The 65,011-nt window shown below is 59.9% G+C and overlaps 8 protein-coding genes across 18 annotated transcripts; 5 read left to right on the top strand and 3 right to left on the bottom strand.

Annotated features, from left to right (window-relative positions):
- Positions 201-2,501, top strand: NOXO1 (NADPH oxidase organizer 1). Of its 3 annotated transcripts, none has more exons than XM_013987814.2 (8): positions 201-502; positions 593-673; positions 776-851; positions 950-1,127; positions 1,248-1,429; positions 1,510-1,623; positions 1,929-2,046; positions 2,124-2,501. In XM_013987814.2, exons 1-8 carry the CDS (start codon positions 437-439, stop codon positions 2,389-2,391), a joined length of 1,083 nt encoding a protein of 360 aa, XP_013843268.1. In that variant the 5' UTR covers positions 201-436; the 3' UTR covers positions 2,392-2,501. The 3 variants fall into 3 exon arrangements, with proteins under 3 accessions (XP_013843268.1, XP_013843269.1, XP_013843270.1); XM_013987815.2 differs by having other exon boundaries at positions 779-851; XM_013987816.2 differs by lacking the exon at positions 1,510-1,623.
- Positions 2,600-8,999, bottom strand: TBL3 (transducin beta like 3). 5 transcript variants are annotated; one of them, XM_021086787.1, is made up of 22 exons: positions 8,840-8,974; positions 7,078-7,129; positions 6,900-6,995; positions 6,766-6,813; positions 6,518-6,659; positions 6,342-6,426; positions 6,086-6,256; positions 5,927-6,002; positions 5,761-5,854; positions 5,496-5,677; positions 5,264-5,405; positions 5,106-5,164; positions 4,923-5,026; positions 4,287-4,434; positions 3,972-4,202; positions 3,834-3,904; positions 3,597-3,753; positions 3,468-3,526; positions 3,227-3,330; positions 3,063-3,134; positions 2,817-2,975; positions 2,600-2,739 (listed from the first exon to the last, which is right to left on the bottom strand). In XM_021086787.1, exons 1-22 carry the CDS (start codon positions 8,878-8,880, stop codon positions 2,630-2,632), a joined length of 2,403 nt encoding a protein of 800 aa, XP_020942446.1. In that variant the 5' UTR covers positions 8,881-8,974; the 3' UTR covers positions 2,600-2,629. The 5 variants fall into 5 exon arrangements, with proteins under 5 accessions (XP_020942446.1, XP_020942447.1, XP_020942448.1 ...); XM_021086788.1 differs by having other exon boundaries at positions 8,484-8,893; XM_021086789.1 differs by lacking the exon at positions 8,840-8,974 and adding an exon at positions 7,309-8,460.
- Positions 9,040-15,971, top strand: RPS2 (ribosomal protein S2). Its single transcript, XM_021086796.1, has 8 exons — positions 9,040-14,021; positions 14,187-14,366; positions 14,454-14,543; positions 14,721-14,828; positions 15,065-15,238; positions 15,313-15,472; positions 15,684-15,775; positions 15,855-15,971. The coding sequence occupies exons 2-8, from the start codon at positions 14,190-14,192 to the stop codon at positions 15,933-15,935; spliced, it is 882 nt and encodes a 293-aa protein (XP_020942455.1). The 5' UTR covers positions 9,040-14,021; positions 14,187-14,189; the 3' UTR covers positions 15,936-15,971.
- On the bottom strand, positions 10,512-13,643 carry RNF151 (ring finger protein 151). The gene is given in 5 exon segments (XM_021088382.1): positions 10,512-10,545; positions 10,547-11,001; positions 11,552-11,648; positions 11,951-12,155; positions 13,571-13,643. Coding segments are annotated over 5 exon segments (864 nt in total).
- Positions 15,970-18,511, bottom strand: NDUFB10 (NADH:ubiquinone oxidoreductase subunit B10). The gene is made up of 4 exons (XM_021086798.1): positions 18,240-18,511; positions 16,917-17,055; positions 16,509-16,648; positions 15,970-16,246 (listed from the first exon to the last, which is right to left on the bottom strand). Exons 1-4 carry the CDS (start codon positions 18,385-18,387, stop codon positions 16,143-16,145), a joined length of 531 nt encoding a protein of 176 aa, XP_020942457.1. The 5' UTR covers positions 18,388-18,511; the 3' UTR covers positions 15,970-16,142.
- On the top strand, positions 17,768-29,563 carry RPL3L (ribosomal protein L3 like). Of its 4 annotated transcripts, none has more exons than XM_021086790.1 (10): positions 17,909-18,099; positions 21,328-21,520; positions 23,176-23,344; positions 24,403-24,538; positions 27,594-27,780; positions 27,857-28,017; positions 28,227-28,328; positions 28,740-28,835; positions 29,051-29,170; positions 29,424-29,563. In XM_021086790.1, the coding sequence occupies exons 1-10, from the start codon at positions 18,049-18,051 to the stop codon at positions 29,478-29,480; spliced, it is 1,272 nt and encodes a 423-aa protein (XP_020942449.1). In that variant the 5' UTR covers positions 17,909-18,048; the 3' UTR covers positions 29,481-29,563. The 4 variants fall into 4 exon arrangements, with proteins under 4 accessions (XP_020942452.1, XP_020942449.1, XP_020942451.1 ...); XM_021086792.1 differs by lacking the exon at positions 17,909-18,099 and adding an exon at positions 20,734-20,874; XM_021086791.1 differs by lacking the exon at positions 17,909-18,099 and adding an exon at positions 21,178-21,198.
- Positions 30,022-34,597, top strand: MSRB1 (methionine sulfoxide reductase B1). Its single transcript, NM_001097460.1, is given in 4 exon segments — positions 30,022-30,138; positions 32,466-32,614; positions 32,932-33,046; positions 33,782-34,597. Coding segments are annotated over 4 exon segments (351 nt in total). The 5' UTR covers positions 30,022-30,083; the 3' UTR covers positions 33,814-34,597.
- Positions 42,788-51,664, top strand: HS3ST6 (heparan sulfate-glucosamine 3-sulfotransferase 6). 2 transcript variants are annotated; one of them, XM_021086795.1, is made up of 2 exons: positions 42,788-45,906; positions 50,917-51,664. In XM_021086795.1, the coding sequence occupies exons 1-2, from the start codon at positions 45,524-45,526 to the stop codon at positions 51,530-51,532; spliced, it is 999 nt and encodes a 332-aa protein (XP_020942454.1). In that variant the 5' UTR covers positions 42,788-45,523; the 3' UTR covers positions 51,533-51,664. The 2 variants fall into 2 exon arrangements, with proteins under 2 accessions (XP_020942454.1, XP_020942453.1); XM_021086794.1 differs by having other exon boundaries at positions 42,792-45,936.

Consider the following 65,011-nt stretch of genomic DNA (forward strand, 5'->3'; position numbering starts at 1 on the left):
CACCGGGCCACTGGTTCCTGATGACCACTGCAGACAGCTCCCCAGGGAGTTCAAAGCCAGAGCCAAGGGCCCTACGTTGGGTGTGGGAGGGGCCAGGCCTGGCGGCACTTTGATGGCTCTTCCTTCTCCTCCTCCCAAGGCCAGGCTCCTCTGATAGGAGGGCCTCAGGGTGCAGTCCCAGCCCCCCCACTCTGCTTCTCCTCCCACCCAGGCCCTGTGCTCCTGCCCCTCCGCTCCTCAGGTCAGGGGTGCAGTGAGGAAGCTGCAAAGGACCCAGTCGGGCAGGGAAGTGCGGCCAAGACCTGGCAGGGCTGGGGCACCGCTGGGGAATTCCAGTCTTCCGGGTGCCTGGCAGGCGGGGAGGCAGTGGACTGACCCTTGGCCACACCCGACAGGCTCCAGAAGCTGACGACAGAGACCCGGGGCGGCCCCAGTGATGGCAGGCCCGCGGCACCCGGTGTCCGTGAGCGGGGCAGCTCTGGTGCAGACAGAGAGGCTCCAGGTAGGAACCAACGGGACACCTGCCGGCCGCAAGGGGCAGGGAGGGAGTTCCCAGCCCAGTCTATCCAAGACGCCCCCCTTCCTCCACCAGACATTTGCCTTTTCTGTGCACTGGTCGGATGAGAGCGAAGCCTTTGTACGCAGAAGCTGGGACGAGTTCAGGAGACTCCATGTGAGTGGGCTTCTAGCCCTCAAGACCCTGGCAAGGGTCCCCCACCCTCGCAGGGGCACCCAGTGGGGCCTCAGAGACCCACATGCCCATTCTTGCCCTCAGAAGACGCTCAAGGAGATCTTCCCGGTGGAGGCGGGCCTGCTGCGGCGGTCGGACCGCATCCTCCCCAAGCTTCCTGGTCAGGCCAGCGGGGATCCCAGCAGGGGTGGGGGCGGCAGCGGTCTGATGGGGGGCCCTGGGGCGTGGTACCATGCTGTGTCCCCACCCTGCCCCCAGATGCATCGGCGTTGGTGCACCGGGGGCGCACGGGCCGAGGCCTGGCGCGCCTGCGGCTTCTGGAGACCTACTCAAGGGCCCTGCTGGCAGCAGGAGAGCGTGTGTCCCGCAGCCCAGTACTCACTGGCTTCTTTGCGCCACAACCTACAGACCTGGAACCTGCGCTACCACCTGGCAGGTGTCTGACACCCCCCCACCACACCACCGACTCTGCTGGCAGAAGCATTTGGAGGATGGGGGAGGCAAGGTGGAGGGAAAGTCAGTCCCGCAGACCTCACCCACCCTCTGCTCTCGCCAGCCGGGTGATCCTGCCCACCCTGGAAGAGCCCCTACCAGGCCCCACAGGCAGCCTTGCCATCCACAGCCTGGAGGCTCAGAGCCTGCGCTGCCTGCAGCCCTTCAGTACCCAGGACGTGTGGGGTCAGCCGTTCTACGCCGGGGCCCAGGAGGCCCTGGGTGTGCTGCTGCGACACCCCTCAGGTGAGTCTGGGGACACGCCCTTCTGCCCCTGGGGTCCCAGTAGGCCTCAGGATCTGAAGCACCCCGCCCCTTGGGCACAGGCTGGTGGCTGGTTGTCAACGAGGACCAGCAGACGGCATGGTTTCCTTCTCCCTACCTGGAGGAGGGGGCCCCCGGCCCAGGACGAGACGGGGATCGGCGCCTGGGGAGCCACAGTGAGACCAATTCCCCTCCCCACACCCACCACGACCACCACCGGGCCGTGTTTGGCAAGGACGGGCCGCAAGAAGTACCCAAGCCAGGAGAGGGAGGCTGTGGGACAACTGGGTGGTGACAGTGGCCCTGCCGTGTGTGTTCCCCAGAGTGAGCCAGAGACCCAGTGGGTTGAGCGTGGCCCCTGGTGTCAGCAGAGAAACGAACAGGGGAAAGCCTGGAGATGGTGACGTGGCAGGAGACAGCGTGGGGACTGAGGCAGGGCGGGGGCCTCCGGTCCCAGGTAACCACCAATGTCCATTCCCAGGGCCCCAGTTCTGCGCCTCCCGTGCCTACGAGAGCAGCCAAGCTGATGAGCTGTCAGTGCCCGTGGGGGCCCGTGTGCATGTGCTGGAAACCTCGGACCGTGGCTGGTGGCTGTGCAGGTGCCTGTGGCAGGGCAGGGCTCTGGTGGTTCGGCCAGGGGCAGACCCGGTGCTAACCAGCCCCGCCCTCCCCACAGGTTCCAGGGCCGCACCGGTCTTCTTCCTGCTGTGATACTGCAGCCCGACGGGCTGGGCACACTCCTCAGCGGGCCCCGGCTCCACCCGGGGGCAGATGGAGGGGAGGACAGGGAGGGCGAGGCCCGAAGCGCCCCCAAGTCCCCCCAGGCCCAGGCCCTTCCCCCGCCCGTGCCTGCCCACCCACCGCTGAGTGCCATCCGGAGCCGCTGCTGCACCATCACCCGAAAGGCGCTGGGGCAGGACCCAGGGTGTCAGGGACCGCCTTGAGTGCGTGTGACCCTCGTGGGGGGGCTGTGGGAGGAGCAGCTCAGGGTGGGACTCCCTGGCTGGCAGGGACTTGTCCTCTGAGTAAAGCTCTCCTCACTGACCCCCACCCAGTGGCGGTGCTCTGTGGGCCTGTGGGGTCTCAGCCAGGGTTGGGGCTGGGCGGTGGCCCAGGCCCTGGGGTGCGACAAAGCCCAGACAGACACAGGGAGCAGAGATCAAAGTCCATTTTTCTGGGGGTTTAGAGGGCTGGGGGCGCTGCGGGGAGCGTGGGCAGCTTCATGCTGTGCCACAGGAAGTCCAGGAAGGCGGCCGCCTGCAGTGTCCGGCTGAGCCGCTGGAAGTGCCGCTCTGGGGGGGGACAGCAGCTGTCAGGGCCCACGGGTCTGGCGGCCGGGCCCCCGCCCTGATCCAGGCAGCCCACATACCAGTGTAGGGCAGCAGGGCCTCAAGGGAGGCCCGCACGCCATCGTAGGCCAGCAGCTCTTCCGGGGCCTCGTGCCGCAGGAGCATGCCCAGCACAGCCTGGGCTTCGTGGCAGTGCCGTGAATTGGTGTTCCACGTGACACAGAAGCGCAGCAAGGCCTCTGGGGGTGACAGGGACGGTCAGACCTGCCTGCCAGCCACCCCAGGCTCAGCAGGCACCGTCCAGCCCCACCCCGCCCTCCCCAGACCTTTCTGGTCTCGCCGCAGTTGGAGCACTGTGGCTTCCAGCTTCTCGCAAGACTCAGGGTCCCTTCGGATGGCTGTGGGAGGAGGGGAGACTGAGCCCCGGGAAGGGCACCTCAGACCCGGGAGACCCCCCCCATCCACCTGCCCGGCCCAAGGCAGCCCCGACCCTGGATGACGGTCAGCACGGTGTGGGGCCGGTCCAGGGAGATGGCCAGGCCCAGCGCCCGCAGGTACCGCTTCTCATGGAGCAGGTTGTCCAGTTCTTGCTGCCTGGCGAGGGGAGGAGGGAACAGGGGACAGGGCCGCTGGGGTGAGTGGCGCTGCTGCCCTGAGCCTCGGTGTCCTGTGCTGCGGAGGCCGACGCTGGCAAGCAGGACTTGCGGGCAGGGCTGGGGGACCCCACGTACCTGACCACCTCCTCCTCTCTCCTGGCCTCCTCTTCGGCCTGTTCCTCCTCGGTCACATCCTGGGGTCACACTGGAATCAGACAGGTGTCCCCACGCGGCCCTGCCCCCCCAAGCCCCCACCCCACACACCTTCCAGAGGATGACGCGGGAGTCGCTGGCAGCGGTGAGGGCGCGGTCGTCCAGCCGACTGCAGTGCAGCCCCCAGACCTTGTCCTCGTGGGCGTCCAGCGTCCTCACACACTCGTTGCTCTTGATGGTCCAGAGCTTCACGAGCCCGTCGGAGCCGCTGGGTCGGCATCGGGAGGCGCTCAGCCCTGGGCCTGTCCCCAGCTCACCCCAACCCGGTCCGGCCCCCAGCCCGCTCACCTGGACAGCAGCTGCGTGCCGCGGCTCACAAAGGCCACCCTGAGCACAGACGCGTCGTGCCCCTCGAACGTCTGCGGGGGGAGGGGAGGTGTTGAGATGTCACCGGGCGGGGACCCGGGCGGGCTGAGGGCGGCTCACCTTGAGGCAGCTGAAGTCCTGCAGGGCCCAGAGCTTGACGGTGCCGTCTGCCGAGGCCGTGGCCAGCACCTGGTCCATGGGCGAGAACTGGACACACCAGAGGCCACGCCGGTGGCCCGAGAAGATGCCCAGCAACTGGCACTGGGGCAGAGCCCAGAGTTTGGCCGTGCGGTCCTGTGACCCTGTGGCCAGCAGCTTGTCGTTGGGGGCAATAGCCACACTGTTGATGTCCTGGGGACAGAAGCAGGCGGCAGCTCAGTCCCCCAGCCCAGCAAAGGCCCTGCCACGACCCTGCCGGGTGCCGTGGGCGGTTACCTTGTCGTGGCAGCGCTGTGTGGCCTGGGCTTGCAGGAGGACAGGGCCGCTGTCGGGGGCAGTGCTCCTGGATGGCAGGGCTTCCGGGAGGGGCCAGAGCTTCACAGTGCAGTCCTGGCTGCCCGTCACCAGGAAGCTCTCCTTCAGCCTGAGGCCAATTTGGGGGAGAGAGAGATGCCGGCTGAGGCCCGGCCTGCCCTGTGGGCAGCGCACCGCAGCTCAGGCCCGTCAGAGTTTGGCCCGGACCAGAGAGATGGCCTGTCCCGGAAGGTGAACTGCTGCGTCACCCCACGGCTCCAGGACCACCTGCTGGCACCACCCGCCCTCTGTGCTGTCAGATCCAGTCCCAGCAACGGGACTCTGGGCCCCAGACAGCACCCTCTCCACCAGGGCGTTTGTTCAGTGTCATTTTCCTTCTCTGACGCCACCCCCGCCTTTAGCTACGCAGCCTCAAAGCCACGTCTACGGAACCCCCACAATGGCATCTGGGGGTGCCCCCAACCCCATCCTTCATTCCATATCCCTGGGCGGGAGGCTCACAGAGCAGGGCCAAAGCCACCTATTCCTCCTCCCCCTAGGAGGAGGGCCTGGGCCTGTGCCTCTGGGACACCCTGGACGCAGCCCTGAGCCACTTACCTTGAGCAGCAAATGGTGCCCACGCTGTGTGTGTGCCCAGAGCCCTGAGCCACACAGGCCACCAATCCAGCCTTGTTTATCCTCCAGATGCGGATGCTCTGATCCTGGGGACAGGATGGGTGAGGACAGAGGCTGGGGTGGGCGTCCCCGCCTGGGCCCTGCCCGCTCCTTACGGCGCCTAACCTTGGCACAGCTGGCGAAGAGCCACCCCTTCCGGAACACGTCTAGGGCCAGGACGATGTCTGGAAGAAAGTGGAGCGGGCGGTCAGAGGTCTGTTCTGGCAAGGAGTGGGTCATCCGTCCAGGCCAGAATGAGGACCTGGTTGGCTTGGTGCCCTGACCTGTGTGGCCGTGGAGGATCTGGCAGGCTGAGGTCTGCAGCTCAAACACTTTTAGGCAGGGGCTGTTCGAGGCCACAACTACGTGGGAGTTCTCGGGCCCGAGGAACCGGACGTCCAGCACCTCCTCACTGTAGCCGGCAAACTGCGAGGGCGGGAGGGACTCAGGTCAGGGCCCATGAAGTGGAGAGCTGGCACCTGAGGCGTGGGCTGCGCAGGGCCGGCACTGGCTCACCTGTTTCTGCAGCTGCAGGGAGCGGGCCTCATAGAGCAGCAGATTGTGGTCGGCAGTGACGCTGAGGAGCAGGCCGGCGGCTCGGGCCAGGGCACAGTGGGTCAGCTCTTGCCCGGGGCCTGGCAGCCGGGGCTGTGCGTGTACACACTGCCCAGAGGCCGCCTCCCACACGCGCAGAATGCCTGTGGGGGTCGGGGGCTGCTGAGACTCACAGATCCACTGGCCCCCCGCCGCCCCTGCCGCCTGCCTTGGCCTGGCCCCACACCTTGGTCGCCGGCCGTCAGGAAATGCAGGCCTGTGGACTTTACACCCAGCTCAGGCGCCGGCTCCTCTGGCAGCAGCACTGCAGCCTCCACGCTCTGTGGATGAGCAGGTCAGAGGGGGCAGCCCGACCCCCACCCTGCCCCACTCAGCGGCCCCAGCACCCCCACCTCAAACACTGGCACGGTCTTCGTGGCCTGGAGGCTCTGCAGGTCCCAGACAGTGCAGATCTTGTCCCGGCCCGAGCTGGGGGGAAAGAGCCGCCTTAGACCCCAGATCTTTGCTGTGGCCTCCCGCTCCTGCCAAGGCCTGCGCGGCTGGCTACCGACCTGATCATGGTGTAGCCGTCGGCACTGAAGGTCACAGAGGTGACAGCGCTGTAGTGGGCAGTCAGCACGGCCAGGCACGAGCGGTCCTGTAGTGACCACACACGGATGCTAGCGTCTGCGGCTGAGGAGAAGAGGAGCAGGCGGGCGGGGTCCGGGTGGAAGGCCACCAAACTGTAGGTAGGTGGGGCAGGGCTGGTGAGCGGGGCCACCCTGACTGGGATGCTCCACCTGCCCGCCCTGTGCCACCGCTACTCACTGCACGACACCCGGCGAGCCCCGGAAGTGGTGTGTCCCATAGTGGCGCACGACGTCCCAGACGCGCACGGCCCCATCACAGCCGCCTGTGAGAATGTGTTTGAGGTGTGGGGCTGGTGTGCCTAAAGCCCCCTGCCTAGCTTCAGCTGCCCCCTCCAACCCCAGCCGGGGTCCTACCTGTGGCCAGCAGTGTGGAGGTGGGGTCGAAGGCCATGGCGGCCACAGGGGCTGTGTGTATCGCCTTCCACAGGCGGACGATGCTGCCCTCCCGCCAGGCCCACTGGGCCAGCAGCAGCGCCCGGGTGGCCGTCACCAGCACCTGGGGGAGGATGCAGGTCAGCTGAGGGCAGAGACATGGACACTCACCTCCTAACTCAGTTTGGATGAGAGGTAGTGAGCCTGCCTCCTGTCCCCGTGCCAAATACCTCGTCATCGGGGCTGAGGTCAAAGGCAGTGATGTCTTCCTGATCCTCCTGGAGGTGAGAGTGGATGCACAGAGCCATGAGAACAGGCTGTTCTCCACACCAGCCCTCGCCCTGACCCCCACCCCCCGCCTCACCTGCTCGAGGCTCCGCAGCACAGCCCCCGAGGCCACATCCAGAATGTTGACTCTGGTACCACAGACGCAGAAGAGGTGCTGCCCAGTCTGGTCCAGCTGATGACAAAAGGGTCTCAGCCCAGGTGACACTTTGCAGCCCCGACCTGCCCCGCCACAATGTTCCTCCCTGCGTTGGTACCTGCACCTTCCCGCCCTTGTAGAAAGGCTCAATCTTGCGCTCGATGGCATAGCTGGAAAGAAGAGGGGGGGAGCATGAACCACTGACCCCTTGGTCTCTAGTGACCAGTCCTACAGTGGGTGCTCTCCCAGACGTCAACCCATAGGGCCCTGCCCTTGAGGAGTTCCTGGACAGCAGCAGGGATGCAGGGGCCACAAGGGACAGGGGATGATAAGGTCTTTTCATCATTACCTTCTTTAACCCTCTCAGCTGTGAGGCGGGTGATAGCATCCCCATGTTATAGGCAGTCCAACGGCCCGTGTTCCCAGAGATTCCCCAGTGGTTGAACAGGCTGGACCTTGGGGGCCCCCTGCTGGCCATGGGAGGTCAGGCCTGGGTACCAGCCCTGAACATCCTCCTCCTCAACATCTTTATCCCAAGGTGCATCCAGCCTAGCCCTTCCCCAGCCCGGGCTCCTTCCTCCATCCCACTCTCCAAGCAGACCCTCATTTCAGCAGAGGTGTCACACTGTCCCTCCCCTTCCTCTCAGTTACTTTCATGACGGTCCAGGCCATGGCACCTTCCTCTCTGAGGAGCTGCTCGAGCGTCTTCACAGATTCCTACCACTCTCTCAAACCCTGCTCCCAAAGACTTTTTGGGGTGGGGGGAAGAGAGGTCTTATCAGGGCTGTGAAGGGGTCAAATAGGAGCTACAGCTGCCGGCCACAGCCACAGCAATACCAGATGTGAGCTGTGACAGCTCAGGACAACGTTGACCCACCAAGCAAGGCCAGCGACTGAACCCTCATCCTCATAGTTACAAGTCAGGTTTATTTCTGCTGCGCCACAACAGGAACTCCCCCAGAAAGGGCTTTTAGAAAGTAACTACTCATGTCATTCCCCCCAACCCCCGCAAAACCCTGCCCTGTCCTTACATGTTTCTAAGACCCTGCCTTAAGGGGCCTCTGCTGATCTTTCCCGTTCACCCAGGCTGTTCCCAGTATGTGGCCTGGGCCTCCTGCTTCCTGGATTTCAGAAGTGCCTGACTAACTCTACCAGAGGGAGCTAGATAGCCAGGATGAAATGGAGCTCCCCTGAACCCCTCATCCATCCAGGAGAGTTACTCTCGCCATCCGGGATTCCCCTTGCTAGTGCTTGCCACCGCCTCTGATGAAAATGATTTGCTCAATATGTTTATCCTATCAGACTGCACTCCACAGGGAGAGGCTGAATCTGTCTGGTCCCGGGCATTGAGCACTTAAGACGTTCAGCCTAAGTATGGGCACTGAATAAGCACGGGACTCAGGGCCTCTGGACCACGGTGGACCAGCCCATCTCCTGATTTCTCTCCCTGGCTCAAGGACAATAGGGACAGCAAGTGAAAGCTCCCCAGGCCGCCTGCCCCACAAGTAATTCTTCTCCCGTTACCTGAGCAATAGGAAGTCCCGCCCCCGTCCAGGGCCAGCCTCGACTTGCGCTCAGTTCACCCCTTCTTCTTCCTCTGAGATTTCTCGGCTCCACCCCCCTAACCCGCTCCAAGTTCAAGTATCCCAAATTAACTGCACCCGGCCGGACCCCAGTGCCTGCCCTCCGAGAGCTGTCGGTTCCGAATCTTCCATCTAGACCCGCAGCTGCGACGAACCCGCGGGCCTGTCCGTACACAGTCTTCGCCTCTTCCCTCAAACCCGAGTGGGTGCCGGATGCACGCGGGCGCCTTCGCTACCCCGGTCGCGAACCCGGCTCCCTCCTCCGGCAGCGCCCGGAGCCCCAGAGCCCCTGCTTACTTGGACTTAAAGCGGCCCACTCCGGCCGCCGCTTCCGCCATGTTGTCGTCGTCGTCGCCGCCGCCGCCGCGTGAGAGAGACCGGTGCGCCACTCCTCACTACCGGCGCGGGGAGATGACATCACCAGAGACTGGTGTGACGTCATCAGCGTTGCCCGCTAGATGGCACCTTTGCTAAGGGCAGCGTTGTCGGGAAGCGGAAGGAGCCAGAGGCGTTTCCGGCCTACTGGGTGGCTGTGGAGCGGCGCGGGGCCATTGGGGCAGGCGCGGTACACTGGTAGGGGCCTGGGGTTGCGAACTACCTGTCCTTTTTTTTTTTTTTTTTGTCTTTTTTTTTTGTTGTTGTTGTTGTTGCTATTTCTTGGGCCGCTCCCGTGGCATATGGAGGTTCCCAGGCTAGGGGTCGAATCGGAGCTGTAGCCACCGGCCTACGCCAGAGCCACAGCAACGCGGGATCCGAGCCGCGTCTGCAACCTACACCACAGCTCACGGCAACGCCGGATCGTTAACCCACTGAGCAAGGGCAGGGACCGAACCCGCAACCTAGTCGGATTCGTTAACCACTGCGCCACGACGGGAACTCCTACCTGTCCTTTTAATGGAAAATTTAAAAGATATTCGTAGGAAATGTTTACTAGAGTAATCCCAAGACTCCTGTTTCCTTGGCATTTTAGGATTTGGGGGCTGGCGCGGTCAGATGCGCTCCGTTAGGTCCCATCTGAACCGCGAACTGGGCTCTGCCTTAAGACTCACGATACTGTATGAGAAATAAGGCAGGTAAATTAATAAATCACATGATTTCCGAATCATTCAAATGTGTTGATTGAACACATTCTGTGTTTAAAACACACCAGAGAAACTGGCGTCTCCAGTAGCGAGGTGAGGGCTGGGCAGAGGCAGGCAAAGAATACTCTTGTTAAGTGACTAGCGCTTGGAAGTTATGGCAATTTTTTTTTTTTTTTTTTTTTTTTTGCCTTCGGTGGCATACGGAGTTCCTGGGCCAGGGATCAGATCTGAGCCGCATTTGTGACAGCTGCGACAACGCCGGAGCCAGGGCTCCCAAGACACCGCCAATCCTGTTGCGACCCAGAGGAAACTCCAGGAGGTGCAATTTTAACTTGGGTGGTGGTGTAGGAGGAGGCTTTGTTGACAAGGTGATACCTGAGCAAAAGCCCAAAGTTGATGAAGCAGGGAGCTCTGTGATTATTATTTCAGGCTGAGGAACAGCCAGGGAGCGGATTGGCATTTAGGAGCCAAGAAGCCGGTGTGGCTGCCGGGAGCGAGTAGGAAAGAATATAGGTCAGGAAACAAGGTAACAAGGGATCCTTGCGAATCTTTGTGAGGACTTGCCTTTTGAGTTGAGGATTTTGAGCCATGCGTACTACTGGCTATGAAGCTGGTAAACAAATTTGTAGGAGGTAACTGGGCAGTGGACTGGGAAAGGATGATCAGGGAGGATCCCTGTGCAGAAGAGACATTTGATGGAGAAGAATCAGGGAAACGGAGAGCGAGGGGACGAGCTTTCCGGCTAGGGGGCATAGCCAGTGTGAAGAACTGGTGAGAAAGGTCCAGGGCAAAAGGCCCAAGTGTCCCTTTTGGATGAGAAGAGTAGTTCCTAGAGAGGTGAGAGAGTGGGAGGCGGCCAGGCCTGGGCTCTGCATTTATTTATCCTTCTATTTACAAGGTACTTTGGCCTTGGGCCCCCCACACCTCAGCCCCAGTGCTGCTTTCTGGGCTGGCCTCAGCCTCCTCTTGGGGGGCGCCCAGGAGCAGGGCATCGTCTTCCTCCAGGAAGTCCTCGAGCTGCGCCAGCTGCCGGCGGATGAGGTTGGTGGCCCGGTGCACCTTGCGCATGCGCCGCAGCAGGCATAGCACCAGGGTCCGGCTGCGATCCTGGCGCTGGCACCAGGCCTCGCGCAGTTCACGGTAGCAGTTGTGGTTTGCACGCTCGGCTGGGCCCAGGCTGGCCCCACATCCCAGAGGGCAGCGCTGATGGGCACCGTGTTGGCAGTGCTGCCGGTGCTCGGCCAGGGCCCCACGAGGCACCCTCGACATGCAGCCCTCGTTGGGGCAGGCCGTCAGCTCGAAAGGGCATGAGTCCTGGTGCCCCTTCCGATGGGCCAAGGGGCATGTCACCAGGCAGCCCACTTCAGCGTTCTTGCACTGGGGATGGAGGAAAGAATTGTGTGAGCCAAAGCAAGTCGGGCATTGGCAGTCATGAACTGCCCACCTGCCACAATCCTCTATCCATGACGTTCCACTGACCAAGAAACACTTAACTGGGATCCTCCCAGGCCCTTATGGAACCAGAGGTATGGTGGAGAGAGGGAAACAATTAAGCAAATACTTTTTTTTTTTTTTTTTTTTTTTGTCTTTTTGCCATTTCTTGGGCTACTTCCACAGCATATGGAGGTTCCCAGGCTAGGGGTGGAATCGGAGCTGCAGCTGCCGGCCTACACCACAGGCACAGCAACGCCAGATCTGAGCCGCATCTGCAACCTACACCACAGCTCATGGCAACGCCAGATCCTTAACCCACTGAGCAAGGCCAGGGATCGAACCCACAACCTCGTGGTTCCTGGTCCGATTTGTTTCCTCTGCACCTCAATGGAAACTCTGAGAACAGGATTCTTCCACCCCCTTTCCCGGCTCTGCCCCTCTACCCCTCAGGGGCCAGGAGGGTAGGCTTGGTGGGAGTGGTGTTTTGAGCTACCTTGACTTCCAGGCGGCCAATGGTCTTCCGGAGTTTGTTTACATGGACCATCTTTTTCCGTTTCACCTCTTTCCTGCAGCATGGACAGGTCTTTTGTCTAGGAGACATGAGTGGGGTGGTTGTTGGGAGTGGGAGGGGAGCAAGCGGCAGCAGCATGCCTCCACTGGTGGTCCCTCCTCTCTAGCTGGACGAGGCATAAGGCTTGATAGGGAGCTCCCAGCTCCAAGGCTGGGGCTAGGAGCTGCTGATAACAGTGACCAGGCTCACACGTGTTAGCGTCCTGGGAGATTTGGCAGCTGAACTTTATGACCATGGTGACCCAGTGCTTGGCAGACTTTGCTCTCTGTTCTGGGCCCAGGCCCGCCCTGCCCTCCCAGCCTCCTGGGTGCCCAGAAGCACCTGGCTAGCCAATGGAGGATGCACTTCTTGCAGAAGATGTGGCTGCAAGGCAACCTCACTGGCTTCTTGAGAACCCCATGGCAGACAGAGCACAGGAAGTTGCAGTCAGGAGGGCTGGCGAAGAGGTTGAGATCATACCCGCCACTCTGCAAAGACCAGGCCAGTGTTAGGGCCTGGCTGGAACCAGGATCCAGCCCCCCAAAACCTTAAGTGCAGCGGGACCCCAGGAAACTTCGGGTGAGAGGTGGGCCACACGAGAGACCCAGGGAGGGTTGGGTTGGCATCCACTTTGAGGGTCAAGATCCCCTATGACAATCCCCAGCTACAGAAGCTGGCCTTGGCCAGAGCCCTCTGCAAGTTTCTTTTGTCCCGTATGGGAAGCCTGTAACTCCCTGTTTGCATTGTCTCAGTAAGGAATGGGATCGAGCTCTGGAGTTAAATTCATCTAAGGGCTTACCATGATCTGTGTCTGGACGGCAGCTCCACTGACCCCCAGGGCTCAGGAGCCTCCATTTCATACCAGGACCAGGCCGACATCACAGTGGCATTGTCCAGCTCAGGCCAATCACAGCCCTGGCCCAGGGCACTGCCTGGCTATGACTCCACTCTAAGGGTCACAGGTGTAGGTAGAACCCTTGCCTTCAGGGTGGCTGATGGCTGGTCTTTGGACAGCACTAAGCCTGGGACTGTTTGCCCCAAGCTGAGACTCCATGAGGAACGCAGGGGCTGCTCTCCTCTCTTTCCTCAAATATTGCTGCTCAGGTGGCCGGATCCCCAGGAACTTGAGGGCTTTAGTCAGACTCATCAGGTCTCTCAGGATTGGAGAGCCATAAAGCTCATGTATGCTGGACGCAAGGGTACAGACTGGATTTCCACGCAAACTGGGGTACACAGCAGAAGAGCCTAGCATGTGGGGAAACCTCCCAGAGCATGTAGGCTCCCAACCCAGAGGCAGGCCTATGAGGAAATCAGTCAGTCCCAACTTGGGGGACCTGCACACTTGGAGACATGAGGCCTGGAACGGAGAACTACAGGTTCAATGTCACTCCAAGACTCTGAGCCGCGAAGCTTCACTCCCAATCTTGTTAGTGGTTTGCTGGGCCAGCCTGACTCTCCTCAAACTCAAAGCTCCTAACCTGCCAAGTTGTCACAGGGGGTGTGGGTGTATGCAATAGGGTCAGAACCCTGGCTCTGCCATTCTTGGCGAGTGGGATCTGAGGAGGATCCTACCAACCTCTAAGACCGGGTTCTAACTCTGCCTTGCACCCAAAGCAGAACTGAGCTGGATAGAAAAAGGTGTCCATGGGGCGGCGGGGGGGGGGGGGTCCTCTCTTCTACAGCACACCTCGGTCTCAGCGTCAACGGATGCATTTTCCTGGCTTATGGGTGGGGGACGAAACACACCCACACACGGATGAATCAGACCAACAGCTTTATTGGAAAATCAAAGCAAAGCCCCTCTGCTCCCGCGGTTCCGGTAGCGTCGGCGTCAGGCTCTGAGCATCCATAAGTCCTGTGGGTAGAAGACAAGGCGTGGAATCAGAACTTAAGGAGTCCAGAGTACGCGAGAGGCCGCAGCCGAGCCCGGAGCGGCGGCGCGTGTCGGGGCCTGGGTTTCACCTCCCCACACCGAGAGTGAGCGGTGAGCTAAGGCTCCTGGTGGCTCTAGGCGCCGAATCTCACCCACGGCCATGGCCAAAGCCGCAGGTGATTTTCAAACGACGCCGACCTCCTCAACGGCCCCCCCCCCCAAACCCCGCCCGGGATAGAAAGTGCTAAAATGCCGGAAAGCCAGCCGGGGAGACCTACCTGGAAGCCGAAAGAACAAGATAGTCGCAGCGCGGGCCTTTATAGCAGCGCCGCAGTAGTGCAGATTCCCGGGCCGAGAACCTGCAAACACGCCTGCGCTCGCAGAGCTCGGTGGGGGCGGGGCCCCGCGCAGCCAATCACAGGCTGCTTTATAGGCCCTCGGCGCACGTCGGCCTGAGGCGGGGCAACCCAGGTCTCGCGGCGCTTGGCGACATATAAAAGCTCCCTCGGGCGAGCACGTCTTTCTTCTTCGTGAAAACACGTGAGTGGGTTCTCCCGCTGGGGCGGCCGAGGCGCCTAGGCGGCCAGCGGCCGCCGCTTTTGGGCCGAGCCGGGGCTGGCGCGCCCGCGGTCTGGGGCAGCAGCCCGGCCCGAGGTGGCCGGAGGTACCAGCGCCTCCCTGACAGGTTCTTGTCGCTCTTTTCAGCAAATGGCGGATGACGCCGGTGCTGCGGGAGGGCCTGGAGGCCCCGGGGGCCCTGGAATCGGAGGCCGCGGCGGCTTCCGCGGAGGCTTTGGCAGCGGCGTCCGAGGCCGGGGCCGTGGCCGGGGTCGGGGCCGGGGCCGAGGCCGCGGAGCTCGCGGAGGCAAAGCCGAGGACAAGGAGGTAGGTCGGTGCCACGCGCGCGAGTCTGGCTCTTTGGGCGGCGCAGGGCCGGCGGTCTTAAGTCACTCGCGGTTTTTCCTCTCTTAGTGGCTCCCCGTCACCAAGCTGGGCCGCCTGGTCAAAGACATGAAGATCAAGTCTCTGGAAGAGATCTATCTCTTCTCTCTGCCCATCAAGGTAAGACATGGGTTCTTTTTTTCAGGCTGTGGCCTTGGGCAGGTGAGTCTTCCGTTTGGCCTGGAGCGGAGAGACATGTGGTTGGCCCTCCGTTGAGGGACCCCAGGCTGCACCTTGGAGAGGCTTTGTGGAGCAGTTTGGGTAACAACCTTTTTTTTTTTCGTTTTCTTTTTTCAGGAATCCGAGATCATTGACTTTTTCTTGGGGGCATCCCTCAAGGACGAGGTTTTGAAGATCATGCCGGTGCAGAAGCAGACCCGTGCCGGTCAGCGGACCAGGTTCAAGGTACTCCAGCTGTCGTTCTTGCCAAGAGGCTTTGTGAGACTCTCTCAGCTCTGCATAGTTGCACTTTCTACTCACGCGTGTGACTTTCGTAAAAGAGAGAGAGAACAAGGATCTCCTCGGAACCTCAGGTTGGCCTTGCAGTGGCCAGTCTTGGTTTGAGGGGCGCCACAGACCTTGGGAGGCGGGAGCTGCTGTGAAGGCCAGTGGATTCCCCACCCACATCATTCTCCTTGCAGGCATTTGTTGCCATTGGAGATTACAACGGGCACGTCGGTTTGGGTGTCAAGTGCTCTAAGGAGGTAGCCACTGCCATCCGGGGGGCCATCATTCTGGCCAAACTCTCCATTGTCCCTGTGCGGCGAGGCTACTGGGGGAACAAGATCGGCAAGCCCCATACCGTCCCTTGCAAGGTAGGATGGGTGGCGGAGAGGGGTAGGGCCTGCAGTGGTGTGGACTCCCTCCTGACACCCCTGCTCCTGCCCAGGTGACTGGCCGCTGTGGCTCCGTGCTGGTGCGCCTCATCCCTGCCCCCAGGGGCACTGGCATTGTCTCAGCCCCTGTGCCCAAGAAGCTGCTGATGATGGCAGGAATTGATGACTGCTACACCTCTGCCAGGGGCTGCACTGCCACCCTGGGCAACTTCGGTAGGTGGCCCACACAGACACCGGCTTTTCTCAGCTGCACTTAATCACGTTCTTGTGTGTGGCTGGCGTGTTTCCAGAGCGAGAGGCCCTCCTAACGCGCGGCAGATTGGCCCCTGTGGCCTCTCTGCTCCTAGGAGTGTGACAGCTTCTGCTGGTGTCGGGGGTTTCACCCCGGGTGAATTCTTCAACCCTCGTGTTTTCCCACTTCCAGCCAAGGCCACCTTTGACGCCATTTCCAAGACCTACAGCTATCTCACCCCTGATCTCTGGAAAGAGACAGTGTTCACCAAGTCTCCTTATCAGGTACTGCCTGCCCTTCCCTGTTAAGCAGGTGGGGTTTAGTCTGTCTGTCTTGCATCTAAAGCTTTTTCTGTCTTTCTAGGAATTCACTGACCATCTTGTGAAGACCCACACCAGAGTTTCTGTGCAGAGGACCCAGGCTCCCGCTGTGGCCACCACATAATTTTATACGAGAAAAATAAAATGAATGAAGCCGGTTTATAGGTGTCCTGTTTATTTGTTCCTCTAGCCGAATTTGGAAGGGAAACGGGGCCAATAAAATGTGTCGTTTGAGTAAAGTTCGTGAAAGTCAGGCTGAAGATGACATCAGAGACACAAGTTCCCTTACTCTTTATTTTAGCGATGGGGGGGGGCGGTTCAAGGGGTTGCCTCAAGCGGCAGCAGCTTCTTTCGCTGCTTTTCTCTCCGCCAGCATCCTCTGCTTCTGTTTTGCCAGGCACTTCCTGGCAGAGTAATGGGCTCCCAGATCGCTATCTGAAAAAAAGATGGGGAGGGGCATCAGGGGCCACTTAACTGCCAGAAATTCCAGAATGCGAGTTTGTGGTCTTTTCCCCAGGAAGGAGGGAGCGTCAGGCAGGTGACTGAGCAGAAAGGGGACAGACTGGTAGGCAGAGTCTTCTGCCAGAGACTGGCCTAACTAGCAGGTTTCAGGCAGTGATGTTACAGAAACCACCCAGGCTGGTTTAGGATTGAGGGCCGTGGTGGGCGGGGAGCAGGCTGGGCAGGGCTCACTCACAGCGGTCCTGGAAGGCCTTGGACACCTGGGTGAACTGCTCCAGCTCCTTGGCACAGTTCTGCCTGTAGCTCTCACCCTCCCTCTGCTGACAGGCCTTCAGCCTTTCCTGGATGATGTTGACGATTTCCTGATCAACTTTGCTGGAAGAGAAAATAAGACAGGTGGGCCAAAGGACTCCTTTCCCTGTGTAGAAAACGAAGGCAGCTCTGGTCAGGCCCCTCCACCCCCAAGATCTGGGCCAACCCAGGAAAGGGCTACGGTCCTCAGTTCCATCAGCCGAGCCATCCAACCAGGGAGGCATTCCTACCACCCAGCCCCTGTTCCACAGCACCGGGGTGGGGTGGGGGGATGCTGGGCAGGGCTCAGGGTATGCCCTGACCACAATGGAAGCCCGAGCGCAGGACGTACTAGTCTCTCCTCCACTGCATTTCTGCTTCGAACATGCACAGAATGTCCTTCTCCTCGCACTCTGTGATGTCTGGCACGCGGCGGAATTCCCGGTGATAGTAGTAATACCTGTTCTTGGCGTGCTGCTGCTCGATAAACTCTGCAAAGAGAACCCCAGGCCCCATTGGTCTGGACAGGCCACAGTTTGGGCTCTTAGCTTCGTATTTCTCACAAGCTGTGGAAGACACAAATACCCAAAAGTTCTCCACTTTTAGGAGGCTGGTAACTGGACGCCCCAAAAAGATTGTGTGTGTGTGTGTGTGCCCCACGCATGGGTGGGCGGGCAGACAGTTTACAAACAGTGACGTTTATCCTTTATGGAGAGCTTCTTGTAAGCCAGGATCTCACTTGTCACCACAGCAACCCTACGCGGGGCAAGTCCCTTTCATTTACAGGGAGCCACCAGCAGGAATTCCAGTCCCCGTTCTGCCACTGCTGACTTTCTAGCCTCAGATTCCCCAAAGGTAAATTAACAAGTTGGACCCAGTAAGATCGCATCCACCCAGACATGGAAAACTGTCTAAAAACCACACAAAAGAGGAAGCAATTTTCCACGGCTGGCTTCTCCATACTTGGGGGAAGGGGAGATATCCGGTTCTTCCTCCTAAAACAGAGGCACTAGAGCAGGTCATGCACCCTAAATGTTGTGTTGTTGAACGAACGAATTGATTAATTAGATGCTTGGATGAATCGCCTGGCACCAGTGACAGGGCAGAGCGTGCTTTTGCTGCTGCCCCACAGAGCTGGCTGAACCATAAACAAGACAAGAACGGTTTTAAACATTCACCTGATTTGGACCAGAGATGGGGGGATGTGGGGAGTTCTCAAGCGTGGCCACACACGGAGGACAAGTTATAGCACATCGAGGTGGAGGGGGCCTCGGCCGTCATTGAACACCTGGGCCGTTTTGCAGGCAGGCAAAGGGTTACCAGAGAACTCCTGCGGCTCAACAGCCCTCTGCTGACCGCCCATCGTGCAAAGGGCAGGATGCAAAGCGTGCGGGGAGACTGGGATCTATCAAGCCTCGAGTCGCAGATGACTTCGGTCCGCAAACAACCCCTAATATTCGAGCGAGGCCGGGGACCAGGGGTGCATGAACCGCTCTCCAGGCGGCAGAGGCCATAGAGCAGAGGGCTCTCGGCGGGTGAGTGGCTGGGCGACCCGGAAGGCGAGGCCTGGGGTGCAGTGGAGGGGTCCAGGCTGAGTGACAGCGTCCGGGGTGCGGGGGACGCCGGAAGCGGTAGGGGGCCGGGGGGAACGCCGAGACCCGGCTGGGGCTTGTACCTCTCGCGAGGGTCACGGGCCGGTCCACGAGGAGGTCGAAGATCTTCGTAAGGTAGGTGACAGGGTTGGGCAGCGAGGTCTGCGGCGCCGGCGCCGGCGTGCGGCGCGGGGGCTCAGGGTACACGTCCTTGTCCCAGCTGTCCGGCATGGCGGCGTCGCACAACGGCCTCCGTTCTCGGATGCGTTGCCTTGGCCTCTGCCTTGGTCCCGCGGCCTTGTTCGCCCGCACAAGAGGACACCGCCGGCGGCCGCGCCTGCGCAGAACGGACGGTCGACGCCCGCGAGGCACTATGGGACTTGTAGTTCTCCCAGCGGGCTCGAGGGTGGCCTCGGGAACCGCTTCGAAGCGCGAGCTCCTCCGCGTGGGACTGTGGCGCCACTACACATGCGGCAACGCGTATCGTGTGCTGGACGCTGGTCTCGGCGCTTGGGATAGAGCAGTGAAGGAAGGAGAGATCCCTGATGCAGACGCATCTGCAGATGTCAGATGCAGGAATAAGGGAACCATTCAATTTTTTTTTTTTTTTTTTGTCTTTTTGCCATTTCTTGGGCCGCTCCCGCGCATATGGAGGTTCCCAGTCGGAGCTACAGCTGCCGGCCTATGCCAGAGCCACAGCAACGTGGGATCTGAGCCTGTCTGTGACCTACACCACAGCTCACGGCAACGCAGGATCCTTAACCCACTGAGCAAGGCCAGGGATCGAACCCGCAACCTCACGGTTCCTAGTCGGATTCGTCAACCACTGAGCCACGACGGGAACTCCCCATTCAGTTTCGATGGCAGGCAGACACATGCCAAGTGCAGCAGGTTGGCGAACACAGCTAGGCTCTCCTGGAGAACTCAGGCCAGAAGAGCAAACAAATCATACAAACTACCAAACGCCCTGCTCTTCCAGGAAGCCTTCCTGGATTATCCATTCCCTACAGCCCTCTCTGGGCTTCACTGTGTCTGCCACGGCCCCTCATGGACTGGCTAATGCCAGTGAGCTTGGGCGGGGGATGCTGTTTGGGGCAGCACAGGAGGCAGGGCTTGCCCTCCCCACACCCCTTCTCCCCCAACCAGGAGAAGTGACTCCTACCCTGGGTGCAGGGCACGCTGTTTGGGTTCTGATGGTTCCATCCTGCCCCTGAGTATTGTTGTGCCCCTGAGGGAGCCCCCTAACCAGGGCCCTGCTGGCTACCCTCTGGGATCTCCACACCTGACACAGTTCCTGGCTAGCACCAGGGAGGATGGGTGCTGCTTATTTCCTGCCCAGAGTCTGGGGTCATGGACATGAAGTCATCAGCTTTCCAGAATCACAGAAATCTCAAATCTTCTCATCATGAACTCTTAGAAACTGTCAGGCTCAACGAATCAGCACTGGCCTGTAGCATCCAACTGAACTGGGGACCCAGCAAGGGAAGGCTGAGTCTTTGCTGAGACCCACAGTAACCAGAAGAATATGAGAAAGCAGAATACGGTACTCAGTTAAGGGACAGCGCCAAGATGATGGCTTTCTGCTGCCACCCAACAGTGGACAGACTTGGAGCTCATGCAGCAGAAACAGAAGGCAAACGAAGGAGTTCCCGTCTCTGGGTCAGTGGAAAGGAATCTGCAGCTTGGATCTGGTGTTGCTGCGGCTACGGCTCCGATTGGACTCCTAGCCTGGGAACTTCCATACGCCACGAGTGTGGCCCTGAAAAGACAAATAAATAAATAAATAAATAAAAAGTTTAAGCTCATATAAGTGTCTACATGTCTTTGCTGAACAGGAGAGATGGACACAACATTGTAAATCAACTATTCTTTTTTTTTTTTTTTTTTTTTTTTTTGTCTTTTTAGGGCCGCACCCGCAGCATATGGAGGTTCCCAGGCCAGGACTCAGGAGTCAAATGGGAGCTGTAGCCGCCGGCCTATGCCAGAGCCACAGCAACACAGGATCCAAGCCGAGTCTGCCACCTACACCACAGCTCATGGCAAAACTGGATCCTTAACCCACTGAGCGAGGCCAGGGATCGAACCCGAGTCCTCATGGATACTATTTGGGCTCGTTACTGCTGAGCTACGACAGGAATTCTGTCAATCAACTATAATTTAAAAAAAAGCATCTGCATTTCTTGGCTCATGGCTGTTAGAGTCAAGGGATCTTGATTTTCAGTCACAGCCCTTTTGATCCTCTGGGCACAGAGCCAGCCCTCCCCCGGCCCTATGGGTCCAGCTCAGGCTCACAGCCCTCAGGACCGGACAGGAATCCTCCTGGTTTCCCTGCCTACAGACTGGACCTGCCTGAGGAAGGGAAGCCCCCCAACGGGGGATTCCTCTGCCTCCTCCCAGGCCACGTTGTTCCTGTCCTTGGGGGGCCACGTGCAGCAGAAAACAGAGTGTGACCTAGTCCTAGCACCCTTAAGGAAAGGAGAGCCAGCCCGGACTCCAGGTGTCCCCACCCAGGCTGCCCAGGATGCCCCCCTCGCGCCACGCCTGGCCAGGCCTGCTTCTGGCACCAGAGCCCATGCCTGCCACAGGAGATGACAGAGCTCCCCTGCCAGGGGCTAAATCTGGGATCTGGCCGCAGCACGTCCTGGCCCTGCCACTCGACCTCCAGCGCCTGGCGGGGAGGCCCCTTCCCTTCCTGATGTGCGGGGACCCATTGCCATGGTCAGTGGGCTTGGGGGGCCGGCTTCCTGGGGTGGGGCAGGGGGACTTCTGGAGTCTTTCCGGGCAGGGACCGCCCCTGGGGGCTGTGAAGGCCTAGGTGGTTAGAGGGGCAACCGTGGGGCGGAGACCTGGCTTCCTGGCCTAGGGCGGGCAAGGAGGTGGGTAGATGGCAGTGGGCCGCTGCCCCTGCAGCCCTTGGCCACCGTGAGGGCGCAGCCAGGCGGGGCCCCAGAGGCAGGAAGCCTGTGTGCGAGGAGGCCTGAAGTTGGCAGCTTCCCCAAGACACTGCCCAGGGGGAGCTTCTCTTCTTTCCAGCGGATGGAGGTAGCCCCAGAGGAGCACGGGTCTTGGCCCGGGGCCTCCAGCTCACTTCTGCTCTGGGTTCCGGGACCATCCATCCGCCCCCCCACCAGGGAGACCCCAGCTCTGATGTCCCTCTCCTCCGGTCCCCAGTCACACCGGAAGTTCTCCGCCCCTCGGCACGGACACCTGGGCTTCCTGCCGCACAAGAGAAGCCGCCGGCACCGGGGCAAGGTGAAGACGTGGCCACGGGACGACCCCAGCCAGCCTGTGCACCTCACGGCTTTCCTGGGCTACAAGGCCGGCATGACACACACTCTGCGGGAGGTGCATCGGCCAGGGCTCAGTGAGTGGCTGCCAGGGGCCCCAGGAGGGCAGGCAGGGCACACAGACCGCTGAAGATCTGGAGGCCCTTCCAGGTGCTGGGCTCCCTGCCAGCTCCAGAAAGGGCCAGGCCCTGCCTGTGGGAACCTCGGGCAGGACACTGGCCATCCTCGGGCACTGCCCCTCGAAAACGGCTCTGCCATTGCCCCAGTTTACAGATGAGGAGACTGAGCAGTCATGCAACTGGAAGGAGCCAGGAGGCAAGGGCAGGTGTCCCAACACACCTCTGGTTTTGGGATCATTGTAGATTCCCGTGTGGTTATAATACAGAGAGGTCCCCTGTTTCCCCAGTGGCAACGTGTCTTAAAACGGTGGTAATAGTCACAGCCAGATGTGACGTGGGTACAACCTACCGTCTCATTCAGATTCCTCCAAGGGGTGTGTGTTTATTTCTGCGAGGTTCTGTCACCTGCAATTGTGTGTACCCACCACCTAGATACATATATATGTAATATATATGTATTTTAAATTTTATTTCTTCTTTTTGGGGGGGGGGTGCAGCAACTTCATGTGGGATTTTGGTTCCCAGACCAGGGATTGAACCTGGGCCACAGCAGTGAGTCCTAATCACTAGAATCCCTAGACCACCAGGGAACTCCACATATATCCTGGCCCTGCTCAAGGCATGTGGAAATTCCCAGGCCAGGGATCTGAACCCATGCCACAGCAGTGACACCAGATCCTTAACCACTAGACCACTAGGAAACTCCCAGAACTCCCTTCTTTTTTTTTTTTATTCTTTTTAAGGGCCACACATGGGGCATGTGGAAGTTCCCAGGCTAGGGGTCTAATCAGAGCTATAGCTGCTGGCCTCCACCACAGCTACAGCGATGCAAGATCTGAGCCACGTCTGTGACCTACACCACAGCTCACAGCAACGCTGGATCCTTAACCCACTGAGTGAGGCTGGGGATTGAACCCGCAACCTCATGGTTCCTAATCGGATTCGTTTCCGCTGTGCCACTATGGGAACTCCTATTTTTTAAACATATGCTTCTTTTACTTTGGACCAGCCTCAGTCATAACATCTAGAAAGTCATGGATTTGGGTGAATTCCTTTGTGGCTCAGTGCATTAAATGTTCAGCATTGTCCACGCAGTGGCTTGGGGTCACTGCTTGTCTGGCGAGAGTTTGATCCCTGGCCTGGGAACTTCCACATGTCACGGGAGTGGCCAAAAAAAGAAACAAAAAAACCAGCAAAAAACCCCCACAACCAAACAAACAAAAATCATGGGTTTTGGACAAGTCTTAGGGTTTTTTGTGGAAACATGTGGGTTTTTGCCCCACTACAGGAGGCCCAACCCTACCCTTTGGAGGCACTGCCCTGGGTGTTGCTCTCTGCACCCATTCCCAGATGGGCTGGTGGGGAAGCTGCAGCATGGGGCAGGTCAGGGCCACCTGGGGGGTCTTGCCCTGTGGCTGCAAGAGCAGGAAGAGGAGGGCAGGGAGTGGGAGGCTGAGGGCTGGAGGGCGGGGGGCTTGCTCGCCGGGGCCTCTGTCCACAGCATCCCTGGCGCTGTGCGGGGGTGGGGGGGCTGCGTGTGTTCTTCCCCCGCTCCCACCTCTCCATGGGACCCGGGGATGCCCTCCACGCCCCCATCTCTGGGTTTCATCCAGAAATTTCCAAGCGGGAGGAGGTGGAGGCAGTGACGATTGTGGAGACACCGCCTCTGGTGGTGGTGGGCGTGGTGGGCTACGTGGCCACCCCTCGAGGCCTGCGGAGTTTCAAGACCATCTTTGCAGAACATCTCAGTGACGAGTGCCGCCGGCGCTTCTACAGGGACTGGTGAGAGGAGGGGTGGCAACAGTGTAGAAGGAGGAATGTGTGTGTGTGCGGCTCTCACTTTAATAAAAGATGAGGACAGGAGGGCTGCAGAGGAAACTGGGCTGGAGGGAAAAAGACAGCCGGTATTCTCATCCTCAGGGTAGAGTAAGGAACCAGTGCTGCAGAATGTCAGAGTTCACCCTGAGCTTCCTAGCAGCCAGGGTGAAAAGGGCAACAGCCAAATGACAAGCTCTTTTCATCAGAAAGAGAGGCAAAAGGCATTCTTAGGTCTCAAACCTTCCTTGCCATTAAGTCCAGCCTGAGAAGGAAGGCCTCCTGCCTGAGGAACCTCATAGACACCCCCTTCCACATGGAGCAAGGGCACAGCATGGCTTCTCTGGGAGGTGACCATCCTGGGCCCCAGGGTCAGAGGAAAGCACACTGGCCTCTTGGAATCTCCTCTCCCCAACCTCCACACACACGTACACACCCCACAGCTGCCATCAAATAGGAGGGAGGGGCCCACATCACGGGGTCGTGAGGAGGAGATAAGTGGAGTCTCCAGCCTCCAGCACAGAGAGCTCAGCTAATGCCCGCTGGCCTTGTTTTTTGCCCTTGCATTGTTAACAACCTGCCCCTCGTCCAGGGGCTCTGACCTCCCTGATTTTGCCGTCCTCCTCTGTGGAGCAGAGATAACGATGTCCACCTCCCTGGATTCTGGCCGGGGTCAGGAACGACGTGGCCTGGGGCCTGGCCAGTCCTGGCTGTCTGCTTTAGAGTGGGCTCAGCAGCCGTGGCAAAGTGGGCACATGGCCTCGGCCTGGCAGGCACGCCCCTCGGCCAAGTTCCCACGCATCTGCCCCGTCTCGGCCCGGGAGGCAGGGAGGGTACCCACTTTACGGAGGAGAAAACCAAGGCCTAGAGAGGGCGGGACGGTCTGGCCTCAAAGACGGCGACGGGGAGCAGCCAGGGGACCCCCGGGGCCCAGCAGTGTCTCGCCTGGGAAGGGGGGAGGCGACATCTGAGGCCCGTGCCTGGTGGGCTGCGGGCCTGCTAAGCGCCCTCTGTGTGTGGCTCAGGCACAAGAGCAAGAAGAAAGCCTTCACCAAGGCCTGCAGGAGGTGGCGCGACACCGACGGCAAGAAGCAGCTGCAGAGGGACTTTGCCGCCATGAAGAAGTACTGCAAAGTCATCCGGGTCATTGTCCACACCCAGGTCAGCCCCGCCCCCAACTCACCCAGGCCAGCCCCGCCCCCAGCTCAACGCGGCCAGCCCCGCCCCCAACTCACCCAGCTCAGCCCCGCCCCCAGCTCACCCAGGCCAGCCCCGCCCCCAGCTCACCGCGGTCAGCCCCGCCCCCAGCTCAGCCCCCCAGCCCGGCTTCCGGGAGCCCTGGCAAATGTCAGCCTAAAAATACCGCAGGTCCTGGGCACAGGCCCAAAGGGTTGGCTGTCCGACCCTCTGGCCACCGGCAGCCTCAGGGCTGCGAGGTTGGGTGTCAGTCGGCTCTGAGGGCTGCTGGGCACCAGCCACACCCAGCGGTCAACCGAGGCCCTGAGACACGCCCGAGGTCCTGGATCTTCTGCCAAATGTTGGGAGGGGAGGGCTGCCACCTCCCTTTGGGCTCCGGCCCTTGAGTGTGTCCATCGGCATTCGTGTGTGGGGTCTGGCTTCCTGTGGGCTGACAGGTGCCAACACCCGCTGGCTTATTCTGGAACATTCAGGGAAGCCTTCCAAGGCCCCGAGCAGTGACCCTCCCCCACCTGCCTCAGCGGCTCTCACACTGGCAGGTCCTGAATACATGTGTCATTGGTTCACGTCCATCTCCCTCGATAGACCTGGGCTCCAGGGGGGCAGGGTCACTGCTTCCTGTCCAGCAAGTCCTTCATGTGTACGTGTGGGCACTATGCTGTGACCTATGTCCCTGCTTCCACCATGGGTCCCTACGGCCTATGCCTCACGCAGCAGCAGCCAGAGATGTTTGAAAATGTATGTGCATCTCGTGGAGTTCCCGTCGTGGCTCAGCAGTTAACGAATCCAACTAGGAACCACGAGGTTGCTGGTTTGATCCCTGGCCTTGCTCAGTGGGTTAAGGATCTGTCATTGCCGTGAGCTGTGGTGTAGGTCCCAGAGGCGGCTCAGATCCCGTACTGCTGTGGCTGTGGTGTAGGCTGGCAGCTGTAGCTCTGATTTGACCCCTAGCCTGGGAACCTCCATATGCCTCAGGTGTGGCCCTAAAAAGACAAAAAAAAAAAAAAAAAAAAAAAAAAAGAAAGAAAGAAAAAAAAGGAGTTCCTTTTAATAGTGGCACAGCAGAAACAAATCCTACTGGTAAGTGTGAGGTTGTGAGTTCAATCCCTGGCCTCGCTCAGTGGGTTAAGGATCTGGCGTTGCCATGAGCTGTGGTGTAGGTCACAGATGTGGCTTGGATCCCACGTTGCTGTGGCTGTGGTGTAGGCCTGCGGCTACAGCTCCAATTCGACCCCAAGCCTGGGAACCTCCATATGCCGAGGGAGCGGCCCTAGCAAAGGCAAAAAGACAAAACAAAACAAACAAAAAAACTTTTGTTGGTGCATACTTGACTTAGAATATGTAGTGTTAGTTTCAGGCATATAGCAAAGTGAATCCAATTATACATATCCATCCATCCATGCTTTCTTCCCAGGGAGGTTATTGTAGACTATTGAGTAGATTTTCCTGTGCTGTCAGCAGGTCCTTGTTAATTATCTATTTTGTGTAATGTGTACACGTCATCCCCATCCTCCTCATGTATCCCTCCCTCCACGTTTCCCCAGAGTCATCATAAGTTTGATTTAAAATCTGTGAGTTTCTCTGTCTCACAAAAAATTTTGTAACTTTTTTATTAGAGTCCACATATACGTGATATGATAGGACACTTGTCTTTTTTTTTTTTTTTTGGTCTTTTTGCTATTTCTTGGGCCGTTCCCGCGGAGCTGTAGCCACCGGCCTATGCCAGAGCCACAGCAATGCGGGATCCGAGCCGCGTCTGCAACCTACACCACAGCTCACGGCAACGCCGGATCGTTAACCCACTGAGCAAGCGCAGGGATCGAACCCGCAACCTCATGGTTCCTAGTCAGATTCATTAACCACTGCGCCACGACGGGAACTCCTCTTTCTCTGACTTATGCCACTCAGTATGCACATTGCCAGGTCCATCTACCTTGCTGCAAATGACATGATCTCATTGTTTTTTCTGAGTAGTATTTGCTCGTATATAGGCGCAACTTCTTCTTCACCCACTCCTCTGCCGGGGCATTTACGTTGTTTCCAGATCCTGGTGATGGTAAATAGCGCTGCAGCAAAGATTGGGGTGCATGTATCTTTCCGAATCACAGTTTTCTCCAGGTGTATGTCCAGGAGTGGGACTGCTGGATGATACAGTAGTTTGATATTTAGTTAAAAAACTAAATAGGAACCTCTATCCTGTGCTCCATAGCGGCTGCACCATTACATTCCCACCAACACTGTATGAGGGCTCCCTTTTCTCCACACCCTCTCCAGCATTGGTTTGTAGACACTTTGTCTTTTTTTTTAGGGCCGTCCCCGTGGCACATGGAGGTTCCTAGGCTAGGGGTCGAATTGGAGCTGTAGCCGCCAGCCTACACCACAGCCACAGCCGCACGAGATCCCTGATGCACCTGCCACCGACACCACAGCTCATGGCAATGCCAGATCCTTAACCCACTGAGCGAGGCCAGGGATGGAACCCGAGTCCTCATGGATCCTAGTTGGGGTCATTAACTGCTGCGGGAACTCCTGTAGACTCTTTGAGGGTGGCTCTTCTGGCTGCTGTGAGGTCCTGGTCATTTTGGTTTGCATTTCTCTAATAATTACGGATGTTGAGCATCTTTTCGTGTACTCTTTGGCTACCTGTCTGTCTTCTTTGGAGAAGGTTCCTTCTCGTTACTGATGTCACCTCCTCAGAGAGGTCCTCCCTGACCCCCCATGTGCAGTAACTGTCCCCACCATCCTCAATATTCCAATAGGGCACTTAGGCGTCTCCAGGATTTACTTGGCTTCTGATGCCAATGAAATGGTGGCTCCATCAGGACTTTGTCTGCCTCATTCCATGCTGTGTCCCCAAGACCTCACACAAAACATGGCACACAGACCAGAGCACAGGAACAGCTGTCGAGTGACTGCATGCATGAAAGCTTGCCGGGGTCACCAACTGATCGTGTCATGTCTGCAAATGAGGGATGGGTTGTGACCTTCTGGAACTGACTGGCTGCACCACGTCTTACAGATGAAGCTGCTGCCCTTCCGGCAGAAGAAAGCCCACATCATGGAGATCCAGCTGAATGGTGGCACTGTGGCTGAGAAGGTGGCCTGGGCTCAGGCCCGGCTGGAGAAGCAGGTGCCAGTCCATAGCGTGTTCAGCCAGAGCGAGGTCATTGATGTCATCGCCGTCACCAAGGGCAGGGGCGTCAAAGGTAGGGCTGGGTGGGGGTGCCTGGAGGGGGTGGGGGCCCAGCTGGCCTCTCAGCCGCCAGCCCCTCCCACTTGCAGGGGTCACGAGCCGCTGGCACACCAAGAAGCTGCCTCGGAAGACCCATAAGGGGCTGCGCAAGGTGGCCTGTATCGGCGCCTGGCACCCTGCCCGTGTGGGCTGCTCCATTGCCCGGGCTGGGCAGAAAGGCTACCATCACCGAACGGAGCTCAACAAGAAGGTGTGTCCCAAGTCCGGGGTGGGGGGGGGCGGGGAAGAGGAGGGATGCCCTTGACCACGCCCCAGTGGGTGGGGTGCATGGCCCCCAAAGGTGCTGAAATGCCCCCACCAGGGCTAGGTCAAAGGCCACGTCCTGATGGGTGCGGACATACTGCCGGCCCCGGGGGCCACCTGCCGTCCCCTCAATGCCATGCCGTGTCCTCGTGACAGATCTACCGCATTGGGCGAGGGCTGCACATGTCGGATGGGAAGATGGTTAAGAATAACGCGTCCACCAGCTACGACATGACCGACAAGTCCATCACACCGCTGGTGAGGGGCGGCGGCCAGTTCCGCTGAGGCAGCAGGGTGTGTGTGGGGTGGCTGGGGCCCCCCAGGGGGACCAGACCCCTGCCGTTCCTGTTCCTGCATCCTCACCGCCTTCTCTGCAGACAGTTATACTCCAGCTGCTGTTTCAGAGTGTGGAGTGCAGCTGCTCTGACTGTAGCAAGAACCCGAGCTGCAGCAGCTGCCAGGCCTGGGGCAAGCGACCCTCTGAGCCTGGTTCCCCCGCTGTAAAATGCAGATTATTAAGATAATTATGGAAAGGACTTAAGGCATGGCTCACAGGCTGGCCTGATTAGTGATTCAGAGTGTTGTCGCCCAAGGCCAGGGGAGTCCTCCTAGGGACCCCAGCAGCCCCCTAACTCAGCAGCCCCTTTCCCGGACCCACCTTCCCCGCAGGGTGGCTTCCCCCGCTACGGGGAAGTCAACAACGACTTCGTCATGCTGAAGGGTTGCATTGCAGGCACCAAGAAGCGGGTCATCACACTGAGGAAGGTCAGGTGGGGCAGTGGGCCGGAGAGTGGGAGGCCTGTGGGCTGTCGGGGGGCTGGGGGGCTGGCCTGCGCTGGAGAGCCAGCGATGGGTCATGGGGAGAGCAAAGAGGGACGGACCCAGCTAGGTGAGCCAGGCACTCCTGGATGACCTGGGGTGACGGGAGGGGCTTGGCGGGGACCTCCTGCCTTGACGCTCCCCTCCCCCACGGGCCCCAGTCCCTCCTGGTGCACCACAGCCGCCGGGCCCTGGAGAACGTTGAGCTGAAGTTCATCGACACCACCTCCAAGTTCGGCCACGGCCGCTTCCAGACAGCCCAAGAGAAGAGGATCTTCATGGTGAGCCCATCCGCCTTGCTCTCTGGGGCTCAGACACCACATCCCTCCTGCCCCAGCGTGGGGCGGGCGTGGCACGCGTGCCTCCACACGCATCCGCAGGAGGGGCTCTAGGGGTCCAGCCCTGGGCACTGATTCTTGCCGGAAACGAAGGAGGGGAGGGACCAGTAGGAGGGGCAGCAGGGCCGACTCTTAGTATCCCAGGCGGCTAGTTAGACCCCTGTGACTAACGCTCCTCCTGTCGCTCGCCCTCCAGGGTCCGCAGAAGAAGCATCTTGAGAAGGAAACGCCGGAGACCTCAGGAGACTTGTAGGCAGGATGGGATGGAGGGAGCCTGAAAAACGCGATGCAACCCCTTCCTGAGCCCCCTAATAAAAGCCAGAGGCAACTCCTCCAGTGGTGTTTCAGATGTGGGGGCAAGGGAAACCTGGTCAACGGCCGGTAGCCTGGTGCTTCACGCCAGGAAAGGATGAGACCCGCCGCGGTTCAGGGTGCACCGAGGTCGCCATCCTAAACCCAGCGCAGCTCAGCGGCGCCCCCTGGTGCTCGGGGACGCGGCGGCAGGGGCGGGGCCTCGGGATGCTACAAGGGAGTGGTCCTCAGTGGTGGGCGTGGCCTGAGGGGAAGAGGGAGCCCGTCCTCGGAAGGGGGCGGGGCCTGCTGGAGGCAGGAACCAGAACCTTCTTCCGGCGGGGGATTGGTCTGTGAAAAAGGGGCGGGTCAACGGGAGGCGAACCCTGAGAGGGTGTCTCACTCCTCTGGATGTGATTGGTTCCCCTGGGGGCGGGGCCTCGAGGTGCCCGGCCCATCCTGCGTCCCGGCGCGATTGGTTCTCGGGAGGTGGGGCGGGAGGCAGGCTCAAGACCCTGCGGTGGAGCTGTGTCCTCGGTTCCGCCGGAGCTTCCCCGTCGGCGCCATGTCGTTCTGCAGCTTCTTCGGGGGCGAGGTTTTCCAGAACCACTTTGAGCCAGGTAGGATCTGTGGCTTCGTGGGAGGACAGAGGAGCAGTGACGCGTATTGGAGGGGGCGTCCCTGCCCTCGGGGTGGCGATGGAGCCCCTGAGCTCCGGGAATGGGGGGCGAGTGTGAGGAATTTGGGGATCCGGGAGAGTAATGGTACCTGAGGGAAGCGGCACATTAGGGGGGGGGTCTCTGTCCTCAAAGAGGGCAGGCCTTGAGTGTGAGCGTGGCCATTTCCGAGGAAATCTGCGGGGTCAAGGAACATGGAGGCGGTGACACCGTTGTCGGTATCCGTGCCTGGGATCGCGGCTTTAGAGCGAGCCGGTGGAAGGTCTTGTCCAGGGGCAGCTCCTGTGACTGGGCTTCCTTTCCTTGGGGCATTTCCCTGATACTACACCCCCCTTTTTCCTTGGCGGTTCCCCAGACCTGCGGGGTAAACTGGAAAGTACAGAAGGGCGTGTTGGGATCCAAATGTGACGGCCTGGGCGCCTCCCCCACCTGTCCAGGGCCCCCAGGGTTGGGTAACCTGGAGTGCTGCCAGGCTGCCAATGGCCTGTGAAGTTTGACTGGACAGCCTGGGCCGGGTGGGAGGGGTGGGAGGTCGGGGGCTGAGTGGTTGGTTTGGGGCATGGCCCCCCTCAGCCCTGGCCCCAGGCCCCAGGCTCCGTTGCCTGGTAATGGACTAATTTGGTAAGAACATTCTTGCAGGCAAGGCCAGGGCAGCAACTTACTCCTGGGGCGGGATTTACTCAGGGTCAGCCCCTTAGGGGGATGGGTTGTGACACCCCCGCATCTATGTGAGCCAGCTGTGATACAGGGCCCTCTGCCCAAAGTCCTCCCCTTAGACCCTCTGGTTGACCTCAGGCTACTCTGCCAGGCTGGAAACTCCACTCCCACAACAGCTCCCCGTTCCTCTTCCCTTCCTCACCAGTTGCTGGTAAAGGTTGGGTAGGTCTCAGACTCCAGGGCTGTCTCCAGGTGGAGGGAGGGGGAGAGGGGGCCTGAAGGGTGACTCAGTACCCTGGAGAGCCCCCAAGCAACTTCCTGTTCTGCAGATCAGTTTTGCAACCTTTTTTTTTTTTTCTTCCCCCTTCAAAGTGATTTTTTTTTTTTTTGTCTTTTCTAGGGCCACTCCCTCTGCATATGGGGGTTCCCTATCCGAGCCGAGTCTGTGAGCTACACCACAGCTCACGGCAATACCGCATCCTTAACCCACTGAGCGAGGCCGGGGATCGAACCTGCAACCTCGTGGTTCCTAGTCCGATTCATTAACCACTGCGCCACAACAGGACCTCCTCAAAGCGATCTTTTGAGGATAGGTTAAAACCCTGGCCCTCTGTCTTACTGGGCCTCCTCCCCAGTCAGGAGGTGATTGGAGGTGTTTTTTTGTTTTTTTGTAGGGCCGCACCTGCAGCATTTGGAAGTTAATGCCACAGCTACAGCCACACCAGGTCTGAGCTGCACTTGCGACCTGCACCACAGCTCATGGCCACACCAGATCCTAAACCCACTGAGCAAGGCCAGGGATGGAACTCACTTCCTCATGGATACTAGCTGGGTTCTTAACCCGCTGAGTCACAAGGGGAACTGTGGAAGTTTTTTGTTGTTATTTTTTGGTTGCCCCGTGGCATATGGAGTTTCTGGTCCGGGATCCGATCCGAGCCACAGCTGCAGCAATGTCGGATCCTCCAACCCACTCTGCTGGACCGGGGATTGAGCCTGTGTCTTGGCGTTGTAGAGCCACTGCCAATCCCTATACGCCACAGCGGGAACCCTGGAGGTCTTTTTGCTGGGATCACTCTTTTCCTGCTTGAAGAGCAGGCCAGTGGCTAGGCATCCGGCTCAAGACCTCTTTGGGCAGCAGAGATGGCCACGTGGGAAGGGAGGGGAGCTAGTGGTGGTGCTGCCACACCAGCGCCCCCCACCGTGGGGGTGCCTGCTTGGGGAGGGGGGCCGTGCTGTGTCCTCATCCGACTGCCTGGGTTCCTTCCTGCACACCCTGCAGCTGAGTCTTGTATCACTGAGCCTCAGTTTACTCATCCACAAAATGGAAACAGCTGTATCACAGGCTCAAGGTGCATCAATGAGACAAGGGTGAGGAGGGGCCCTCCTGGTCTCTGGCACAGGCTAAGAACCACTAAATGCGGGCTCTATGCTGTCTCTTACACACAGCCAGTACCCAGGCCTGAGGCTGGTGGGTGTGTGTGTGTGGGGGGGAGGATGTGCAGCTCACCCTGGAAGCAGGGTGGTGCTGTCCTGTCCTGGGTTCAAGGATTTGGGAGCTCAGCCCTTAAGGGCAGGAGCCGGCATCTCAGCTTTTGCCTCTCCTTCCGCCCCAGGTGTCTACGTGTGTGCCAAGTGTGGCTATGAGCTCTTCTCCAGCCACTCAAAGTACGCGCACTCGTCCCCATGGCCGGCCTTCACCGAGACCATCCACGCTGACAGTGTGGCCAAGCGTCCAGAGCACAATCGGCCTGGAGCCTTAAAGGTGGGTGGGAGCAGCAGAGGGCCCGTGGGGTGGCCACCCTCTCCTGCTGCTCCCCAACAGCTGTCTGTCTGTTCCGGGCCTCTGGCCTCAGCAGGGCAGCTGCCACCCCAAACTATTGGGAGAGTCTGGGGCCTGGTAGGGACAGGACACAGGACAGGGATTGGGGTGGGCTCTGGGATGGAGTCCGCCTCCCATGCCAGTCGTTACCTTGGGAGATGGATGTGGGGCGGACACCATCTGTTGGTGGCAGCGGGGAGGCCACTGCTGCGGGTCTTTTGTGGCCAGAAGCTCACACGGCTGGCTCGCGGTCTTCCCAGGTGTCCTGTGGCAGATGTGGCAACGGACTGGGCCATGAGTTCCTGAACGATGGCCCCAAGCGGGGACAGTCCCGCTTCTGAATATTCAGCAGTTCCCTGAAGTTCATCCCTAAAGGTGAGCTTACCCTCTGGACGCTGAGCACAGGCCTGGTGTACATTTTATTGATTTGTTTTTTTAGGGCTGCACCCGTGGCATTTGGAAGTTCCCAGGCTAGGGCTCGAATCAGAGCTACAGCTGGCGGCTTACGCCACAGCCACGGCCATGTCAGATCTGAGCCACGTCTTCAACCTACACCACAGCTCACGGCAACGCCAGATCCTTAACCCCCTGATCGAGGCCAGGGATCGAACCTGTAACCTCATGGGTCCTAGTCGGATTTGTTTCCACTGCGCCACGACGGGAACTCCCATTGGCGGTATCCTTATCGCGAGTTTGTTGGGAGCTGTGTGTCATTCGTGTGTGTTTTAGCTCAGCGCAGCCTCCTCTGGACCTTGGCTCTCAGCCTGTGTCCCCAGCCGCCCCCTGGACGCCTCTCCTGTCTTGAGAGCACAAATCCCTTTCCTCCTTGGCCGCCCACAGGACTGCGGCGAGGCCCCCCCCCCTCGGGCTCACCCTCTGTGAAATGGGGCTGCTCACAGCCCCTGCTCGCCGCCCTCGCTGGGGGGTGAGGCAGGGCGGTACGCGGCAAGGGTTTGGGAACACGGCGCGAGCGGGGGAAGAGCAGACTCTGGGGGCCCCGCAGCTCTCCGGGAAGAAAACAAGCAGAGACCCTCCCAGGTGGGGCCCCGCCGGGGCAGCATCTGGAACCTGAGTTAGCAGTGACTGGTCTCTCTCCCTCGTGTCTTTCAGGCCAAGAATCATCTCCCTCCCAGGGACAGTAGGCGGGCAGCCCACGCCCTTCCCACGTGAACACTGCTTGGTGGCCATGCTCTGGCCGGCCCATCATAGAAGTGGAACCCCAGCCATTCAGACTGAAATGTCAGGCAGGCTTCCGAGGCCTTGGCTCTGAACAGGCTCCTTGGGAGAAGGAGAAGGCCCATCCTCGGCTGCCAGGGCGGGCCCCGTGGGCCTGGCTGTCGGCTGGCACCAGGGTCTCAGGGAGTGGGAGCCAGGCCTGGCTCGTCACCCCCACCTTCTCAGCCCATGGCCCCTCCATGCCTTGTCTGGACTTCACCCCGGCGGGGCCCAGTTCTCAGATGGGCCCTGGCCTCAGCAAAGCTCTCACCCACCCCCCGCAGGCTGTGCTGGGACAGAAGGTGAGCAGAGGCGGCCCAGCCGGCTGCTCCAGGGTCACTGTATGATACACTCTGGCTAAACCCTTGCAGGCGGCCAGAGGGGTGATGGTCTGTGACTCCCGAGGGGAGCAGGCGGAGGGGGCGGGTCTCTGGGCTCTGAGTTACGAAAGAGAAATCCCGGACCTTCTGGCACAGTCTGTATGGGTGCTGCTCTCCCAGCTCAGGCTTAGGAAAGCAGCTCTTGCTCCACCAGCCTGATCGGGCGCGGCCAGGGCCCGGAGCTCCCAGCCTCAGCTCGCGCCTTCTGAGGAGAAGGTGCCCGTGCCTTACTGCGCATGCTCTGAGGCTCGTGCTGGCGGGGAGGGTGGGTGAAGCCCCTCCTGCCTGAATGCCCTGTAATCGGGAGGCGATCAATACACAAATGGAACCCAGGCTCGCCGTCTTTGGGAACGACACCAAGGATGCCAGGATCCAGGGTCAGGCGTCGCACAGCCGGTTCACTTGTGCCACGAATGTTTCTTGCGCATTGGATCCATGTCAGTTTCTGGCTTGCCTGCCCGCCAGGTCTGGAGGCACGGTGGCGACCGTGTCCGCCTGGTGGCGATGCGCAGGTGGGCCAAGTGGAGCCCGCAGCGGGGAGGCAGAGGTGGTCAGTGTGGCCGGCGTGGCTGGGGAGGGAGGAGGCGGAGGCCTGTTCAGTCTGCTTGCTCCTTGGTGATGGGGCCCTTCCCAGCCACAGGCCAGCGTCTCTGCTCTGGCCCTTGGTGAGCCTCCACCTAACGCTGCGACCTTGAGTGGAGCACTTCACCTTCCTGTGGAACCCAGCCTGTGCCCTTGTTGGGTGAGGGCACAGGAAGATGGTGGCGTGGCTGCATGTGTTCCGAGCACATGGGCTGGAGCTGAGACACCAAGCAGAGGTGTGTACGTGGCAGGTGGGAGGGGTCGGTATCGACAAAGTACCAGGGAGGCCAAGGCAGAGGAACCCATGCAGAAGGGGCTTCCTGCTGCTTGTCCCCCTGCCACCCACACACACATACACACACATACACACACAGTGTGGCAGCCTCCTTGTCTAGAAAACACATCCATCTCTGCTCTGCTGGCAGCCACCACTGATGGCAGCTGCTAGGGACCCCCCTACCTGGGGTTGCAGAGAATGGGTCCCCCACCCCGTGTTTCCAGCTTGTGTCTCTGACCGGCTTCCCCTCTGTGTCCCAAGCTGGTCATTGGCTAAAGTGGAGTCAGGGTCATCACCAGCCCTGAGGCACTGTCACAGCCCAGCGCTGGCCCAGGTGTGTCCACGGTGGGTGAGCAGTGAGAGCTTGGTGCATCTTCACAAGAATCACCACCCTGAAAGTCTCCCCTAAGCCTAGGGGCAGGTGTTCATTTTCAGGGGGGACAGGAGGCCCAGAGAGGTGATGGCCTTGCCTGAGGCTCCTCAACCTCATGTCCTCTCTCCCCACACCTGTCCCTGTCCTCACTTACCCCTCATGAGGAAGTAGCTCTGGGAAGGAAGGCGGCTGCCGCTTGAGTTCAGCCCGATGGCAGCAGGCATGTGGAAGGTGGCTGGGCTGGGGCTGGAGCCAGTTGCACGTCAGCAGGAAGCTTGGGCTCTGGGGCCCGTGGGCCTCCTTGGACTTTGCTCACTTCTCCCAGCATTCCTGGCTCTGTATCCTGGTCCACGGTGTCCCTGAGAGTGAACTTGGCCCAAGAGCAACTGGCCTCTTCCTACAAATTGGGCCAATGTGTCCAGGCTGTGCTGCCTCTCTGGGCACAGACCTGTAGCAAGGTGGGCAGAAGGACCTGCTGATGCCCCGGTGGGCATGTCTGGTAGGAGAGCAGGAGCAGCAGTGCCTAGCTGCCTGCACCCCAGGGGCCCCACACTCATTCTGGTTTACGGGGCAGTGGAGGCTGGCAAGCAGTGCCCTTGGAGGAGTGAGGTGACAAGGGGGAGCCCCAGGACTCCAAGGTCCCTCACACCAGGAGCCTGGCAATGGATGGCTCTGGGCAGGGTCTCTGCCAGGGACTGGATGTAATCATAAACTCCCCCCCCCCCCCCACTGCGGGGTTACAGCATAGCCTTTGGCCTGCAGCCTCATTCCTTCTTGAGAAATAAAGGCTCTTTGAGAGGCCAGCCCCCTCTGCCCTTTACCTGTGCTCCCTTGCTTGTTGGATGGAGCCTCCAGGACACAGCCATCCAAGCTAAGGTTTGCACTGCCAGGCCAGGGCACAGCAGGGCAGGGGAACGTGGGGCAAAGTGGGAGAAAGAGGAAATCTGGGACTCTGCTGATCCTCAGTCCGGAGGCAGGCCCCCGCCACCCCCCCCCCGCCCCAGCGCTCAATAAATGTGGAACAGATGAGTGAATTGGCAATGCTTGAGACAGTCCCTCATCCAAAGCTGTGCTTTCTTTGTCTGAGCGACAAGTACCAGGAAGAGCCCTGACCCTGGTGGGCGTGCTGCTAGGGGTAGGTCCTAGGACCGCTGAGCCCTTGCATGCATGTGGGCACTGCTGGCAAGTGGACGAGGGAGCCTGGAGAGGTCTGCGAAGGTCACTGCTAAGTTAGCCACCGTGGCTTTACTCCCCGCACAGCCCTGGTAGGGGGCTTAGCGTTAAGACCCCGTCTGAGTCCGTCGGTCCTTAGGGTCCCCTTCCCGGGGATCGGGCGCAGGGACCGTGCGCAGCACAGACCAGCAGGGGCCGCGCTGGCTCCGCGCTGTGAGTGCGCTGGGGCGGGTCTGAGGGGCGCGCCCAACCCCGAGGCCTCCGAGGCGGCGACGACCCCGCCCCTCGGTCGCGGCCCCGCCCCCCGGCCCGCTCAGCCCCAGCCCTGCGGTGCCGCCTCGCGCCTTGGCTGTGCTTCCCCGTGGCACCCACTGGTCCGCGTCCGCATCCCGTGGCCCCCAGTCCGCGCCCGCCCAACACGCCAGTGCCCAGCACGCGGGGGGGCGGGTGGTGATTTATGATTACATCCAGTCCCTGGCAGAGACCCTGGCGTCCAAGGGGGCGGGGGTGGGGGGGGCCCCATTCGGCGGACTTCAAGAACGTGACCCGTGCAGGGGAAGAGTCGAGACCCACGGTGCCTCTTGTGGAGTCGGCCGAGCGTGACAGAGCTGGCGGGTGGAGGAAGGTGGAGGCAGGACGCCCCCAGTCCCAGCCGAGCCCTAGCGGCGACACCCCCTGCACCCAAACCCCTGCACCTGGGCCTCTAGGCCGGCCTCGGAGAACTGAGCGATCTCGTTCCCGCCCCCCAAAAGGCGAGTCCTGAAGGGGTCGCTGCACGTAATAGCTTGAGATGAGTCGGCATCAAGTTGCGCTGCCTTCTCCCCGCTCCCTCTGCGCAGCTGCGCAGAGTCAGGGTGAGCGACCCACACACCCGCGTGACTATATCCGCGGCCCGGGGGAGACAGGGACCCCAGGATCACCTGTCACCCTAGCCCTGGGCACTGGGGCTCCGCTTAAGGAGCTCGGGGGCTCAGGGGAGACAGTTGGTGGGCCTCTGGTTGCACCAGAAGGAGGGGGCTGCCGGTGAGGGGATTGACTTGCCTGCGCCTTTGCCTCCCAGCCCCTCAGCACCCCCAGCACCTTCTCTAGGCCTAATGTGTTCCTTGTAAAGCCATGGAGATTGTCCATGGTTCAGCCCTCGCTACATGTCTCACCACGTTTCATTTCCAACCAGGGTAGGTACAAGTTACTCCTGGCCTCAGAGGGCTTGGTGGCTGCACTGCTGGAGCCGGAGCAGAGAGGAGACCCCTCCCTGGGCCTCTGTCCCAGAGGTGCAGTTGGCCCGTTCTTCTGGGCTCACCCTTCCACCTCCTCAGGCAGGGGCCTTTTGTTCCCTTTTACTCGGAAATGTGCGATTGGGTTGGGCTCCTTTGAGACCAGAGCCCCTGGGGTATGTCTGGAGGCTGGGGGAGGCCAGGAAAGCTGGAGTCAGAGGGACAAGGATGGAGTCATTGTTCTCTGGGGAGGGGGTGGGTCTTCTTGCTGGAGCAGGAAGCCTGCAGCTTAGGGAAGGGTCTGGCGGAGAGCAGGGCAGAGTTCAAGGCTCTGCCCTGGGCTCTGGGTCTTCCCGATCCCAAGCTGAGCAAGCCTGGCTGTGCACCGTTGGCATGTCTGTCTGATTGGTGGTCGGTACTGGGTGTTTCCCTGGAGGTGTGGGGGGATGGGGTGTGGCTCTCCTGGGGGTGCTGTCTGCTAGCACCTGCCATGCAGGAGTCTCCACACTGGGGACATGGCAGCTGGGGTCTGTCAGCAGGCCTCTGAACCCCCTCCTGCTGTGTGTATCCTGAGCCTGCACCAGGTCCTTTGCTCACAGTCACCTTCCAGTTAATGGGGACCCTTGCCTGGGCACAGATGGACAGACGTGACCACAGAGCTCCAGTGACTCAACAGTGTGGAACCACTTGGACAATGCTTCCCTTCCCCACGACACTGAGAGGTTCCCATGCCCAGAAGCCTGGCGTGGGGCCAAAAAGTTGGAGGAGGTGGGGATGGGGGGGGCAGAGGGAGTCCTGTTTCTGCGGGACCCTTTTCCCCCCTTTAGCTTCGCCTTGAGTGGACTGGGGCTGCCAGCCTAGAAGGACTGTCATATTGCTATGAATTGAACTGGGCCAAGCTGGTGGGTGGGAAGCAATTTGCAGGGCCCAGGGATGCATCCTGGGAGCCTGGGTCTCTGTCTTCTCCTGGAGATGCAGTGGCCCCTGGCAAACGGCCCTCGGTCTGGGCTGATCCCTCCAGGAAGACCCAGGGAAAAGGAGTGAGGGCGGCTGGAAGCAAGCAGGGGGCTGTCACTGAGTAGGAGAAGGCTCTGGCTCCTGGCCAGCCCTCTAGCCCCAGGCAGGCTCCCTGCATGTGTGTGACCACACGGGTTGGCTGGGAGGCCCTCGCTCCCCACTCCCAGCCGGGGGAAACTTCGCGGGCCCCTCCTGATGCTGGGCATCTTGTCAGCCCTGGCAAACCCTTCTGTGTCAGGGTCCCTAGATCTGGCTGGTCACCAGGAACAAGACCCTGGGTTCCAGCAAACCAGGCTGGCCTGATACCTGGGCCACCAGGGAACTCCTCATGTGTTTTGTTTGTTTTGTTTTGTTTTGTCTTTTTAGGGCCGCATCCGCGGCCTATGGAGGTGCCCAGGCTAGGGGTCCAATGGAAGCTGTAGCCCCTGGCCTACACCACAGCCATGGAAATGCGGGATCCGAGCCGCATCTGCAACCTCCACCACAGCTCACGGCAACGCTGGATCCTTAACCCACTGAGCGAGGCCAGGGATCAAACCTGTGTCCTCATGGATACTAGTGGGGTTTGTTGACTACTGAGCCACATTGGGAACTCCTATTGTTTTTTAAAGTCAGAAAGTGAAGTGCAGAGAGCCTGGGTAGCTGCCAAGGTCACCTGCTGGGAGGGGCAGAGTTGGTCTTGGGTCAGACTTTAGCTCCCACAGTCTTACTGTCAGCTTTGTACGGGGCTGCACGGGCCCAGCCCTGCCATGGCCTCCTGCTCCCCTCATTCTCCACCAGGTGGAACCGGGCTCTGGGACTGGGTGGGTAGGTGGGGAGATGTCTCTTACGGCCCCTCCCCAGGAGGAAACCGCAGCCGAAATGGAAAAACCCCACACAAATCAAAGACAGCTGGGCCCGCCCTCAGCCTCTGCCCGCTCCCCTGGGCTCCCCTTGCAGGCCGAGGAATCCTACCAGGCTGAGGAAGTGGGTCTGGGGGGTAAGGTTGTGGTTCTAGGGGAGGATGTTTCTGGAAGCCCCCAGCTGTCCCCCACAGCGGGAGAGACTGCACGGTATTATTCCTCATCTTCCAGAGTGGGGCAGCTGTGTGCACACCCCGCACGGCCGTCTGGGGGTGCCCAGGCTGGGGGTGTCCACCCTGGTTCCGGGACAGGCTGGGAAGTAGGTGGAGAGGGGCTTGGGAGAGGGGTCCGCACCTAGACTCTCACACGGAGTCACTCAGTCATTCAACAAACATTCATAAGCACTCCTTATGGTTACGTGTAGAGCCACAGAAGGAGTCAACACTGACCCCATCCCTGCCCTTGCAGGGCTCATGGGTAGGTGGAGGAGATAGTTGGGGATCCAAATCACCCACAAAGAAATAATGACAGTCTGAAAAGGACACACAGACATAGCCGGGTCATAGACGTGTGAGGCCAGGCTGGGCTTTTCTCCCACCATGGCCTTATTCCCCAAGACTCCTTTCCTAGACTTGACCTGCCTGTCCCCGTCTTTGCTGGCCCTCCTTGTCGTCTCCCCTGGGGATGGTGTTTACTTGACCCGGCAGCCTGAGCAGTTCAACCCGCCTCCTCTCCCTGCTCTTGGCCAGCCGCCCCACCAAACCTGACTTATCTGCATGTCTGATGGCTGGCCTAAGGAGAGTGGGCAGATGGACTCCTGCCTGGCAGCGTTGGCCAGAAGGCTGGGGGTCCAGAAGCGAGGAAAAGGGGAAACGACATCAGGCCACGTGGAGCCCTCAAAGCCAAGGAACTCTTGCAGTTCCTATCATGGCGCAGTGGTTAATGAATCCGACTAGGAACCATGAGGTTGCGGGTTTGATCCCTGCCCTTGCTCAGCGGGTTAAGGATCTGGTGTTGCCGTGAGCTGTGGTGTAGTTCACAGACACGGCTTGGATCCCATGTTGCTGTGGCTGTGGCGTAGGCCAGTGGCTACAGCTCTGATTTAGACCCCTAGCCTGGAAACCTCCGTATGCTGTGGGTGCAGCCCTGGAAAGAGACAAAAAAGACCAAAAAAAAAAAAAAAAAGAAAAAAATCAGAGCCAAGGAACCCTCTGGAGACCAGACTGCATGGAGGGGATTCACCAACTCCTGTTTCCTCCTGACAGAGCAGGTGAGACCAGCCAGGGCAGCAATTGAGCCACCCTCTCAGTGCACAGGGACAGCCACCAACCCTGCATTCCCATGGCCTGGTCTCTTTTGGGTCCCGAAGTCACTTTTCACCATGTGGCTCAGAGAGGGGATCCGGGCTAGACTCTGATGGCGAGGCAGGGCGGAGGTGGGGTGGAGGAGTCGCTGAGCCACCCTGGGGAGGAGGGAGGAGAGCAACCCTGAGGGTGAGGGGCAGGGAGAGGCAGATTCGGAGATTCCCAAATTTAACCTTCAAAAGGACTCTTTTTTTTTTTTTTTTTTTGTGGCTGCACCCGAGAAATGCAGAAATTCCTAGGCCAGAGATCCAACCTGTGCCTCAGCAGTGACCTGAGCCACAACAGGGACAATACCAGATTTTTTTTTTAAAATGTCCCTTCCTGTTTCTTTTTTTATTATTGATTGATTGATTGATTGACTTTTTCCTGCTGTACAGCATGGGGATCAAGTTACTCTTACATGTATACATTTTTTCCCCCCAGTCTTTGTTCTGTTGCAACATGAGTATCTAGACATAGTTCTCCATGCTACTCAGCAGGATCTCCTTGTAATCTACTTTAAGTTGTGTCTGATAACCCCAAGCTCCCGATCCCTCCCCCTCCCTCCCTCTCCCACCGGGCAGCCACAAGTGTATTTTCCAAGTCCATGATTTTCTTTTCTGTGGAAAGGTTCATTTGTGCTGGAGATTAGATTCCAGTTATAAGTGATATCATATGGTATTTGTCTTTGTCTTTCTGGGTCATTTCACTCAGTATAAGAGTCTAGTTCCATCCATGTTGCTGCAAATGGCATTATGTCATTCTTTTTTATGGCTGAGTAGTATTCCATTGTGTATATATACGACCTCTTCTGAATCCAATCATCTGTCAATGGACCTTTGGGTTGTTTCCATGTCCTGGCTATTGTGAATAGTGCTGCAATGAACATGTGGGTGCATGTGTCTCTTTTAAGTAGAGTTTTGTCCGGATAGATGCCCAAGAGTGGGATTGCGGGGTCATATGGAAGTTCTATGTATAGATTTCTAAGGTATCTCCAAACTGTTCCCCATAGTGGCTGTACCAGTTTACATTCCCACCAACAGTGCAGGAGGGTTCCCTTTTCTCCACACGCCCTCCAGCACTTGTTATTTGTGGACTTATGAATGATGGCCATTCTGACGGGTGTGAGGTGGTATCTCATGGTAGTTTTGATTTGCATTTCTCTTATAATCAGCGATGTTGAGCATTTTTTCATGTGTTTGCTGGCCATCTGTATGTCTTCCTTGGAGAACATTTTGACAATACCAGATCTTTAACCAGCTGAGCCAGCAGGGAACTCCAAAGGGACTTTTCTTTGCCTTTTTTTTTTAGGACTGCACCCGCAGGCACATGGAGGTTCCCAGGCTAGGGGTCTAATCGGAGCTGTAGCTGCCGGCCTACACCACAGCCACAGCCACGCCAGATCATGTGTGGACATATGTTTCATTTCTCTTGGGTCTATTTCTAGGAGTCAAATTGCTAGATCAGACAGTAACTCTACGTTTAGCCCTTTAAGAAAAGTCCTTTTGGGAGTTCCCGTTGTGGCGCAGCGGAAACGATTCCAACGAGGAACCATGAGGATGCAAGTTCGATCCCTGGCCTCCATCAGTGGGTTAAGGATCTGGTGTTGCCGTGAGCTGTGGTGTAGGTCGCAGACATGGCTCAGATTCTGTGTTGCTGTGGCTGTGGGGTAGGCCGGCAGCTGCAACTCTGATTTGACCCCTAGCCTGGGAACCTTCATATGCCACGGGGGTGGCCCTAAAATGGCAAAAAAAAAAAAGGTTCACGGTAGACCCATAAAGCTGGAAGCAACCCAGGTGTCCGTCAGCTGATGAATGGACAGAATGTGGTCCATCCTTTCAGTGGGATGTGATTCAGCCAGAGAAAGAACGAAGCGCTGACACACTGAGACGTAAATGAGCCTTGAACCTGTTGTGCTGCATGAAAGAGGCTAGTTGCAAAAGGCCACTTACCTGAAACATGGGGAAGAGGTGAATCCACAGAGACAGAAGGTAGATTCGTGGTTACCAGGGGCTGGGGGAGGGGAGAAGAGGGAGCGACGGCTCAGGGTTACGAATTCTTTTTGGGGCGAAGAATAGGCTCCAAGTTGATTATGGTGGTGATGGTACAACTTTGTGACTCTACTGGAAACCAGCGTATTAGAGAAGCTAAGCGGCCTGAATCCAAAGGCGTGGGAATTGTTTCTCAGGGAAGATCTTCCTTCAGAGGCGGGACTGAGGTTTCCCTGTTAGGGACCAGAGCCTTGGGGCAGGAGGGGCCTGAGGCCATGCGCCACGAGGCCCTGCCCGGTTCCTCCTCACCCCCACCCCTGTCCCAACACTGCCCTCCGAGGGTTTCCTCATCCCCGGGGACACTGTCCTGCTGCTCCTCGCCTCACCATCTCCTCCAGAAAGCCTTCCGCAGCCTCTGCTCTCTCCCATCCTTCCCCTGGGCGACCTTTACTAGTGCCTATCAGCTCTGGGGTGCCCTGGTGGACAAACAGTCAAGGCTGCCATCCGGGATGTCCCTGGATTTGCACCCACCCCTCACCGGAGAGCCATCTGGCGGGTGGAGAGAGGGGCAACTGCCCAGCCCCAAGCCGACTTCTGTCCTCGACCTCCTCCCCCGCCCCCAGCATGTTGGGTGTCCTGCCATTCTTGATAAAAGCTTCCCGGAAAGTCTGCAAGCAGGTGTGTCTGTGGGTGCAGGTCGTCGGGGGGCGGGCGCTAAGGAAAAGACATGCCCAGCAGGGAGAAGAGCATGAGCAAAGCCTAGGAGGCTAGGAGGCAGAAACAACCGTGCCTGTGCTGGGGCAGCGAGATGGAGGGGCCACCAGGGTTCAGTGCTGGAATTTGGAGGCCCGAGTGGTGGCTGCTAAGGCTGTGGGTGGGTGCTGCAGGTGGAGTAGGTGGCTCTAGGAGAACCAGCCCGTCTGGAACAAATCCTGCTTTAAGCTAGACCAGAAGAAGAACTTCCTGTGATCCTGCGTGTGCCAGCATGCAGCCCAGACAGTGATGTGCCAACACCCCGTGACAGGGCTCCTGGCTGAGTCTTGCCCTGACAAGCAGGTGCAGGCTTGGCATCTGGGAACTGGGCTGGGCCCCCGGTCAGGGGTCCTCACCCCACTGGCTCTGAAGAGCCCCCTTCCTGCCAGGGCTGCCTCTGGGCGGGAGTTCTGGAAATGTCTGTGGGTCATGGAGGCCCCTGCCCCTGGGAAGTGCTCTGGATCAGCCTGAGTTCCAGATCCCTTTAGGCTCAGGGATAGTGCATTAACCAGCCAAAGCCAGGGCAGTAGTCTCAGGGCATTGCCTGGAGGAAGGCTAGGCTCTTTGGGGAGCTGGGGCCCAGCTCCAGAAAACTGTGAGTCCAGGAAGGTCGGGGTGGAGGCAGAGGGAGGACACATGTTCCTTCCCGTCTCGGCCTAGGACCGGGGCTCCCCCCTCTCCCAGCCGGTTCTCCTCCGCCTTCCTTGTGCTGTGCTGGGGGTTCAGTCAACCTCAGGTTGCATACAACTCCTGCAGAGTGTCCAGTGCCCAGCAGGTCTTGGTACTGTGCGTGGCTTCTGGGTCTCCCTGCCCCTCAGAGGAAGCTCCTAGGTCAGGACCCAGGCTCTTCCTTCGAGTTTCCCAGCACAGGTCTCCTGAATCCTTCTCATCTCCCATAGGAGCCACTTTGCCAGAGTCAGAGATGGGTCCCTGACATCTGGGGGACACCAGGCTGCACAGACAGGCAGTGTGACATGGTAGGAAGGGTCAGGAGACTGAAGTCCGATGTCACTGGGCCCTTGTCGACAAGGCCTGTCCTCTCAGAGCCTGTCGCTCAGACATCAATCACGCCTGGCTAGCCCTCTCCAGTCCCCAGGCCCGTGGTCCTGATGAATGGCAGTGGCAAGCCGACTGGCAGCAAGGTGCGCCTCATTCCCGCCGGAGAATTTCCCTGACCTTCCGGCAACATCTCTGCTCACTAGGGCTGGGGTCAAAGCGCCCCCTCGGCCCACGTGCTCTGCATGTGAACCTGCCACGCCGCCCTTGTCTGGGAGGGACGGCGATCTGCCGTCTAAGATCTGGTCCATTGGCCAGCGGTGCGGTCCTGTCACCGTCCTGCGTCCCGACCCGCCATTGCCGTATCCTGGCGCGCAAGGCTAAAGACGTTGGAGCAGAGCGGGCTGGGGCTTAGGGTCTCTGAGCAGGCTCGGCGGGCTAGTCCCTGAGGCTCGGAGTCACGCAGCGGCGCCCTTGGGTGTCGGCGTGTCCCGGGCGGAGCAGAGGTCCAAGCGGGGCGGGGCCTCTGGGCGGGGCGGAGCATCCGGCTCCTGGTCCCGCCCCGCGCCCGTTTCCAGGCGGCGGGAAGGTGGGGCGCAGAGCAGAAGCCCGGCGCCCGCGGGCTGAGCACGGCGCAGGTCGGGATGTGCGGCCCCCTGCAGCCCCCGCTCCCGGGCCTGGGCACCGTGCGGCCCCATGGCAGGTAGCGGCGGCCCGGGCGGCGGGGCCGGGAGCAGCCAGGGCGCGGGGGGCGGGCCCGGGGCCACGCTTCGGACGCCCCGTGTGCCCCTGCTGTTCGCCGCGCTGGTGCTCGGAACCTACTGCCTCTGTGCCTTCCCAGGACGCTGTCCGCTGTCCGGCCGCGTCCCTGAGCCAACCCCCGCGCCTGCCGAGCCGCCCAGCTTCGCCCGCAGCCCCGGGGCGCCGAGTCTGCCCGTGGCCAGCGGCTCAGGCCGCCGGCGCTTCCCCCAGGCGCTCATCGTGGGCGTGAAGAAGGGCGGCACGCGCGCCCTGCTGGAGTTTCTGCGACTGCACCCCGATGTCCGTGCCCTCGGCTCGGAGCCCCACTTCTTCGACAGGTGCTACGAGCGCGGCCTCGCCTGGTACCGGTGAGCGCCCGGACCCGTTCGCCCCATCGACTTTCTGGAGGGTGCCTTCGGAGAAACGGGTGGTGCGCCCCAGGGGTCTCCCTGGGGACGCGGCAGGCGAGGTTTCCGGGCAGCTTCTGGGGCTGGGACCAGCCTGCAGTAGAGCTGAGGCTTGACCGGGGTGGGGAGAGGGGGAGGATGCGGCCCTCCAGCAGGTTTTATGCAAAAGAGGGTGGTCACTGGCCTGTGGGCTCCCCGAAATTTTGCAAACTCCGAGGAGAGTCCTGGTTGGGGGCTGGCGTGCGATTCCAGCTGAGAAGGAGCTTTAAGCCAGTAGGGTCTCAGGAGCTTTAGAAATGCTTCCAGCTTAGTGGCCCCTCTCTCCCTGCAGCCTCCTAGAAAGTGTCACCCCACTCCCCACCCCAAGACCCCTGCTCCTGGAACTAGGAATCCTTTTCCGAAGTCCTGCGAACAAGAACTGGGAAAAAGTCTGGTCTTCAGAAAGGAGGAGGGGGCGTTCCCATCGTGGCGCAGCAGAAACGAATCAGACTAATATCCCTGAAGATGTGGGTTCGATCCCTGGCTTCGCTCATTGGGTCGGGGATCTGGTGTTGTCATGGGCTGTGGTGTAGGTCACAGATACGGCTTGGATCCCACATTGCTGTGGCTGTGGTGTAGGCCAGCAGCTGTAGCTCCCATTGGACCCCTAGCCTGGGAACCTCCATATACTGTGGGTGTGGCGCCAAAAAGAAACAAAACAAAAAAGAAAGAAAAAGAAAGGAGGCGGGTGCCTGAGTCAGTGCTCAGCGGTGGGCACTGGGACCCCAGCCTCATGTCCTGGGGCTCGGACTCTGCCCTGACTCCCGCTTGACATGGCCTTGGGCTGTGTGGTGGAATGTGGGGAGCACCCAGCCCCAGCTGGTGGCTGCTCAAATAGCAGCCCCTCCCTGCTGAGGGTAGCACAAACCATGAGTGGACCACCTGCTCCGCGCCCCCGGCTCGCTGCCTCTGTCAGCTGTGCACAAGCCCTGTCCCTTCCTTCGGGGAAATGAGGGCTTACAGAGGAGGGTGAGTTGCCCCGCCCCCCCCAGCACCCACCTTGTCCCCTGAGGGGTGGAGAGGACCCTGCCCGAGGTCACCTGCTAAATTAGTGGTGAGTAGGGGGTAGCAGGACCCAGATTCTTGACCTCCAGGTTTACCAGCTTTTTTGGTACCCAGACTGGATTTGGAGGCTTCGCATTGAGAACAGGGGTTCTGGCCCCTGACCTCTGAAGGCTTGCTGCCGTCAGAGGTCTAGGCAAGTTGTTGGTGATGGAGTCTCCACGTCCTTGGACCCAACCGACTGAATCTCTGCATCGTCAGAGCTCAGGGAGAGACCACCACCCCACTCCACCAGTGCTGGAGCCTCCCAAAGTGTCCCTGATTCCTCACTTCCCTGCACAGGAGGAAGAGGAGGAGGGGGAGACGAGGAGGGAGGGGGCGGGTGGGGAGGGTGGTGGACTCAGAGTCAACCATAGTGCAGACTTCAGAGCTGCCGCTGCTCCCATAGGCTGGGCCACAGAGGGGCCACAGGGGAGTCTAGAATTGGGTTGAGATCTAAGAGCATTTTCGAAGAGCCAGGGATCCTGGGACCACCATCCAGGTCCTTGGGGTGGGGGGGTGGGGGCACATGCTCCAGCTCTGGGGGGCTGGTCTGGAGAGATTGAGGGGTTAGAGCCTCAGATTTGGGGACAGGTTCTTGGGACACCGTTGCGCCTGAGGCCTGAGATGGAAGTGGGAGTTTTCAGGAGTCTGCTTAGGCTGGAAGAGGGGACTTCCTCCTTCCTCATTTTAGAGCCATTGTGGGCAGGGGGCCGGGGGGCAGAGGATGCAGTGGCTTCCACCCCTTTAGTCCAGAGCTGCCAGGGGTGGTGGTGGGGTGCTGGCTCTGACCCCTCACTGGCTGGTGCAGGGCTGGAGGGAGCCAAGGATGTGGCCACGTGTGGCCACGTGCGAAGCAGGCTTGCCGTTGCTCTCAGGCGTCTGTGCTTCTGAGCCTGGCTGTCCCCTTAAGCAGCCAAGAGTGTGCAGTGAGTCTCTGAAAGTGTCCCCCCTCCCTCGGTTGTCCCAGCTATGAAGAGGGTGCCCAGCCCCTGGGCAGGGTCTGGTGGTGTCACCTGTTCTCAGGACCCTGGTCCGGCCTCCAGAGCCCTGCTCTGGGTGGCAGTTTGGGGGGTGAGGGAGGAGGACTGGCTGATGCCCCCAGCTGAGTTTCTGGGACACCTGGTCCCTCTGGGCTGTGACCAGCAGTGACTCTGGCCCTTCCCTTGACTTCAGCAAGAGGTCCCAGGCTGCTCAGAGTTGACCTTGGCCAAACCAGTCCCCTTCCCTGGGCCTCAGTTCATCCCTCAGGCTCTCAAGGGGACCGTGACCCCCAAGTGTCCCTGAGCTCACCCAGCATTTGTTCCTTTGCTCATTCATTGAACACCTTCTGTTTGGCAGGTGCTGGGGTCACACAAATACCCCAACGGCTCAGTTCAGGAGGGGGTGCCTTGTCTGGGGGTGGGGTGGGGCTCTACTTGCACCAGAGTATTTTGGAAAAGCAGAAGGACCACGAGGGCTGCAGTAGGGGAACCCCTGAGCTCCTGGGGCTGGAGAGTGAGTGCAGGGAGTAGGGCCTCCCCCAAGCCCCAGGAACTGGAGCTGGCTTCTGCTGGGTCCCAGGCCCCTCGGGATGAGGCCCTGCAGCCTGTGGGGTGAGGTGCAGGCTGAGAGGGCAGGGAGAATCATCTGGAGATGGGTGGAAGCTGTGGGGAAATGCAGACCAGATGAGCAGGGAGGGGTGTCCGCACAGCAACTGGCAGATGTTTGCCGGGTGGGGTCCCAGGCCTGTTCCTCTCATCCTCTACCCAGTCCCTCCCACCCCCCAAAAGACCCATCCCCCCTCCTCCGTGCCGGCTGGGGACAGGCTTCTGAGGCCTGCGGAATGTGGGTAATTGGTCCCAAAGATCTCAGGCCTCCAAGCTGGCTGTGGCAAGAGAGGCCTGGAGAGCGGGCATCTCCCTCCCTCCCTCGTCTCCCCCCCCACCCCTCTGACTTCTTTGGAGAGAAAGCAGCCGTGGGTTCTCGGGTCCCTCTGAGTCCCCTGTCCCCAGACAGGCACGCCGGGGTGGGACAGGCCCACAGGGGGCCCAGCATGGGGAAGGGAAGGGCACTCCTGGGGTCACTGGGCACCTGGGGGAGGAAGGAAAGGGGTGGGGGGGTTCAAGGATGGGTGAGGAGGATCTAGGACCATTCGGGTCGGGTCCCTCCCTGAGGAGGGCGATGAAAAGAAGGGTGACTTAGGATGCACTGTCTTCTCTCTGAGGGGTCTCAGCCTGGAAGACCGGTGGGGGGGATCCCCCTTCTTCTGTCTTCCCTCTCGTGGGAGGTGGTTCCCCGAGCTGACCACCCCAGGCTGAAGCCCTGGACCCCGGTCCTTGGCCGTGTCCCCATCCAAGGTCTCTTTGAGCCTAGGTGCAGGGAGGGCTGGGGGCTGTTCCACCCAGACCGCCTGCTGCAGGAGGCTGTGGAGCAGATCCAAGCTGCAGCCATGGGCCCACAGCCCCTGTAGGGCTTCCGCGCCCTGTCTGTGCCTCGGTCCGCTTGCCTACGGAGTGGGGCAGTGAGGGGGTGGAAGGCGTCCCAGGTCACTGCGTCCCCGACAAGGGTGCAGAATTGTCCCCCAAACTTTTGTGGGCCAGCTCTCCCCCAGCCTTATTTTGAGACGTGGGACAGCTCCCAAGGCCAGCAGACCATGCAGCCCACCCCTCCACTGACCCAAGCGGGTGGTATCAGGGACCTGGGACTCTGGTGGCACCTTCTCCTGTCCTAACCTCAGCCCGTCCAAGCCAAGCACCCTGTTACCTGTGTCTCCCCTGTGCACCTATCAGGCCTGAGGTTTGTTGTGAGTCTGGGGAGGAAGAGGAGCCTCGGGCCCTGACTTCCAGGGGCTTGAGTGTGGGGGACACTAGGCTGGATGAAGCCTGAATTCTGTGCTGCGTGTTGCCCTCCTGGCAGGGGCCGGTCCCGGGGGCTGTCAGCAGGGCGGGGAGCTCCCTCTGATCCGGGCAGAGACCTCCAGCCCCAGCAGGTCCTGCAGCCTCTGCCTCTATTGACCTAGATGCCAGCCCTCATGGCCTGTTTGCCCAGCTGTGCAGCCCTGCCCTGCCCCACCCCACCTGTCCTGCCCACCTGCTGCCGGGGGACTGCTCAGGGGACCTGGCCCGCCGGGGCAGGGTGCTCAGGACAGGCTCCTCCAGGTTTGGGGTCCTCAGGAACTGTCATCAGCAGACTTCCAGAACTTAGAGAATGGGGTGCCCCCCCATTGGAATGAGAGGACCCGTTGGAAATGCGGCAGCTGCAGCATTGCACCCTGGGTTCCAGGCCAGGTCTGGGAGGGCCAGGCAGCCGGGGTCTTGGGGCAGATCCTGGGGCCACCTGGCTAACTTCCTCCCTTACTGTGCCATGCTGTGGCCCTCAGCGTCCTGGCGGGGCCCAAGGCTTTTACCAAAGGTGGGGAGAGGCTGTGCCAGGGAGGCAGAGAGGGGAAGGGTGGCTGCCCTTGGTTGGGGACACTTGTCAATAATGAGTGGCCTAATTCAGGGGATGCCATCAGCTACTTAATCAAAGTGTGACTGGGTAATTACAGCCACGGGGTGGGGAAGGCAGCCGGAGCCCTGTGGGTGGCGAGTCTGGGGCCCACTGGCCTCACCAGCTGGTCTGGGGTGAGGGGCCGGGCAGCATCAGGGTCGGGGTACAGTTGGGCTGTGGGAGGGGGCTGGGCAGGCTTGCAGGAAGGGTTCCCACTGCCAGGGGGCCGGTGGGTGGCCCGGGGGTGGAGGGGGCGCACCTCCCCTTGTGGATTTGCCGCTTAGGCTTCGTGGAGGCGGGTGGGAAGGCGGGTTCCAGGTCCCCGGGCCTGCCGAGAGCCGAGATGGGGAGGGCTCACGGCCCCGCTCCGCCCCCGCCCCCGCCCCGCAGGAGCCTGATGCCCCGCAGCCTGGAAGGGCAGATCACCATGGAGAAGACGCCCAGCTACTTCGTCACCCGGGAGGCCCCACGCCGCATCCACGCCATGTCCCCGGACACCAAGCTGATCGTGGTGGTGCGGAACCCGGTGACCCGGGCCATCTCCGACTACGCCCAGACGCTCTCCAAGACGCCGGGCCTGCCCAGCTTCCGCGCGCTGGCCTTCCGCCGCGGCTTGGGCCCCGTGGACACGGCCTGGAGCGCCGTGCGCATCGGCCTGTATGCGCAGCACCTGGCGCGCTGGCTGCGCTACTTCCCTCTGTCCCGCTTCCTCTTCGTCAGCGGCGAGCGTCTGGTCAGCGACCCCGCCGGGGAGCTGGGCCGCGTGCAGGACTTCCTGGGCCTCAAGCGGGTCGTCTCGGACAAGCACTTCTACTTCAACGCCACCAAGGGCTTCCCCTGCCTCAAGAAGGCCCAGGGCAGCGGCCGCCCGCGCTGCCTGGGCAAGTCCAAGGGCCGGCCGCACCCGCGCGTGCCCGAGGCTGTGGTCCAGCGCCTGCGCGCCTTCTATCGGCCCTTCAACCTCAAGTTCTACCAGATGACCGGCCAGGACTTTGGTTGGGACTGACGAGGCCGGGAGCCGGTGCCCCCCCCCCCGCCCCCCCGACCCTCAGGACGCTTCACTTAGGCCTGCAACCCGGCCACGCGCTGCCCAGCGAAATCGCAACCAAATAAATGTCAGATCTGTGTTCTTCCAGAACCGTGTGCCCCGGAGGGCTGGCGGGTGCGGGGTGGAGCGGGATCCCAGCAGCAGCTTTACTGCGCCCTGTTCCCGCCCACAGGGGTTAAAACCCTGATCCGTGGCGGCCTCTTGGGCGCGCTGGCACACAGGTTTGATCCCTGGTCTGGCACGGTGGGTTAAGGATCCTGTGTTGCCACAGCTGCAGCTTACTTAGGTCAAAACCGTGGCTCAGATCTGATCCCTGGTCCCGGAACTCCACATGCTGTGGGGGCCGCCAAACAAACAAAAACCCTATCTTTTTTTTTTTTTTTTTTTTGTCTTTTTTTGTTGTTGTTGTTATTGCTATTTCTTGGGCCGCTCCCGTGGCATATGGAGGTTCCCAGGCTAGGGGTTGAATCAGAGCTGGAGCCACCGGCCTACGCCAGAGCCACAGCAACGCGGGATCCGAGCCGCGTCTGCAACCTACACCACAGCTCACGGCAACGCCGGATCATTAACCCACTGAGCAAGGGCAGGGACCGAACCCGCAACCTCATGGTTCCTAGTCGGATTCGTTAACCACTGCGCCACGACGGGAACTCCCAAAAACCCTATCTTGATCCTCATACCTCCTTGAGGTGCGCAGCAAGCCTGGCCACCTGTCACGAATGAGCAGCCTAGGCTCAGAGAGGTTTGGGGCCTGCTCAGTGACACACAGCTGAGCCCTGGTGACTCTGGAAGCCATCCTGGGGCTTTCTTTGCAGCCCTGAGATGCCAAGCTGGGTTGTCCCATGTTCCAGGGCAACTGAGGCCCAAGGCTGCCTGCTTGAGCAGTGGGTCTGTCCAGCTCTTCAGGCGGCACCCACCACCTCAGCTAATTCTGCGTCCTAATGCCCAGCAGACACTCCCTCCTGGACACCTGGCACCATCGCTAGACAGTGAGTGTGAGGTGACTCCGGTGTGCAGGGCAGTTGTGCTCATAGCCTCCAAGCAGCTCCTGGGCACACAACCCTGCTTCATCCAAGGGGCACTGCCTACCACAGGCCCCACCCACCAGGCTCTTGGGCCCTGCCCCCTTCTCCAGGTGTTTATCCGGCTCCCTCCCCTGGGGGTGGGCAGGGGGAACACCCAGCTGCAGCCCAGGTGCTGCTCAGCTCCTAAGCAAGTGAGGCCAGCCTCAGGCAGGCTACAGGCCCAGTCCATCTGTCTCCCCCCAGAAACGCAGGGCCCCCTTGGGAATGACTGTCACCTTCCCCTGGCCACACTGCTGTCTGCCAGGTGCCCTCCAGCTGCCCTGACAGTGGCCTCCAGGGCCCTTCAGGCCCAGGCCTGGCCTGCCCTGGGCCCTTGCGGGACTTGGCTGTGGCCCTCACACCCCAGGCCTTGGGTCTCTCTCAGATGCTTGGCCCTGATGTGGCTTTTCCACCTCTGGGCTCCTTGGAGCTGTTACCCATCCTGGGGCCCAGGTCGCAGGGAGGGACGATTTTCAGCAGGTGGTAGCTTCTTCGTCACCAGCCCCTGCTCCAGTCACCCTGGACTGAGCCCGCAGCCTCACCAGTCACCCTGGCCATGACCCCGCCTGTGGTGTGTCGGGAGGGTCAGCGGATGTTGCTGTGTGAGGAGAGACTGGGCAGAAGGTGGGAGGGTGTGGGGGCTTGTCCCTGACAGCCTGCCCCTTGCTCCTGCTGGCTTTGGGCACAGGGGCCACGTCAGTGTAGAGCTGCCCTGAGGGCCAGCACTGTCCCTCCACCCTGCCATCTGGGCCAGGCCAGGGGCAGGACTGGGGGCTGGTCGCAGGTGACCTTGGTGGGATTGTGGTGATAGATGTGGGCAGATGTGGGTGATGTGCCCACAGCCTCCTCCCCAACTCTGTCTGATGTGGGTGCAGGCAGGGCCGGCCCCCCTTGCAGTGCTGGCGGTGGGGGTGGTGCTCCGCTTTGGAGCCCTGCTGGGCAGCGAGCCCTGGGCTTGGCAGCTCTGTCCTTGTTCCCTGGAGCAAAGCCGATGTGGGGACGGCATAGCAGCTGCCCTGGGTGGCGGGGAGGGAGGGAAGGCAGGGCAGCCCCCGAACTCTGGCCTAGTCCCCAGCCTGGCCCCTGGGTGTTTCCTCTCCCTGGACACAGCCTTGTCCCCGCTTTCGCCACCTCAGGACTAGCCGGCTTCGGGGCATCTCTTTTGTTCTCTTGCAAAGATCAGTGTGTCCTCTTGTCTTCAGACTAAACCCAGCGGTTATTTTGAAACACTCCCACCTCCTCCCCACCCCCACTGCTTCTGGAATGAAGACCAGATGCCTGACTGCAGCCGTTAGGGCCCCCAAGGCGTGCCCCGATCCCCCAGCCTGGGTGCTCCTCTCACCACGAAGCTTCTGACCCTTCAGCTCCTTCCACCTGCCATGATCTTCCCTACCTGTTAGCCTTCGCATATGCTGTTCCCTGTGCCGGGAATGCCCTTCCCGGAAGAAGGTGCAGATTGAGAGGGAGACAACGTTAGAACAGGGCAGCTGTTCTCTCGCTCTGGGCTCATTTCCTTCCTAGGGGGACTTAGAGTCCCTTTCTTGGGCCCGTCGATGTCACCCACCTCTCCCTGAAGCTTCTTGAATGAATAGCTGTGGGGGCTACTAGCTTGTCTGGTTTTGGGGGACAGGCCCATCTCAGAAGGCAGGCTCTGGAAGCAGGGAGGGGAAAGGGTGGACAGGCTTGTTTTGCTCCCCCCCACCCCCGCTGCCTGGGGAAACGGGGCCAAAGAGCCATACCCAGCGCCAGGTGCCAGGTGGCCTCAGAACACACTGCCGGCAGGTGTGGGGGTCCTCCTGGCTGCACGTGGGGGTGGGGCTCCATGGGAGAGTCACCAGCCTTTAATTAAAGTCCATAAATTGCTTCCCCAGCTGTTCAGGGGGTTTTCCATGTTGGAATGTTCCAGATGGAGCGAGCAATGCTGATTTAATTACCCTCTTCCTGTTCCTCCCAGTGGAGAAGTGGCACCCAGACTGGGATGGGGTGGGTGGCGGTGGGGGTCGGGGTGGGGGTCTTCACAGCCCTGGGTGTCCTGGAAGGACCTTCAAGATGTCCAGGGAGGTGGCTGCTTTGACCTCGGGGTATTTTCTCCACCACAGGTCTCTGGCCGCAGGTGGTACTGGTTGGGGGACCATGGGATCCTTTATCCCTGCCCAGCAGAAGACCATGGCCTGAGTGGCCTGAATGGCTCCTGTATCCAGCTAGAGACAGGAGGGCGTCGGGCCCGGATCCCCCCTTCCCACTGGTCCCAGCTCTCTTCTCTGGTCTTCATTCCAGAGGAGGGAGGAGCCGCCGGCACCGGGGCTGCCCTCCTCCTTATCGTTGTGTGCACATGGCCCAGCCCGCTGCTGTCTGCCCTCGTGGGCACTGGCTCCCTCCTTTCCCAGGTCCCCACCAGCCTGAGGGTTCTCAGAGCACGGCTGCGGGGTCACCGACTCCTGTCCTCAGAGATGGCCCCGGCTCGCTGAGGTCGGAGCAGGCAGGGCTGGAAGGGCCTGGCACACTGTCCCCCGTCGTGCCCCTCTCAGCCTCTGAGGGTGGCCACAGGGCAGGGCCAGTGGTGGGGAGGGAGTCTGGGCCCCAGGGTGAAGTCTGGATCATGGGGAATCCCTTCCCCCCAAGGAGGAGGGGTGCCATGGGGAAAGACCTGGTTCCCCCAGTCCTGTGGCTGGTCCCCGTGGGGCCCAGGGTGGACACATCTGGGACCCGTCCCTCCAGCCAGGTCCAGTGGCCCATCCCAAGCTTTATTTTTATTTTTGGTTATTTTTTAGGGTCGTACTCACAGCATATGGAAGTTCCCAGGCTAGGGGTCCAATCAGAGCTGTAGCCACCAGCCTACACCACAGCCACAGCAATGCCAGATCCGAGCCATGTCTGCGACCTACACCACAGCTCACGGCAACACTGGATCCTCAACACACTGAGCGAGGCGAGGAATTGAACCTGCGTCCTCATGGATGCTAGTCAGATTTGTTTTGCTAAGCCATGACGGGAACTCCCCCTTCCAAGCTTTAGATGGTCCTGTTTCCAGGAGGGAGCCAGACCCTGGGGAGAGGGGCTTGAGTGATGCCCGGAGGGAGAGCCAGCCTCGCCATCCACTGAACTGAAGTCCTCGGGACCTCCTCACTGCTCTCCTGGCTCCTGAGGTCTGAGTCCCTCCCCCGGCCCACCCACCTGGGCTTCTTGTTCCCATCAAGGAGCTGCTGGACTGGTGACCATCGGGCTCCCCTGCACTACACCAGGACAGGCCAGGGACAGACCCTCTATGCTTTCCTCTGGGTGCCCATGGCAGCTCATAGGGATTCTGGGTCCCCTCTGTACCCTGAAGCTGTGCAGTAGGGGGCTACAGATTTGCTGACACCTTGAGCCCAGGGGTTCATTTTTGTGGGACTCTCCCTTTCTAGAAGTTTTCTCTTAAATGGGCAAGTGCTGACTGCTGAGTTCTCCCTCCTTGGAATGCAAGCCAGGTGGGGGGTGGGGAGATGAGGGAGGGTGGAAAGGGGATAGGGAGTGAGTCGGGGGTGACCTCAGGTCCCAAGGACTCCATTTCACTCACTCTTCCTCTGGAATGGTTTTGGGGCCTTTGGGACCCAGCAGTCCTGGGCGTGGCCATTGCCTGAGCCTCCCTCTCCTGCAGGAAACCCTGGCTCTGGGGGCCTGGAGCCCCTTGTGCTCCTTTGTGGTTCTGAACTTGATTTGCTTCCATTCCTTTCATGTGCGTCTTATGCTCCCTGAGGTGAGGGACCACTTTCCAAACAACTGGAAGAAACCCGGAGGTGGGTGGGGACAGCCACGTCAGGCTGGGGGTAGCAGGCGTCTCGAGGTGCAGGGCAGGTGATGGAGGGCTGGTTGAGAGAACCTGTGACTGCAAAGTAAGCCCTCAGAGTTCCCTGGTGGCCCAGGGGGTTAAGGATCCAGTGTTGTCACTGCTGTGGCTCAGGTTAGATCCCCGGCCTGGAAACTCCTGCATGCAGCAGGTGTGGTCAAGAATAAATAAATAAATAAGTGAGCCCTCCATGTAAATAACTCTCCAGAAGAGTTAAAAACAAGTGTGCAAGTAAAACCTTGCACACCGGCATTCTTGGCAGCACTGTTCTTAGGAGCCAAAGGGTGGGGTCCACTTGGGTCCACCAGCGAGTGGAGGAATAAGCGGACGCTGGCGCATCCATCCAATGGTCCCACGCAGCCATTAAGGGAAGGGGGTAGTGACACACGCCACAGTCACATGCTGGAAAAACGCCGAGTGAAAGGAGACAGACCCTTTCCATGAAACTTCCAGAACCGCAAAGCCACACAGACAGAAAACCCTCAATAGTTTACAGGGCCTCAGGGGAGGGGGGATGGGAGTGAGTGCTTCATGGGCGGGGTTTTCTTGGGAGGATGAAAAGGTTCTGGAACGAGATACAGGTGGAGGCTGCAAATCTTGGGTGTGGACTAAACTCCGCTGAATCATTCCCTTTGTTTTCCTTTCCTTTGTCTTTTTAGGGCCACACTCGTGGCATATGGAGGTTCCCAGGCTAGGGGTCTCATCGGAGCTGCAGCTGCTGGCCTACACGGCAGTCACAGCCATGCTGGATCCTTAACCCACTGAGCGAGGCCAGGAATCGAACCTGCGTCCTCATGTATACTGGTCAAGTTCGTTAACCCCTGAGCCACAGCGGGAACTCCTGAGTCATTTGCTTTGAAAAGGTTTATATTGTGATGTGAATTTCACCTCCGTTTTCCAAAAGGACCTCCACAGAAAACTCAGCAGTAGAGGGATGGGTCAGAGGAAGAAGGTCCTGGGGGACGTTTGCTAGGTCTTCAAGGAGGACGCACAGGTGCAAAGGGATGGAGGTTAGAGACGGAGCGGGCGGAGTTCACGTGCAGACGGGAGCCACTTCCCGCGAGAGGTCGCCAGCCCCTTCCCGCGAGAGGTCGCAGGCCGGGCGAGGCTGCCTTTCTTTCCTCGGTTCCCCCCCCCCCCGCCCCCGCCCCCTCCGCCCCGACAACCGCCCTCCGCCCTGGCTGCAGACTGGGGCGTCCTCAGGGTCACTCTGTGTTCGGCTTCCTCTTCTCCGGCCGCTCCGCCCGCAGATAGGGTCTGGCCGCCTTGGTCCCCTCGGGCTCCGATGCTCTTCATCCCGGGGGTCACCTGGCCTGTCTCAGATCCCCCGTGTGGCCGCTTGGGGTGAACATGAGGCTCACCTCTCCCGTGCCCCGTTTCTCAGCTTCAGGACCCATGCGGCCCACTGTGCAATGATGGAAAAGCACTTTTGTGGGTTTTGTCCCGTGTTTCACTTGTTTCAGGCAGGAGGGTACATCCAGCCCCTGTTACTCTGTCTCTGCCACAAGCGGTGAATTTACAGCAGAGGGGAAGCGGTGATTGTTACCCTCAAGAAAGAGAAGAAACAGGGCAGCCCCTGTGGCCTGGCCCTGCTCTCGGCGGTCAGTGGGACCTGTCCCCTCCGAGGACCCCCGCAGGATGGACAGGCCTAGGTCCTGAGTGCTTCCTCGGGCAAGTCTGACCACTCTGGCCTAGGCTGGGCCTGACCAGAGTGGCACGCATGCCAGACTGCCCACTGTCACCCCCTCGTCCTCCTGTCTACCCTGGCCCCATTCCAAGATGCAGGGAGGGTACTGACATCTCAGGGTTCACCCAGCCCCCCTGGAGAAAGGGAGAAGGGGACTTCAGCTTCTCGGGCCTGAACCCGGGAGGGTGCCAGCATCTGCAGGCCTCGCGGTGGAGAATCCAGCTCCGGGCACTGCCCAGGCGGCCAGGGACATCAGACAAGAGGCTGGGGACCCTTCCCTGCTCAGAGCCGAGCTCCAGGCTTTGAGGCCAGGGGGTTCCTTTCATACGCCTTAATCCGAGCCACATTGTGCTTGTCTCTGGAAGAGCCATACAAAAACCGCCAGCCAACCAAGACAGTTAATGCAAAACTGTTGCCAGGAGGTTTGGACGAGGGCAGAGCAGGGCAGAGCGGGGCCTGCAGCTGGCGGTGGACAGCAGTCGGGGATCCTGCTCTGCCTCTTGCCCCAGCCCCTCTGCTAGCCCCCAGGTCAGAGCCTATCTCTCCCTTCCCATCAGTGAGGGTGGGGTAGCTGATGGAAAGCCGATCCAGAGGGAACTGTCTCCGGCATGAGGGGGAGGAAGAGGCAGCCGTGGTGGGCGGGCAGCCTCCTCTGCCAGCCACCCCGCTTTCGGGGGGAGAAGCATCTGGACATGTCTGACTCCTGTTCTCACTGTCTGGACTCCGGTGGGGAGTGGACAGACCCCCCCCTTACGCAGAGGGTGGGCAGGGGTTTAGTGCCTTCCTCCGTGGCTGGGGCTGTGGGTGCAAAGCGGGGAGCCACACGCAGGCCAGGAGGGAGCATTGCTGGGGCCACAGGATCACATGCAAGGCCTGGAGGAATGAGAAGAAACTAACGCCCGGTTCCCTTTAGTCCTGGGGAGTTGACGGCCTCGTAGTTGGCCAGAAGGAACCCAGAAGTCTGGGATTAGAAAGGGGGGAGGGGAGAATTCCCGTTGTGGCTCAGGGGTTGTGAACCCGACTAGTGTCCATGAGGATACAGGTTCGATCCCTGGCCTCGTTCAGTGGGTTAAGGATCTGGCGTTGGCGTGAGCTGTGGTGTAGGTTGCAGATGCGGCTCGGAACTGGCACTGCTGTGGCTGTGGCTTAGGCCGGCGGCTACAGCTCCAATTCGACCTCTAGCCTGGGAACTTCCAGATGCTGTGGGTGTGGCCCTAAAAAGTTAAAAAAAAAAAAAAAGCAAAAAGCAAAAAATGAAAGGGCAAGGAGGCAAGGAGGCAGAGAGCCATAGCATGATGACTGCTAGCCTTTGCTGGGCCCCCGCTCTCTGCCAGGACCTGGCACGTGTGAGGTCTGCACAAAGGAACGAGTGTGGCGTTGTCCTCAGGCAGCTGCTCGTCAATGCTGTTTACCAGGGAGCCATGTCATTACCCCCACTTTACAGGTGAGTAAAGCAAGGCCGAGGAGGGACACGAGTTCCCAGGAGCTGGCATAGCAGGCGCACCCAGGTTCATCTGCGCCTGGGCTGGGGTGTGAGGGCTTCCAGTGGATGCCAGTTTTGAGCAGAGAGAGGAAGCCACCCCTCAGAGGTGGCCCTTGGGTTGATGGGCGTGGTAGCAGAATTTGGAGATGGCGCCCAGATGGCCAGTCCTTGGCGTGCGGGCCCTGTGAGATCCCTTCCCGTTCAGAGTGAATCTGATGGCTGTTGTTCTTGTGACTTAAGGAAGAGCATCCGAGTGGGCCTGGCCTAATCAGGTGGGTTCGTAGACAGGGTTTTAGTTGAACGGGCACCTGGGCCATGCACGGGTTATGGAACCAGATGGAGGTGGTGATTGGACAACATTGTGAATGCACTAAATGTCACGGAATTGTTCACTTTAAGATGGTTAATTTGGGGGAGTTCTCTAGTGGTGCAGTGGGTTAAGGATCCAGTGTTATTGCTGCTGAGGCTTGGGCCTCAGCTGTGGCGTGCGTTCGATCCCTGGCCCGGGAACTTCTCTGCATGCCATGAGGGGCGGCCAAAAAAAAGTTAATTTTATGTTACGTGCATTTCACCTCAATAAAAAATGAATAAGGAGTCCCGACGTGGCTCAGTGGTTAACGGACCCGACTAGTGTCCATGAGGTTTGACCCCTGGCCTTGCTCAGTGGGTTAAGGATCCAGTGTTGCCATGAGCTGTGGGGTAGGTCAAAGACGTGGCTTAGATCCTGTGTTGCTGTGGCTGTGGTGTAGACTGGTGGCTACAGCTCTGATTCGACCCCTAGCCTGGGACCCTCCATGTGCCGTGGGTGTGGCTCTAAATAGTCAAAAGACAAAAAACAGGAGTTCCCGTCGTGGCGCAGTGGTTAACGAATCTGACTAGGAACCATGTGGTTGCGGGTTCGGTCCCTGCCCTTGCTCAGTGGGTTAATGATCCGGCGTTGCCGTGAGCTGTGGTGTAGGTTGCAGACGCGGCTCGGACCACGCGTTGCTGTGGCTCTGGCGTAGGCCGGTGGCTCCAGCTCCGATTAGACCCCTAGCCTGGGAACCTCCATATGCCGCAGAAGGGGCCCAAAGAAATAGCAAAAAGACCAAAAAAAAAAAAAAAAAAGAAAAGACAAAAAACAAAAAACCCCCCCAAAATGGGAATGTCTAGTATGAGCTGCTACAGTACATACCCCAGACTGGGTGACTTTAACACAAACATTTATTTCTTGTGGAAGCTGGAAGTCCAAGATCGAGGTGCCTGGTGGGACCTGGCTTGCAGACAGCCCTTGTCCCTGGTGCGCTCTCGCGGTGGAGCAATGAGAGAGCGCCCGCTGCCGCCTCCTTATCGAGGCCTTAACTCTGATCATAAGGCTGTACCCTTGTGACCTAATCCCCCAAAGCCTCCACCTCCCAATGCCTTTGCCTGGGAGGCTAGGATTTCAACACGACTTTTGTGGGGCACACACACTGGGTCCGGAACAGTCTAGAGAGAGTCCTGGTCCCGGCTGGGAAGAAAGCCAGCAGCGCCTTGTGATGCACCTTGGGGGCCGCGTGGAAGGCAGCCACAGACTGCCTCCAGAGCCCAGGGGTGCAGCCAGCAGCCAGGAAGCATCGGGGATCCGCTGTCGTACAAATGCAAGGAAGCGAATTCTGCCGAGCACCACGGAGCTGGGGAGGGGTCCCCAGAGCTGCGAAGAGACCCCCACCTTGGCTGACCCTGAGCCTACTCTCTGTGCACAGAAACGGGGTGTGGGGCTGCTTAATTGTGGTCAGCGTGGAAAACTAATGCGACGGGGTGGGCCGGCCCAGAGCCTGTAACGGAGGAGGGGAGCAGGGCAGGACAAGGAGCAGGCTGCTCTCACTTTCTGGAGGCTGAAGTGTGGAGAAGCCACCAGAAGCTACAATGGTGATGGGTTTTCTCTCAGTGCTTTCCGCCCAGGGACCCACGTGGGTGGGCAGCTCTCCCCCAGTCACCTCCCCAGAAGGACAGGGACGCCTGGTGCCACTCTGGGTGAGACCCCGTGTGGTGCAGTCGGGTTTTTCTTAAGTATCACACACTCAATATTAATTCCTGCCAGAAACACGCATTTAGTCCCTGTCCCGTTGTAAACACAGATGCTTGAGACATGGGTCCCCAGGTCATGGGGAGAACTGTGTGGTCCTTCTGGAGTCGTCGTATGCGCCCGGAGACTCTGGGCTGGAGGGCAGGACAGGGGTGGAGTGCCAGGGCTAAAAATCCCCAGACCTGATGACAAGGCCCTGGGCTCCTTCCTGTGGCGACATCAAGCTGGAGCCGCAGACAGTGATGGCAATGCCTGCGTCCTCTCCTGTCAGCAGCTAGGAGGGTGCTGTAAAGGCGTGTGCTGCCTCCAGAAACTTCTCTGGGGACGTTTCTAGTCCTGTGACACGCTTGATGGGCAGAACTCCCTCTTTGGGGCCCGGGGTCCTCCGAGGGACCCCTCACAGCCCTGAGCGCCAGGAAGAGGCAGGAAGGTCCCTCCCTGGAGCTTCCAGGGGAAGCCCAGGCCTGCTCCTCAGCCGCAAGGGAGTCCATCCCTATGCTTTTAAGCCCCCCCGGTTCGAGGCCCCTGGTTACTGCAGGACCCCAGCATGGGCTGGGGAAAAAGAATCGGCACTTGCCCTCTCCTGCGTGGGTCCCGGAGGAGGGTCAGTCCTGGATGGGGGCTGCCTGCGTGGGGGGGGGGCGACGTGGCGGTGTCTCTGTGATTACGTGTGTCCGTGGGGGAGAGAGGCTGACGTGAGGTCTGAGGGCAGCTGCCAGCCTGAAGCGGCTCGGGGGCCTTGCCAGCAGCAACCCAGCGTTCACTTCCTTTCCTCGCCGTAGCAAATGACACCCTTGTGTCTTAAGGCCACAAAATGTGTTATCTCGTGGTTCTGGAGGTCAGAGGTACAGGTCGTCTCGCCTGTACAATCAAGGTATGGGCAGGGCAGTGTTCCCTCTGGAGGATCCAGGGGCTCCGACTGTGGGCAGAATTCAGTGCCCTGTGGTTGCAGGACCGAGGTTCCCAACCCCACGCTGGCTGTCGGCGGAGGGCCCTTCCTAGCCTCTGGAGGAGCCTGTGCTCCTCGGCTCTTGGCCCCCGCTCTGTCCTCAAAGCCGGAAACGGGTCGAATCCTTCTCAAGCCTCAGGGCCCTCTGAGCCTTCCTGGGTTGTCACCGCTCCACTTGCAGCCTGGAAACGGTCTCCACTTTTAAGGACTCTCGTGATGCCACTGCGCCCATCCCCAAATCCTCAACTTAATCCCTTCTGCAGGGTCCCTTTTGCCTCAGAAGGTGCTTTTTACAGGTTCCAAGGATTAGGATGTGGACACCTTGGGGGGCCATCATTCTGAAGACCACAGACCCCAAAGCAACAGCCCTAGGGTTTATCTTTGCTCGAGGACTCTGGGGCATGACATGAGCTGTTGCAGGTCTCACTGCTCTTGGCTGGCCCTGTATCCACCTACCGGGTATCTTTTTTTTCCTTCTTCTTAGGGCTGTAGGTGCGGCATATGGAAGCTGCCAGGCTAGGGGTTGAATTGTAGCTACAGCCACACCAACTCAGGATCCAACCCTCATCTGCAACCTACACCACAGGTCCTGGCAATGTTGGATCCTTAACCCACTGAGTGAGGCCAGGGATCAAACCCACATCTTCATGGATACCAGTCGGGTTCGTTTCTGCTTAGCCACAACGGGAGCTCCTGGGCATCCTTCCTCTGGGGCCCAGGCCCTTCTGCGGTCGGCAGAGAGCTCGCAGGTGCTCAGGGTCTGGCAGCCTTACACACACCTGGCATCTCAGGCCCCCCCAGCCTTCGGGAATGGGCAGGTCTGTGGGGCTGTGGGTTTCTGCCTAACGAGCTGTCAGGTGATTTTCATGCCTGTGTTACAAAAGCTGTCTCTCCCGCCCCCAGGGTGGCCCCCCACCGCTGGCACAGAGAAGCCGATTGGCCTTCTTTGCAAGGCCTGGTCACGTGGTTGGTCGGGCCCCTCACCTGCAGCCCCTGAGGCCTGTGTTTGGGTGGAAGGCGAGCCCTGGGGCAGAGCTGCATCTTGTTCCTCCCGGCCCTGGACACGTGGACACAGCTCCGTGGACCTCGGCGGGGGGGCGTTTCCCTCCTAAAGAGGGAGCAGAAAGGCTTGGGCAGGAAGCCCTGGAGAAGGCCTGGGGGGCAGCTGCAGGGGGGCAATGCAGCTGCTGTGAGAAGCCCCTGCTCCGTGAGCTGTGGGGGCAGAGACCCTCAGAACAGCTCCAGGGCTCTTCTTCCTGAGGGCCGCTGCGGGGGATGCCCTGTGGCAGCGCAGACCCTGGGGGGGCTGCTGGGAGCCCAGCATTCTGTCCCGGCGCCTGTCCAGGCCTAGATGCCGCCTTCCCCGAGTCGCTCAGTGGCCCCTCCTCCCGAGAAAGCCTGACTCCAGCTCCCAGGGCTGGTTTGCCCCCTTCCAGCCTGAAGCGAGGGCGACTGTATGGCAGCTGATCCGCTCCGTGGTCCTGCTGCTGACGGGATAAGCGCAGCTGCTGGGTGCCGGCCGATGGTTGTCATGCCCCTGGGATGTGTGGATTGTCCCTCTGCAGCTTTCAGTGACTTCAGAGGTGTGTAACCACGGGTTCTATTTTATAGATGGGAAAACGGAGGCTCTGAGGGGCCAAGTGACTCCTTGAAGCTCAGACAGCTGCGAAAAGCCCCCGCTAAGACTTCAGCCCAGAGAGGTGCCCCCAGAGCCCAAACCTTAACGTCTCAGGGTGTGTGGATGGGGGATGTGGGTCCCAGACGGGTGTTGCCCAGGTTGGCAGAGGGTGGGGCAGGGGGTCCCTGCAGCAAAGGCCTCCAGGAGGAGGCAGGAGCTGGGCTTTCGGGAGTCAGACGGGGCAGGGGCTGCTGGGGAGCAGGGTGCCTGGGCACGGCCGACAGAACGCGCCTGTGTCCCCTCTTGCATTCGCATCCTCGTATGATCCGTGTGTCCCCTGCCCCACCTGAGGACGTCAGGAGAATGAGGGTTGGCCCCAGCACACCCTCCCCCCAGAAGCAGAAAAAAAATCAGAGCCACAGCCTATTCCTGGGTCGTGTTTGTAAAATGCAGTGAGTCTCTCCAAGGACCGGGTGTGAGCACTCAAAGCACAGCCCAAAGCCCCTCTGCGGCTACTCGTCTCCTGTGCACGCAGGCTCTCTGGTTTGCTCTCTCGCTTCCTTCCTCTCTCTTGCTTTCTCCTCGCTCAGCGGGTTAAGGATCTGGCGTTGCCGTGAGCTGTGGTGTAGGTCACAGATGTGGCTCGGATCTGGTGTGGCTGTGGCTCTGGTGCAGGCCGGCAGCTACAGCTCGGATTCGACCCCTAGCTTGGGAACTCGCATATGCAGCAGGTAAGGCCCTAAAAAGACCAAAAACAGTGCTA

The sequence above is a fragment of the Sus scrofa genome, chromosome 3 (assembly GCF_000003025.6).
Source record: "Sus scrofa isolate TJ Tabasco breed Duroc chromosome 3, Sscrofa11.1, whole genome shotgun sequence".
Lineage (NCBI taxonomy): Eukaryota > Metazoa > Chordata > Mammalia > Artiodactyla > Suidae > Sus > Sus scrofa.

Bases quoted from the DNA above. Each gene is read 5' to 3' on its own strand.
- NOXO1 (XM_013987814.2), top strand. From the start codon at position 437: ATGGCAGGCCCGCGGCACCCGGTGTCCGTGAGCGGGGCAGCTCTGGTG. The intron at 852-949 runs GTCAGGCCAGCG...CCCTGCCCCCAG, and splicing joins CATCCTCCCCAAGCTTCCTG to ATGCATCGGCGTTGGTGCAC. The intron at 1,430-1,509 runs GTGAGTCTGGGG...CCTTGGGCACAG, and splicing joins GCTGCTGCGACACCCCTCAG to GCTGGTGGCTGGTTGTCAAC.
- TBL3 (XM_021086785.1), bottom strand. From the start codon at position 8,984: ATGACGTCACACCAGTCTCTGGTGATGTCATCTCCCCGCGCCGGTAGT. The intron at 5,406-5,495 runs GTGAGCCAGTGC...CCGCCCTCGCAG, and splicing joins CCCTGCAGCTGCAGAAACAG to TTTGCCGGCTACAGTGAGGA. The intron at 3,527-3,596 runs GTGTGTGGGGTG...GTGTGACCCCAG, and splicing joins CCCGCGTCATCCTCTGGAAG to GATGTGACCGAGGAGGAACA.
- RPS2 (XM_021086796.1), top strand. From the start codon at position 14,190: ATGGCGGATGACGCCGGTGCTGCGGGAGGGCCTGGAGGCCCCGGGGGC. The intron at 15,473-15,683 runs GTAGGTGGCCCA...TCCCACTTCCAG, and splicing joins TGCCACCCTGGGCAACTTCG to CCAAGGCCACCTTTGACGCC. The intron at 15,776-15,854 runs GTACTGCCTGCC...CTGTCTTTCTAG, and splicing joins TCACCAAGTCTCCTTATCAG to GAATTCACTGACCATCTTGT.
- RPL3L (XM_021086790.1), top strand. From the start codon at position 18,049: ATGAACCGCTCTCCAGGCGGCAGAGGCCATAGAGCAGAGGGCTCTCGG. The intron at 21,521-23,175 runs GTGAGTGGCTGC...GGTTTCATCCAG, and splicing joins GGTGCATCGGCCAGGGCTCA to AAATTTCCAAGCGGGAGGAG. The intron at 28,329-28,739 runs GTGAGGGGCGGC...CCTTCCCCGCAG, and splicing joins ACAAGTCCATCACACCGCTG to GGTGGCTTCCCCCGCTACGG.
- NDUFB10 (XM_021086798.1), bottom strand. From the start codon at position 18,387: ATGCCGGACAGCTGGGACAAGGACGTGTACCCTGAGCCCCCGCGCCGC. The intron at 17,056-18,239 runs GTACAAGCCCCA...TTCTCTTTGCAG, and splicing joins GCCCGTGACCCTCGCGAGAG to AGTTTATCGAGCAGCAGCAC. The intron at 16,247-16,508 runs GTGAGTGAGCCC...TCTTTTTTTCAG, and splicing joins CAAGGCCTTCCAGGACCGCT to ATAGCGATCTGGGAGCCCAT.
- HS3ST6 (XM_021086794.1), top strand. From the start codon at position 45,524: ATGGCAGGTAGCGGCGGCCCGGGCGGCGGGGCCGGGAGCAGCCAGGGC. The intron at 45,937-50,916 runs GTGAGCGCCCGG...CCCGCCCCGCAG, and splicing joins CGCGGCCTCGCCTGGTACCG to GAGCCTGATGCCCCGCAGCC.